This window comes from Phocoena sinus, chromosome 8, assembly GCF_008692025.1.
Source record: "Phocoena sinus isolate mPhoSin1 chromosome 8, mPhoSin1.pri, whole genome shotgun sequence".
Taxonomy (NCBI): Eukaryota; Metazoa; Chordata; class Mammalia; order Artiodactyla; family Phocoenidae; genus Phocoena; species Phocoena sinus.
The window spans coordinates 100,247,593-100,313,038 of NC_045770.1; the positions used below are offsets into that span (position 1 = coordinate 100,247,593).

The window sequence follows — 65,446 nt, forward strand, 5'->3', positions numbered from 1 at the left end:
CCCCACCAAAGCCTTGACTCTCCAGCACAAACAACCCTCCAAAGTATCTGTCTATGCTCCTTCTTCCCACCAAAATGGAGGGTTGGAAGCTAGCAGCCATGACCTTCACTCAGTGTCCAAATGCTCTCCCTGCCCCATTTCTACAGCTTCTGGGTTTTTTTTTTAATGTACTTCCTTCCTCTTAACGTCTTTCATCTCTTGTATCCCTCTGATGTTTTAGTCTCTCTTTCCTTTTTTCTCCTCCATTCTCTGTAGTCTAACATTTCACCCACCTACTCAAAGATCCCCATCGTCCACAGGATAAATCCCATGCTCTCGACAATGGTATTCAAGCCCCCACCCGACCCTGGGACCTGCTCTTTGTTCTCCTTTTCTGTGCATTATTAGTGCATTATTAATTAGTGCCATTGTCCAGATTTTCAAGTCTTTGTCCTAAACTCATGCTGTATTACACTTCCATACTCCCTCAAAATTCAGTGTGGCCATGTGGCTTGTTTACACCAGTGAAATGTAGGTAGCAGTGACACAGGTCACTCCTGGCAAATGCTTTGCTTGTGTCAACTGAAAAAAAAAAAAAAAAGCACAGCCTAAAAGTTGAGAATTCTGTTTTATTTGGCAGACTTTCTGAGGACTTCAAACCCAGGAGGCAGCCTCTCAGATGGCTCAGAGGGACCACTCCGGAGAGGTACAGGAGGAGCCAGGATATACAGAAGTTTTTGCAACAAAAGCCAGGTAGTTGGAACATCAAAGGATTACCGTTAATGAAAGGAAACCAAACATCTCAAGTTAAGGAATTTTGTGCTTTTTGATGTCCGGGAAGATGCAAGAGTCTGGACTCATTGAAATCATTCCTTTGATCTGCATCTTAGCTATCTAGGGCAGGTATGCTGTTTTTTCACCTCCTGAGTCCCCTCTAGGTGCACCACTGGGGGCTGGCTGCAGTAGCTGAGGGCTCTATGGTGGCAACCTATTTCCATCCTGAGTTCCCTCAAGACTCACCACTGGGGGCAGCTGTAATGTGATGGCTTGATGGCTGCAGCATCCTTTGTTTACTGATATGGCAGGCAACACTTTTCATTCACGATAGTCAGCACATGAACTGGCACACGCCCTTCCTCCTGCCACAGCAAACAGTGACATGGCAGACGGTGACGTCTTCATCAGTCTGCATCCCTGAGAGAAGATGTCACCAATCAGAGCCCCAGACAACTTATGATGGACAGAGAGAGTAAGAGAAAAAAGTTATTATTTTTAAATTGGGCATTGCTTGTTACTGCCCATATTGCCCAGACTAATATAATGTACCCCTTAGGGCTAAGCTTGCCAGGTGACTGACAACCCCTGGAGTCCAGTACAATGCCAGTGCCGCCCTCTTTGATGGGCATTCCCTCCTCCCCACACCCACTCAGCAAAGTCCCTTTATCCATCGAGACACAGCTCAGTTGCCACCTCCACCAGGAAGCCTTCCTAACTTTCCACCCAAGGCAACATTAGGCATCCGCTTCCCAGGACGCCAGGAGCATGTCTCCGTTACAGCTTGGTCACATTTCTTTTCAGAAGTTTTGTTTCCTAAACTACAAGGTCCCTGCTAGCCCATTCAGAAAAAGCTGGCCCTCCAGATGGACAAGCTCCCAAGGGGACTGGCTCGTGGCAAAAGACCACGACCTAGGCTTCAGGCTACCTTCCCCCTGGGCCCAGCATCTGTGTTCTCGGCACAGTCCACACGCCGTCCCTGCCCTCCAGGCTCCACCTACACAGCAAGGATTTTCTGGATTTGGCTTAGAGCACTGTGAAGAAGCGTTCACTGAAAGAATGAATATTTCCCAATAGATGAGATCCTTTCCCAGTTACCCCCTCCATCCCCAACACTCTCGTCTCCTCTGCATCAATTCCTGGTCCCCCAAGCCCAGGACTAAAGAGCGGCTGGAATTTGCAGTCAGACAGACCTGGATTCAAATCTTGGCTCTACCACTCACAGGCCCTGTGTGCCCCAGGGAGATGCTTAACCGCCTTCAACCTCAGTTTCCTCATCTGCAAATGGGGGTCACTATCAAGCTCTCAGGTGCCCACATAAAGCACACGGGAAATGCAATCAGTGTCTATGGGCTCCTCGAATGGATCAGGCTCTGTGCCTGGGAGAATGGAGTGGCCAGGGAAGGCCTCCCTGTGGGAGGGGGTGGGGGGGGGCATATGAAATGACACTAGATGTTGAGAAAGAGCCAGCCATGGAAAGAGCTGGGAGAAGAACATTCCAGATGGGGGAAATAGCCATTGCAAAGGCCCAAGGTAACCAAGCTTAATTAATGGTTACTTTTCCACCTTCAGTCTTCCTTCACGGTTGGACCTAGACCACAGGTCACCAACCATGACCTCATCACACACTTCACTTGTGAGTTACCAGCAGCGAGCCTTCTCCCACCTCTCCAGAAGGGAAACCCCAGAGCTGTCGTGGGGCTGAGTCAGCTCTGGGCCCGGGGGCTGTGTAGACGAGACGGTTATCACCAGGGGCATCAGGTGCCAGGGGTGCCAGCAGTGACTCTGACCCCCTCCGTTTGCTCGTCCTCCTTGGTGGAACCCCCAGGGCACTGAGAGAGCCAAGAGGCAAGTAAACGCTCTTGTCTAACCTTCCCCTGTGTGATCACGGTGTCCCCAGACCACACTGCTCTCTGGGCAAAATCTGTTTCCTCCATTCCTTCTTGAGAGGTGGCCACGGCGACCAGAGCCAGCACCTAACCCTGAAGCCTGGGGGCTGGAACTCAGCTCACAGCCAGCTGGTACCCAGGGATGCCTAGCCTTGCCCTGTGCATCTGTCCTTTTTCTCCAACCAGATCCATATAGCAAAGTCCCCATAGAACAGGAGTGGTTTCATCCCCTGTCAAGGCCTTCAAAGCTCCAAGGTCTTTCTGAGCACCAAAGAGGAAACAAATCCCTTGAATCCAAGCCTGCCTGAGCACGCCCAACCTCGCTCAGCCAGGTGTTCCCTGAAGAAAGAGTAAGACATTGCATCTAAGTTGCCAAAGGGCTGAGCAGAAAATGTTCCTCACTGTGAACGCAGTTCAATATTATCCAATCTCACGAGGGTCTGTGTTGTGTGAACAAGAAGCGGAAGCCCTAGGACCGCTGAGCTGGGCGTGAGTTGGGCGTTCTTTGTACGATTGCCTGCCGGTGCCACTCCAGATGGGGGTGCCCCCACTCTGCCTGGCACCCAGCAGAGCCAGCTCCCAGCATTGCTTTCCTCCTGCTACAATGGCAGGTCTGGTGATAGAAGCGCAGCCAGACTTGAGGAAGCAGGGGAGAGGACTTCCTCTCTGGCACCTGCAGACTTCTGAGAGCTTCCCAGCAGTGGATTGCAACTGAGTTTTCTCTGATCTTTCCCTGCTCGGAGCTCTCCCAGCCTGAGAACCAGAGGCCCTGGGTCCCAACGATTCACTAACTTGCCTGCAGCCTTTGGGTAAGTCATACACCCCTGGCTTCAGTTTCCCCATCTCTGGGATTGGGGAGACTAGACTTGCTCCAGAGCAGTTGTTCCAGGCTGAAGGTCAGTGCCAATTAGTGGACGAGTGGCTGAGAGGTGCCCATTGCCGAGGATGCTGAGGCCACATCTGGTAGTCAGGGTGCCGTGATTGCCTGACGATGTCCGGCAATGCTGGACTCAGAATGGGGAGTGGCAGACCAGTTGGCACACAGCTGCTGTGAGCCGGAGGACCTTAGGGGCCATGCCCACTGGAACACTCTGCCACTCAGGTTCTGTGGGATGAGAAGGTTGTAGATTTCAGTAGAAACCCAAGTCAGGCTGATGAATTGCCTCTCCTAAAGGAACTCTGGGTACAAGACATGCCAGGAAGGTTAGATAAATTAGACATTATTTTAAATGCTTTGGATGAGCTTCCGTTTTGCTGTCCAGCTTGGGATGATGCCAACAGCTAGAGTGTAATCAAAGGGCCCCTGGGTGTGGCTGTCCCTCTTTCCGGGGCTCACCAGCAGGGAGTATGGCTCTATCACCTCCATGTCCACAGCAGGAATTCCAGCAGGAAGATCGTGACCTCCAACAAGTTTTACCGGAAGACCCAGGTGGATCTGGACCTCTGGTAGGTACCATTCTTTTCTCAGTGCTTCTTCCTTCCTGGGTCCTAAGCAAGATGTCTTCCTCTCGGTTACTTGGTTGTGAATCCCTCCTGCCTTCCCTTCCAAATATCCCCACAGCCTCGCTCCTTGTCTCCCTCCTTACCTAAGCTCCATCCTTCACCTGCAGATGGCACCCCCCGCCCCAGGGAGGGAGATGACCAGTCCATTTTTTCTAAAAATGTCTTCATTCCTTCTACCTCCAGGTCCTGACCTGGCTCATCAAAGTGTCCAGCTGGATGACCCAGAGTGTGGGGTGGGGGGCTGGTGATGGTCACACAAGAAGAACTGGAGTAATGAGCAGGTGGGACTCCCACCACTCAGCCAGTGGGAGCCTGTCCAAGTCTGCTTTTCTTGGGCCCCTCAGGGTATCACTAAAGACAGAAACTTCCAAATGGAAGTTTTTTAAACTTATTACAAAAAGATTTCAAACATAACAAAAATTAAAAAGACTAGTATCGTGAACCCTGTGTTTCATCACTCGGCATGAAGAATTACATTACTGTCTTAGTCGGCCCAGGCTGTCATAGACTGGAGGCTAGAAGTCCAGATCAAGGTGCCAGCCAATTGGGTTCCTGGTGAGGATCCTCTTCTTGGCTAGCAGACAGCTCTCTTCTTGCTGTGTCCTCACATGTGGTAGGGGAGGGGGAGGAAGAATGAGAGAGAGAAAGAGAGAGAGGAAGCTCTTCTTTTTTTTTTTTTTTACATCTTTATTGGAGTATAATTGCTTTACAATGGTGTGTTACTTTCTGCTTTATAACAAAGTGAATCAGTTATACATATACATATGTTCCCATATCTCTTCCCTCTTGTGTCTCCCCCCCCCCACCCTCCATATCCCACCCCTCCAGGCGGTCACAAAGCACCCAGATGATCTCCCTGTGCTATGCAGCTGCTTCCCACTAGCTATCTACCTTACGTTCTTCTTATAAAGGCACTAATCCCATCACGAGGACCGAACCCTCAATACCCCATCTCAACCTAAGTACCTCCCAAAGGCCCTACCTTCTAATTCCATCACATTGGGAGTTAGGGATTCAACTTATGAATTTGGGGGTGGACACAATTCAATCCATAGCAACTACACAAATCTTTTTTTTTTATCTAAACCTTCACTTTAACATTTTTTTTTACAATTTATTCATTTTTGCTGAAGTATTTTAAGGAAGAGATTACCGTGTCACAAAATATATATAACCACAATGCTATTTTGTTCCAAACAAAAGTAACGTCTAATAATCAGTCCATATTAAAATTTCCCCGATCCTCTCAAAAAAATGCCTTTTAACAGTTTATTTATCAAATCAGGATCTAGAGAATGCACACACATGTTGCATTTGGTTGTTGTCTTTTAATAAATAACAGCCTCTCCCCCCCATTTTTATGCCATTTATTTGTTTAAAAAGCAGAAGGATGTGGAGTTGTTTGTCCTATAGAATTCCCAAGTATTGGGTTTAGAGCATTGCTTCTCTGTTCCTTTATCTATGTATTTCCCTGAAAACTGGTAGTTAACTCTAGACTTGAGTTCAAAACTTTTTATTCGAATATTTCATATGTAATTCGATATATTTCTTATGGCATCACATCAAGAGGCTCATAATTTCTCGTTGCCCCACTTTGATAGACGTTGAGATTGATCAGTGGGTCCTGATGTTGCCAAACTCATCCATCCATTATAAACTTCCCCTTCGACCTTTCATCTTATGGTTTTAGCATCCATTGATGATCTTTGCCTAGATCCATTTTTTCATTAGGATGTTGCAAAACAGTGGTTTCCCGATTCTACCATTTCTTCTGAATTTAATTACTGGAATTCTTCGATTAAAATGAATAGTCCTTCATCGACTATTTGTAGTTACATGAAATATGCTTCATACAAAAATAGCATACATATTGATGATTATTTCCCTCCTTCAGTGTTCAGAATAGTGAGTTGGTGCATTGGCCATCTGTCACAGTGACAAATTAGGTGTTGTATATTACCACTTGGAACTCAGGGCTATTTTTTTTTTAATATTTATTATTTGTTTATTTGGTGGCACAGGGTCTTAGTTGTGGGAGGCAGGATCCTCAGTTGTGGCGTGTGGGCTCCTTAGTTGTGACGTGCATGTGGGCTCCAGTTCCCTGACCAGGAATCGAACCCAGGCCCCCTGCATTGGGAGCACGGAGTCTTATCCACTGCGCCACTAGTCATGGCTTTTTATGTATTTAATTTGTTTCAATCAATTTGATTTGATGTTAAAATTATCCCACTTTTGGCCTCTTCATATGGATTCCTAAACTTTTGCGCGGCTCCTGGTGGTCTTTGAAGGCCCTCAACTTTCTGGTCCTTCAAGATTCCCAGACTTACCTTGTGCATTTCTTGGCCCAGCCCTGAAATCAACCATCTCTTCAAGAATGTCCGTATCTTCTGGTGGGAAATGGTGTTTAGAGGCCACAGGCTAGGCCTCAGGATAGCCACTGTTATCAAGTTGCCATTGCTTCTCGGCTTTTCAGTGGTCAGACCCAGAAAGTAGAGATTTTCTTTAAAAAAAAAGAAAATAATTAATTGGTACAAACGTATACTTCCAATTCAAGTTTTCAGACCGCAAGGTTTTACTTAAGCTTTTGTTTTATACATAAACATCTCTTCTCTCTTCCACTGGAAGTCGTGCTTCATGACAACATTAGCATCAGTTACTTACTTGCTTTAACCTGTAACATACATAAGATACTCTCGAAATAACTAGCAATATCACCAACAAGAAGGTGCTGGATATAGTTGCAGATTTCTTTGGTTTTTCGTTTTGGGTTTGGTTTTGGAGGGAGGATGTGTTTGTCTGTTTGTCTTTGTTCTTAGAAGATATCCCACTCTGAATGTAGGTCAAAATTCTGCATTTTAAAGCCACTTAAGTAATGTTTTGCTGTGTGCGGCTGGGTCACCAACTTGATAGAATTAGGCTCATTTGCCTTAGTTCTCAATCTCGACAGATGTGTTTATTTACATATTTTTAAATTCTGGAACACATTTACATGGTTGCAAAGTCAAATTATAAAACAAGAAAAATCTCACTTCCGTCCCTGCCCCTCCCCCATAAATTACAGGGTTTTTTTAGTTTTATTGAAAATAGACATATATGTGTATGTAAAAGTAACAAACTATAAGCACTTTCTTGGTCCCTCCTTTTTAAAAACTAAACAGTACACCCTGAAGATCTCACCCATTCCACGCCTCTCTCTAGTTGTTCAGATGCCCTATGCCTTATTGAACACTCCCTCGTGGATGGTCACTACAGGTAAGTTTCTAATCTTTTCATTTTACAAACAATGTTGCAGTGAATGGCTTGTACATATGTCTTTTTTTTTTTTTTTGTAGTTCGCGGGCCTCTCACTGCTGTGGCCTCTCCCATTGCGGACCACAGGCTCCGGACGCACAGGCTCAGCGGCCATGGCTCAGCGGCCATGGCTCACGGGCCCAGCCGCTCTGTGGCATGTGGGATCTTCCTGGACCAGGGCAGAACCCGTGTCCCCTGAATCGGCAGGTGGACTGTCAACCGCTGCGCCACCAGGGAAGCCCACCAGTGTATCTTTGGGATAGTTCCCTAGAAGTAGAATTGCTGAGCTAAATGGTATAGTGTGTGTCACTTGCTAGTTGCCGTCAGATCCCCTGCGTAGGGACTGAAACACCAAAACTGAATTTTAACAATGTGCAAAAATGAGTAGGAAGACGCAGCTCCCAATCTATCACCCACCTGGTGACCAGGCCAGTCTCCCGTTGTTCTACCCAAGGGACAGGCCTGGATAGATCTCACGCAGGAACACCCACGTCCTGGGAATCCTGGAAGGAACCATAAAACTCCATCATCTTTACTTTGGCTGGAATAACAGTTTAACAGGTAGCCCTGTTCACCTCAGGCTGAGCAGGAGCTCTGAGTGATCTGTTTTGTCTTCTTTGACTGATAAGACACTTAGAAATTATTTCTTTGCATGCTTGGTTTGGTAGAGAAAATGTTTCAAGGCATGGACCCTAGTGGGGAATGATACCAGATGCTCAGCAAGTGGACATTATTAAATTCATTGGTTTATATGACCCTGGTTATCTTTCCTTACAAAAGGAAGGAAAATTAACATGGTTAAGATGCATTCCATCTCTTACTCATTCGACCAACATGAATTGAACCCCCTCTCTGTCCCCTCTCTACTCCCACCTCTAGCCAGAAATAAAAACCTGCACAGCCTGCAGGCTGAATCCAGCACACAGTTAGTTGTTTGAGGTTTGGCTCACACTATGTTTTTTGAAAAACACACAAAAAATTAGTCGCTAACATTTAAAATCAGGGGATTTGACATAAATATCCAGACTTCTAACTTCTCTTGAAAATTTGCCAACCAGCCACTGGTGGGAGCTGAAGAGCGACTGCCCCCAGTGGTAGGGCATGTGCTGCCCTGTGTCCCTGATGCCCGCCCAGCCCTTCCATTCATTTCTCTTGCCTCCTGGGTCGTGAGTTTGTGAGAACTGCCCTAGACTGCTAGCTCCCTGAAGATAAGGACCTCCTGTGTCTTACTTGACTTTGACTTTCCAGCATCTGACCTAGATCCCAGCACACAGGGTCCTCCGTGTATGTTTGTTGGACGATATAAAGGATCTTGTGGACGCGTGCATCACATTTCTCCCAATAGTGAAACTGTGCGACTGTGGTACTACTCTAGCCCAGACCTCTGATGCAGACTGGCATCACAGGTGCCCCTGATCTGTGCCATCTGTCCCACTACCTAAAACCACTCGCATGTCACTGGGCTGCCCCTAAAGTCTTCACTTTGCCATTTGAACTCTTTTCCTCCTAGCGATCTCTTCTCCACCTGAGGACAGCAACTCACCCTTCATGACCACACGAGATCACGAATGTCAAGCATTCCTCTAGTAGTATTTACTTTTATCACGTTGTTAGCAGTGTTTCATCTCCAAGTCGGAAACAGTCTCCCCACTCTTAGTCCATGCGGTTCAGTTGGTTTTTCAGCCAAGCCCCAAAGAAGAGATGACAGTAGAAATCTCTGTATTCTGAGAATTTTCCAAGTCCACTCCCCACAGACACTGATGGAGGTAAAGATTTTATCGAGAGCTTCATATTTCTGATCAGATCCATTAATGGCCTAAAGGGGACAATTAGGGCATGTCAGAGCGTATATAACTAGGAGCCCCTGGCCACCACTGCATGCTCAGAACTCACTCTTTCTTGAGTACTTGGACCCAGGAAAGAAGCATGAAGTGGCTTGGGATCCTTGGGCTGGTGGCCCTCTCAGAGTGCCTAGTCATGTAAGTGCGGGGACTGTAAGTGGCATCATCTCTCTTTCTGGGGTCTTCCTTGTCCTCTTATTCTTCCACCCATCAGGGTTAGAAGGGAATGTAATCATCCCTGACACTCTTGAAGTTCAACTCTCACTTATTGATGAGTACCGTGCCATGGGCAACATGGGGCCCAAGGGTCTTGGGGTAGGCCTGCAGGGCTGCACAACTCTGGGGGTGCCAGTCACATCATGACTTATGTGAAAATGGCTCTCCTTGAGATAGCTCAGTGCACAACCTGTGCAACTGTAAATGTGGTCTGATGAACAGCATTTCTCCTGTGATTGCTTCTAGGACTTCTCTCTGCCCTCTCTGCATTTCTGTGTGTATGTGTCTGTGTCTTCTTCTCTGTATCTCTCTCCTTTATCTCTCCACCCCCTTTGGATGTCTCTGTGCCTGCAAAACTCTCTGAGTTTTCAGTTTTTTGTTTTGTTTTTTCTACTTTGACTCTTCCTTGTTTCTCTAGCTTCTTAATTTCCCTAATTTATTCCCCATCTCCTGGCTTCCTCTCTCACCCCTCTCTTCTGCTTGAGCCCTGGAGAAAGATCTGGAAGGCGACTTCTAGGCTGATTTACCTCTAACAAGCAGTGTAACCACAGCCAAGTCACAAACTCCCTGCATTTCAAATTCCTCCCCTGTAAAAAGAGGGTAATGATCCCGCTTCGGACTCCTTCCCAGAACTTCTTAGAAAAAGATACAGTGGGATGGCAATAGCAATGGGAATGGCTGTCATTGCTGACACTTCTTACATACCAGGTACATTATATACATCATCTCACTTAACACCCAAAACATTCTATACGGACGATAGGAGTTATATTCTACCTTTTTACCTACCGAGGGGGAAACTGAGATTCCAAATGGTCATATGGCTTACCCAAGTTTACACAACAGTACCTGTATTCAGACCTAGGTCTTTGTCATGGTCTTTTCATGGCATCCTGATAATGAGAGGACACTCATAAAAATGCTTGGAAAATACACAGTGCCATTACAATGCAAGGTATGACAGTCATACTATAACACAGACAGCTGATTGCTGACCCTTCTTTGTTTCCTTTTCCCAATCCTCGGTGAAAGGATCCCTCTAACAAAGATGAAGACCATGCGAGAAACCCTCAGGGAAAAAAGCTTGCTGACAAACTTCCTGGAGAGGAACACTGGTAACAGGTCCCAGAATCGCGCCTATTACCCGAAAATGACTTTTCATCCCCTGAGGAACTACCTGGATGTGAGTGTGTTGGGCGGATGGCACTCTACAGCGCCCCCTGGTTCTCTGGCCTGGCACTGGGGTTCATCTGGAGGTGCCAGGCGGTGTGGTGGGGCTAGGGCTCCTGCAGGAAGCAGAAACACTGGGGAATACGGACCCCATTCCCAGAGAAGAGGGCACTCTCATCCTCAACTCTTGGTCGGTGGTAACTGGGCTCAGCAATGACCGGGTGGCAGGTAAACGCCCATTTCTTGCCAAAGATATGTCATTAGTTTGAGGGAGATTGTTCCTCCTGAACTACGTGAGCCACTGAGTCACAGATGAAAGGTGAGCCGTGTCTGATCGAAAGATAAAGCCAACTGCAAATCAAGATTGAAACCCCAGGCAGACAAAGGTCAGCCTCCACAGATCCAAGAAGGACACCAGTAAAAAGTTACTGAGCCCCTATGGCCTGTGACGCCATAAAAATCTAACACTATGGTTATTGTTATTGATCTTAAAAAAAGGTCTCGTCCCTTCCTCAAGAATGCATAGGACAGACTGAGTGATAGGCACAGAGTAAATACATGTAAAATGAAAGGGCCAGCAGCGTCGTGGTGATAGGACGTGGTCTCAGTTTAGAGGAAGTGGCCTGGGGTGACCTAGGAGGGCCAACTGGAGAAAGAAACAGGCTGGGCCTGAAAGGGGAGACCGGAGAGCTTCTCAAATGAACGCAGCAGGACTCGCCTGGAGGTCCAGTGCTTAAGACTCTGCGCTTCCACTGCAGGGGGACCGGGTTCGATCCCTGGTCAGGGAACTAAGAGCCTGCATGGAGGAAAAAAAAGAAAAAAATCAAATGAAGGCACCGGTCTGAGCAGAGGCTGTGAGGTGGGGCGGTTGGAAAGTGATCTCAGGAGACACGGGACACCTCGAGGGAAGCAGTACTCCGGGAATCGAGGGCGGCCAGGGCAGCCAGGTCTGACCACACCACCCCTCCCCGGCCCCTGTAGCTAGCCTATGTCGGGAACATCAGCGTTGGAACGCCCCCTCAGCAGTTCAAGGTCCTCTTTGACACCGGCTCAGGTGACCTGTGGGTGCCTTCCATCTACTGCTACAGTCGCCCCTGCCGTGAGTACCTGCCCCCCCGCCCATCTTGTACTCCCCTTCCCACCCCCTTCTCCGTCCTTGGCACCTGACGGACACACATCTCTTGTGTTCACAGGTACACACAAGCTTTTCAACCCTCACACGTCCACCACCTTCCGGCTCTGGGGCCGGCCCATCGACCTCATCTACGGCTCCGGGAGGATCATTGGATTTCTTGGCTACGACACTGTTCGGGTAACTGGAAACCAGAAGCCGAGTCAGGGCTGGCCCTGGGATCAGCCGCAGCTTACAAAACAGATGCAGTGCCAACTGGGAGGGCCCGTCTTTCCCAAAGTCCCCTAGTGGCCGGCCGCCCACCCCACAGTGTTGTGTCCCTGGGGAGACAGTGTCCCTGCTGACACACAAACTCCCAGAATGGCTGAGCCAGAGAGTGGCTTGGGGTGTGGATTTGCAGCTCCTTTGCCCATGAGCAGCTCAGGGTTCATTTTGCTGGGAGCAGGGAGAGAGGGGAAAAAAGCACCCACTCTTATAGCCTCAGGCTGTGCCAGGTACTTTCACGGTAATAACTCGTTTACTCCTGCAGCAACCCCACATAGCAAGTGCTATGATTAGCTCCACTATACAGATGAGGGAACTGAGGTGCAGAAAGCCAGGGCCTTGCCAAGGTCAGGCATCAGGTAAGCGGTGGAGCTGGGCTGGCCAGTCAGGATTCATGCAGGTGTGCGGTATTTGGAGAGAGGATAAAACTGATCTTGGGCGGTTGGGGGGAACTGAGGGCTTCGGAAATCCAGACAGGGAAAGCAGGGGGCCACAGATGTGGGAAGGGCCTGATAAATGTGGGCCCCTAAGAGGGGGCCTTTGAGTGTCTTATAAAACGTATTGCCTGCATCCCCCAAAGGGCCAGAGTTCTCTCTCTCTCTCTCTCTGTCTCTCTCTCTCTCTCACACACACACACACACACACACACACACACACATGCACACACACATCCCCAAAGCGTGTTTCCCAGGCGGAATTTTCATAAGTACCCTGGCAGCGACATTGTAACATGGGCTTCTGTCTTCCTGGGCGGATGCAAATTCCACGATGCACTGCCATGAATTCAGTCCATTTCTGTCATCAGATCATAGTGATGCCAAAGACAAGACCATCCTGCTCTCTGCTTGTTTTGCGCTCCAGTGGGAACCATTTGGTCCTGCTGGAGGCACGAGGCCAGTTTCACTCACTTCGCATGGTGTTTGCAGGACGGGCAGCGATGGTTAAAAGCCACAGCCCAGCACAAAGGGAGCCCAAATGCCAGTCCCAGCTTGGTCTAACTATCTGAGGTCAACCCAGGGCACAGGCAGGCCGCAGTTCTTTTCTGCGGTGCTCATGGCGTCTCCATCCCAGCCCAGTCCCAGCCCCACTTCCCAAACCTTTATGTGGGAACACTCTCCTCTCCTACAGATCGGGAAACTCATTGACATGGGCCAGCCGTTTGTCCTGAGCAAGGCACAGTATGGGATGGAGCATGCACCCTTTGATGGCATCCTGGGCTTGGGCTACCCCAGCCTCGCCACCCAAGGGACCACCCCCATCTTCGACACCCTGAAGAGACGAAGTCTCATTCCTCAGGCAGTCTTTGCCTTCTACTTGAGCAGGTAAGTCCGAACTGCACAAGCCCTCTCTCTAAGTCAGCTGTAAGATGCTTTCAGTTGCATGAAAACTTGTAGCCCACCTGATTCAGAAGTTTCCTGAGAGACAGTCTAGCCCGGGATAACTATGGCCCCAGGGCCACATCTGGCCCTGCCACTGGTTTTTGTAAATAAAGTTTTATGGGAACACAAGCATGCTCATGGGCTCAGGGGCAGCAGCTTGGTCCAGGGGGTGTGAAGGGAAGAGGGAGAGCCGTGGAAGGTGTCAGGATACAGGTTGGAGGAAAAGGCAACAACAGGATGTGCTGCTGGATTTCATATGGGAGGAAGGAGAGGGATGGCGGGAACATTTTACCAGGAGCCCAGAAGCAGCTACACAATTCTCAGGCACCAGCGCAAAATGAAAACGTGGGACGTCTTGTTCCAAAAGGATCAGGAGGGGCTTCCCTGGTGGCACAGTGGTTGCGAGTCCGCCTGCCGATGCAGGGGACGCGGGTTCATGCCCCGGTCCGGGAAGATCCCACATGGTGCGGAGTGGCTGGGCCCGTGAGCCATGGCCGCTGAGCCTGTGCGTCCGGAGCCAGTGCTCCACAACGGGAGAGGCCACAACAGTGAGAGGCCCGCGTACCGAAAAAAATTAAAAAAAAAAAAAAGTATTAGGAATTTCAAGACAGGGATAGCAGAGGCTCAGGGCCCTGCTGAGTGTGAGGCCCCATGGATGGCACAGGTCACACACGCTGGTGAAGCCAACCCTGGGTGAGCCTGAGCCCACACCCTTGGCACCCTCAGGCCTCGGCTTTTCTGAACAATGACAGGCTAGGCAAGGGGGCAGCCAGACCCTTCCGGCACGGTGTCCTCTGAGGGTATCTCTGAGCACTCTGGTTGCTGGGGGGGACCGGGCTCTCTTCAGATGGGTGGGTGGTCGGAACCCAGCCAGGCTGCCCAGCTTCGAACCCCTTCTGTGCCACTCACTAGTCGGTGACCCACCTCGGACAGGTCCTCAATCCCTCCGGGCCTCAATTTCCGTCTCTGTAAAATGGGGACCCTAATAGTGCCTCGGATGGGTGGAGAAGCACAGCCCTCAGTCAGTGTCTGCCGTTATTCTCCTACAACGAGCCCTCCGTCTTCCTTCTCTCCTCAGCCGAAAGGAGAATGGCAGCGTGTTGATGTTGGGTGGGGTGGACCACAGATACCACAAAGGAAAGCTCCAGTGGATACCAGTGTCCCAACCCCACTACTGGCAGATAACCATGAACCGGTAAGCCTCTCCCTCTGAGGGCCACCCCAAGTGATGCTCCCACACGCGCACACGGACACACACAGACACACAAATAAACGCACAGACACACAGTCACACACACAGATATACGCTCCACCTCCAAAGACACACGTATAAACACACGCACAGGCACACAGATACACACAAAAACACACACAGATACACACACCACCCATGGGTTCATAATCACCCCAGACCCCTGACCAGGGCTCTGACCAGGGTCCTGAACAGGGTTCAGAGAGACGTGTGCAGCCCAAGAGGGCTGCACCCACTACGCTGTAAGGCAGGGAGCACGGTTTGAAGACCCTAAAGTGCAGTGAAAAGAGGATCAGGGAGGATTTCACCAGCCTGAACAGCGTTGTGATAAGTTGACCAGCTGTCTAGGGCTACCCGGGACCCAGGGAGCTCTCACTACACAAAACTACCAGTTTCAAAACAGGGAAAGTCCTGGACAAACCAGGAAAACTGGTTTCCTTAGGGAGAAACTCCCCAGCAGTGGAGAGAGGTTGGCTGCATTCTTGAGACCTGAAAGCAACTCATACAAAGAGACACTCCCCCCACCCATAGCCACCCCCCATCCTGGGCACAGAGTGGGGCGGGGGCTGTGACAGAGAGAATCAGGAAGCCGGGATCCAGGAGTGGCCTGAGAACAAGGGGCTATAATTGACGGGATTCTGAGTGATACCCTCAGACAAAAGCTTACGTGTCCTTTGGAGGCCCCCTGGGCTAGCTCAGGCATCGCCTGGCTGGGGCCCTCAGTGTCTGAGCTGTGTGAGTGGGCCATGCTGGGAGACAACCTCTCCCAGGGCAGCCTGTGTCTCCGACACCCCTGCTCTCAGCATCTGCTGCCCCGGGGAACCCCCATCTTCACTGTGTGGGTTGACCCGTTATCGGTCACACAGCACATACAGGGCTCTGGTTGTTCCTCATCCACTTTTTCATTCATTCATTCATTCAACAAACATACATTGTGCATCCGCTGTGTGCTAGGCACTTGAGAGAGGCACTGAGGCTACTTGCCCTTACGTCTAGTAAGGCAGACGTACATGAAACGAGTCACACACATAATAATGAATTTCCACTTCGGGACATGCTAGAAATGAGGAGGAGTCTACAGAGAGTGACCAAGACAGGAGCCTGATCTAGCCTGGGGGGGAAGACTTCCCTGAAAAAGAGACAAGTAAGCTGGAACCTGGAAGATGAGGAGAAATTAGCTAAACAAAGGGGATGGGGGTCTTCTAGGAAGGGCGACCAGCACATGCCAAGGCCCTGAGGCACCAAAGAGCCTGACGCACTCAGGAGCTGAAAGGAAGTCAGCGAAGGTTAGGTGACCAGAGCAAAGGAAAACAGAGCCAGGGCGTGAGCTGAAGGGAGACAGTCAGGGAGGGGGGCGGTCATGGGGGGAGACTTCACAGTGATCCTGGTGTCCACTCTGTCCCACTGTCTCCCAGCGTCACCGTGAACGGTGTGGCTTTTGGTTGTTCCCGCGGCTGCCAGGCCATTGTGGATACCGGGACCTCGTTCCTAGTTGGCCCAAGTAGAGTGGTCACCGCCCTCCGAAGGCTCATCGGCGCCCGCCTTGTCGATAATGAGGTGAAGGGTCACGCCACAGGGTCACTCCGGGGCTCTCCACGCACCAGGGATCACCTGGGCCAACCTCTCTCCCTCTTCCTCTGACAGTATACAGTTTCATGCAGCTACGTGCCTCGCCTGCCTACCATCATCTTCAGCATCAACGGCAACGACTACCCGGTGCCCCCGCAAGCCTACATCAGAAAGGTGAAGGGCCAGCCCTGGTGCAATTGCAGGAATCCTTGGGCTCCTGCTTGCGGGAGGGCGCCCTCTGCAGGCCAAGCCACACCATTGCAGATGCCACGGAGCCCCTGTGGCTGGGCCAGTGCCTCCCACAAACCCAACCACTTGAGAGTAAGGGGCAGTCTGGGACTTCCATCATCCTGAAATAAATGGAACACTACCGCGTGCCGGCCTGGTGCGAGGCACAAGGAGAAGGGAACACTAAGGGCCTCTGCCCTCAAAGAGCTTCAGTTCAACCTGAGCCCTCAGATAGATGAACACGGAAAGTCAGCTCTAGCAATCCCTGCAATAGGCCAAGTGACGAGTGGGGTGGGTGGGCACAGTCTCAGTGTGTTGTCCCACCATAATGGTTAACGGTCTCCCTCCCACCTCGAAGGTGTCCTGGTTTGGATGACAAATTACATGGCGACCCTCGTCCTCACCTGCAACTTCCCCTTGCTAAGCCCCAGTTCCCACTCCGTGAGTTGGGGTACCAGACCCCTCTGTGGGGAGGCTGCATGCCCCCGTGAATTAAGGGGTGCACAGTGACCGCACGGCCCTCGCACAGGCTTGAGGCTTAATGTCAGCTCCCTATGGGAGTTCAGAGGAGGCTGATGGGCTCAAAGACGGCTTTGAGGAAGAAAGGGAATTTCAGTCATTCTAAACCCCCAGCCTCATGGAGGCTCGAGGAGGCCTGCATGGGTCCAGGCGAATCTCCACTGGACCCCATGCAAACGGCACCCCCGGGGGCAGAGCCGAGGGGTGCCGGGCGCAGATTAGACTGATGAGGGCTGTACACAAGGGAGCACCAGGGTGAGTCACCCAACCCGGCCTGGAGTGGCCAGGGAGGGCGAGCGTGGGGCCCGGAAGCCTTCCTAGAGGGGCTGAGCGCAGCCTCTAAGAACGGGTCGTGGGGAAGAGGGAGAAGCAAAGGGATTCCCTGCAGAGGAAACGGCGAGCAGGGTCAGAAGGAATGAGGGGAATTACAGGCCATTCTCGCTCTTGTTTAACATTTTATTCAAGTATAGTTGATATACAGTGTTGTGTTAATTTCTGCTGTACAGCAAACTGACTCAGTTATACATGTATTTGTATCCTTTTTCTTCTTCTTTGCCACTACAGTTTATCATGGGATCTTGAATTGAGCTCCCTGGGCTCTACAGTAGGGCCTTGTTTACCCATCCTCTCTATAGCGCTTTGCATCTGCTAATCCCAAACTCCCGTCCTCCCCTCCCCCAGCCCCTCTCCCTCATGGCAACCACATGCCTTGGCCGTTCTTGGTCTTGGATGGGCACCCCACTCCCGCAGCTGCTGAGAGAGCCCCTTGGTTCTTACCAAAGGAGGGAAATAAAACCGAGAAGCTGCCGGCTCCGGGTGCTGAGAGGGTGGCAGGTAAGGGCTCAGGCTGACTGGTGTGCATTTCGTCTCCCCCAGAGCCTTCGGGGCATATGTCTCAGCAGCTTGGCAGGGGGCACAGAGTACCTGAGCCGCTCGGAGACCTGGATCCTGGGCGACGTCTTCCTGAGGCTGTATTTCTCGGTTTACGATCGGAGAAACAACAGGGTTGGCCTGGCTCCCGCAGTGTAAAGGCTGGGGCCGCTTCAGCAGTCAGGCCCCCTCCAAACACACACTCACTCACACGTAGGGCACTCCCACCCACGGATGGCGGTGGACTGTGGTGCTCTGCAAAGCCCCATTCTCAGCAAAGAATAAAAGTTTCCATTCTCAACGGTGCTAATACAAATGAGTGCCTCTCTTTGGGTCGGGGAGGTACATCATGATCGGGCAGGATCTGAACCACAAGTGAGAGGAGCCCAACTGCAACTGGCTTCAAGGAAAGGGGAGACCGACTGGAAGGACACTGGGGATCCGGGACACAGGAACCACAGCAGATGCGAAGATCTCAGTGACTGGACCCAAGAAATCAGCTCCCTCTTTCTCTCCCTCACTCTTTCCCGTCTCTCATCTTTGATTCTCTTAGCCTGACCACTTTCTTCCCTCACACTTCTACACATATATCCCTAACGCATCTAATCCCTAAGGAAAGAAGCTCAGAAAAACCTCAGGCTACCAAGGAGGGCTCTGATTGGGCCACCTCAGATCACGGGTCCAGCCCTGGAGCAACAATCCTGGCGGGGGGCTTGGGGGTACTATGATTGGCTTTCCTTGATCACGTGGCCCTGCCCAACGTGATTGACAGTCTCCTCCAGCACCACGTGACTGCAGCTGGGGCGAGGCAGCCCCCAAGGAAGTGGCCGGGAGTGTTCTAGACAGTGGAAGAGTTTGTGATGGCCCCCACCAACTCCGCCCCCTCCTCTTTCAGAGGGATGGTAACGGGTAATAAAAATACCTTCTACCCTTCCCATCTCACCGGACCTTTGGCAGTGGCCTGCTCCAGGGGGGTTCTGGGTGAGGCCCTTCAAGCTGAGATGGTTCCCGTTTGTCCCCCCACCCCAGTCACCAGCTCTCTGCCACCCACACCTGCAGTGTCCGTTCTAGTCTAGTCTAGGCTTCAGGGGGGTGAAAGAGGACTGGTTGCAGAGCTGATAAAGGGGGAAAAGGTGAGAGCAGAAATGGCATTTTTTTTTAAACAGCAAATATCATGCACTGGGCTTAATGGAGACTCAAGTGAACAGTTTGTCAAACTCATTTTCCAAGTGGTCTTCATGGAACCATAAGCAATGTCTGTGTGGGGGAGAAACTACCAATAAGAGTAAGAATAATAGCTCTGGTTAATTACATATGCATTTCACTGTCTCCCCATGAGCCCCTGCGGGGCATGACCCCCACTGTACAGATGAAGGAAGTCTCCTCCAATCTTCTGGCTCCAGTAGTGGTTACAGGCACATCGTAGGGCCTCAATAAATACATGTTGAATAAATGAATGGATGAATTAGTAGATGCTTCCACTAGAACGCACTGCTGCATCCATGTCGGGAGACATATGGTGTCAGCGTGGCTTACTGCCGTAATATCAAGCAGAAAAAGTCAGGCTTTGCCTCCCTAGATGAGCCTAAGCCAGGGCTGGAGCTGTGTCGGTTAATGAGCCCACTGTTCCTGAGGCTCTATATTTGTAACCTGTGCTACCAACATGAGGAGAAATTCCGATCTTCATCAACTTTTCTTTTTTTTTTTTGACCAAGCTGCATGGCATGTGGCATCTTAGTTCCCTGACAATGGATCAAACCCACATTGCCTGCATTGGAATCGTGGACTCTTAACCACTGAACCGCCAAGGGAAGTCCCAAAGTCTGATCTTCAAAGCAGCAATCTTCTCCCACCTTCCACTTTTATCCTTTACCCAATGCAGACCAAAGAGATTTATAGCCTCCGGTGAGAGAAAAGGTAGAAAAAACAGGGAAAGATAGATCCTAAATACTTCTTGAAAGACTGTAAATCGGTACAATCTTTTTGGAATGACTTGTTCTTAAAATATGTATAGTCTTGTCCCAGTAATTTTGCTTCTAAGGTTTATGCTAAAGCGATGATCAGAAGCACCCGCAAACATAAATAAGCAGGATGTAGTCCTCAGAGTCTCCTGCAAAAGGGAAAATCTGGGACGTCCCAGGCCCAGCAAACATAAAGTGTCCACAGCACAGATAGGTCATCATGCAACCAACCGCCTTAAAACTGTGTTTCAGCTGAACATTTAATGTTGTGAGAAATCATTCCAATATGACATTGAGAGAAAAGAACAGAATACAAAACAGCATGATCCCAGGTTTGCTAAGCACATGGAAGACAATGCAGCATACTCGCCAGGCACGTACATCCTGGAGCTCTTCTGCCTGGGTTCAAATCCCACCTCTGACCCTTACCAGTCATGTGACCTTGGTAAGTTCATCTCTGGACATCAGTTTCCTATTCTGTAAATTTGGGATAAGCTCAGTTCCTCCCTCACTAATCATCAAGAAAATGCAAATCCAATGACAATGAGATACCATCTCCCATCAGTTAGGATGGTCATTATCAAAAAACAAAAGATAACAAGTGTTGACGAGGATGTGGAACCCTGTACTCTGTTGGCGGGGATGTAAAATGGTATAGCCGCTGGAAAACAGAATGGAGATTCCTCAAAAACTTAAAAAGAGAATTACTATTTGATCCAGCAATCCCACTTCTGGGTATGTATTCCAAAAAATTAACACCATGATCCTAAAGGGATATTTGTCCTGTCATGTACGTTTCAACATCATTCACAATAGCCAAGATGTAGAAACAACTTAGCTCCATCAACAGTTGAATGGATAAAGGAAATGTGGAAGAGACATAGAATGGAATATTATTCGGCCTTTAAAAAAATATACTTATAATTTATTTGGCTGTGCCAGGTCTTCGTTGCGGCACTCGGGATTCTCACTTGCGGCATGCAGGATCTTTAGCTGCATCATGCAAACTCTTAGTTGTGGCACGTGGGACCTAGTTCCCTGACCAGGGATCAAACCCAGGCCCCCTGCACTGGGAGCCCAGAGTCTTATACACTGCGCCACCAGGGAAGTCCCGGTCATGGTTTTTTATATATTTAATTTTGTTTCAGTCGATTTGATGTGATGTTAAAATTGTCCCACTTTGGCCTTTTTATATGGATTCCTAAACTTTTTGTCCAGCCCCCGGTGATCTTTGAAGGCCCTCACCTTTCTGGTCCTTCAAGATTCCCAGGCTTAATCTTGTGCATTTCTTGGCCCAGCCCTGAAATCAACCATCTCTTCAAGAATGTCCGTATCTTCTGGTGGGAAATGGTGTTTAGAGGCCACAGGCTAGGCCTCAGGATAGCCACTGTTATCAAGTTGCCATTGCTTCTCGGCTTTTCAGTGGTCAGACCCAGAAAGTAGAGATTTTCTTTAAAAAAAAAAGAAAATAATTAATTGGTACAAACGTATACTTCCAATTCAAGTTTTCAGACCGCAAGGTTTTACTTAAGCTTTTGTTTTATACGTAAACATCTCTTCTCTCTTCCACTGGAAGTCGTGCTTCATGACAACATTAGCATCAGTTACTTACTTGCTTTAACCTGTAACACACATAAGATACTCTCGAAATAACTAGCAATATCACCAACAAGAAGGTGCTGGATATAGTTGCAGATTTCTTTGGTTTTTCGTTTTGGGTTTGGTTTTGGAGGGAGGATGTGTTTGTGTGTTTGTCTTTGTTCTTAGAAGATATCCCACTCTGAATGTAGGTCAAAATTCTGCATTTTAAAGCCACTTAAGTAATGTTTTGCTGTGTGCGGCTGGGTCACCAACTTGATAGAATTAGGCTCATTTGTCTTAGTTCTCAATTTCGACAGATGTGTTTATTTATGTATTTTTAAATTCTGGAACACATTTACATGGTTGCAAAGTCAAACTATAAGACGAAAAATCACACTTCTGTCCCTGCCCCTCCCCCATAAATTACCATTTTTTTCCTTTAGTTTTTGGCTTATTCTTCCACTCTTTCTTATTGAAAATAGACACACGTATGTAAAAGTAACAAACTATAAGCACTTTTCTGGTTCCCCTTTTTGAAAAACTAAACAGTACACCCTGAAGATCTCACCCATTCCATGCCTCCCTCCATCTGCATTATGCCCAGTTGTTCGGATGCCCTATGCCTTATTCAACACTCCCCGACGGATGGTCACTACAGGTAAGTTTCTAATCTTCTGCTTTTACAAACAGTGTTGCAGTGAATGGCTTGTACATGTGTCTTTTTGTATTTTTGCCACTGTATCTTTGGGATAGTTCCCTAGAAGTAGAATTGCTGAGCTAAATGGTATAGTGTGTGGCACTTGCTAGTTGCCGTCAGATCCCCTGCGTAGGGACTGAAACACCAAAACTGAATTTTAACAATGTGCAAAAATGAGTAGGAAGACGCAGCTCCCAATCTATCACCCACCTGGTGACCAGGCCAGTCTCCCGTTGTTCTACCCAAGGGACAGGCCTGGATAGATCTCACGCAGGAACACCCACGTCCTGGGAATCCTGGAAGGAACCATAAAACTCCATCATCTTTACTTTGGCTGGAATAACAGTTTAACAGGTAGCCCTGTTCACCTCAGGCTGAGCAGGAGCTCTGAGTGATCTGTTTTGTCTTCTTTGACTGATAAGACACTTAGAAATTATTTCTTTGCATGCTTGGTTTGGTAGAGAAAATGTTTCAAGGCATGGACCCTAGTGGGGAATGATACCAGATGCTCAGCAAGTGGACATTATTAAATTCATTGGTTTATATGACCCTGGTAATCTTTCCTTACAAAAGGAAGGAAAATTAACATGGTTAAGATGCATTCCGTCTCTTACTCATTCGACCAACATGAATTGAACCCCCTCTCTGTCCCCTCTCTACTCCCACCTCTAGCCAGAAATAAAAACCTGCACAGCCTGCAGGCTGAATCCAGCACACAGTTAGTTGTTTGAGGTTTGGCTCACACTATGTTTTTTGAAAAACACACAAAAAATTAGTCGCTAACATTTAAAATCAGGGGATTTGACATAAATATCCAGACTTCTAACTTCTCTTGAAAATTTGCCAACCAGCCGCTGGTGGGAGCTGAAGAGCGACTGCCCCCAGTGGTAGGGCATGTGCTGCCCTGTGTCCCTGATGCCCGCCCAGCCCTTCCATTCATTTCTCTTGCCTCCTGGGTCGTGAGTTTGTGAGAACTGCCCTAGACTGCTAGCTCCCTGAAGATAAGGACCTCCTGTGTCTTACTTGACTTTGACTTTCCAGCATCTGACCTAGATCCCAGCACACAGGGTCCTCCGTGTATGTTTGTTGGACGATATAAAGGATCTTGTGGACGCGTGCATCACATTTCTCCCAATAGTGAAACTGTGCGACTGTGGTACTACTCTAGCCCAGACCTCTGATGCAGACTGGCATCACAGGTGCCCCTGATCTGTGCCATCTGTCCCACTACCTAAAACCACTCGCATGTCACTGGGCTGCCCCTAAAGTCTTCACTTTGCCATTTGAACTCTTTTCCTCCTAGCGATCTCTTCTCCACCTGAGGACAACAACTCACCCTTCATGACCACATTAGATCACGAATGTCAAGCATTCCTCTAGTAGTATTTACTTTTATCACGTTGTTAGCAGTGTTTCATCTCCAAGTCGGAAACAGTCTCCCCACTCTTAGTCCATGCGGTTCAGTTGGTTTTTCAGCTAAGCCCCAAAGAAGAGATGACAGTAGAAATCTCTGTATTCTGAGAATTTTCCAAGTCCACTCCCCACAGACACTGATGGAGGTAAAGATTTTATCGAGAGGTTCGTATTTCTAATCAGATCCATTAGTGGCCTAAGGGGGACAATTAGGGCATGTCAGAGCGTATATAACTAGGAGCCCCTGGCCACCACTGCATGCTCAGAACTCACTCTTTCCTGAGTACTTGGACCCAGGAAAGAAGCATGAAGTGGCTTGGGATCCTTGGGCTGGTGGCCCTCTCAGAGTGCCTAGTCATGTAAGTGCGGGGACTGTAAGTGGCATCATCTCTCTTTCTGGGGTCTACCTTGTCCTCTTATTCTTCCACCCATCAGGGTTAGAAGGGAATGTAATCATCCCTGACACTCTTGAAGTTCAACTCTCACTTATTGATGAGTACCGTGCCATGGGCAACATGGGGCCCAAGGGTCTTGGGGTAGGCCTGCAGGGCTGCACAACTCTGGGGGTGCCAGTCACATCATGACTTATGTGAAAATGGCTCTCCTTGAGATAGCTCAGTGCACAACCTGTGCAACTGTAAATGTGGTCTGATGAACAGCATTTCTCCTGTGATTGCTTCTAGGACTTCTCTCTGCCCTCTCTGCATTTCTGTGTGTATGTGTCTGTGTCTTCTTCTCTGTATCTCTCTCCTTTATCTCTCCACCCCCTTTGGATGTCTCTGTGCCTGCAAAACTCTCTGAGTTTTCAGTTTTTTGTTTTGTTTTTTCTACTTTGACTCTTCCTTGTTTCTCTAGCTTCTTAATTTCCCTAATTTATTGCCCATCTCCTGGCTTCCTCTCTCACCCCTCTCTTCTGCTTGAGCCCTGGAGAAAGATCTGGAAGGCGACTTCTAGGCTGATTTACCTCTAACAAGCAGTGTGACCACAGCCAAGTCACAAACTCCCTGCATTTCAAATTCCTCCCCTGTAAAAAGAGGATAATGATGCCCCTTCGGACTCCTTCCCAGAACTTCTTAGAAAAAGATACAGTGGGATGGCAATAGCAATGGGAATGGCTGTCATTGTTGACACTTCTTACATATCAGGTACATTATATGCACTATCTCACTTAACACCCAAAACATTCTATATGGGCGATGGGGGTTATTATATTCCATGTTTTTACCTACGCATGGGGAAACTGACTCCAAATGGTCATACGGCTTACCCAAGATTACAGAACAGAACCTGTAGTCAAACCTAGGCATTTGCCATCGCCTTTGCATAGCGTCCTGATATGAGAGAACACTCATAAAAAATGCTTGGAATATACACAGTGCCATTACAATGCAAGGTATGACAGTCATACTATAACGCAGACAGCTGATTGCTGACCCTTCTTTGTTTCCTTTTCCCAATCCTCGGTGAAAGGATCCCTCTAACAAAGATGAAGACCATGCGAGAAACCCTCAGGGAAAAAAATTTGCTGACAAACTTCCTGTTGAATAACAATGACGACAGGTCCCAGAATGTCGCTCATGACCCAAAATTATCTCTTCATCCCCTGAGGAACTACCTGGATGTGAGTGTGTTGGGCGGATGGCACTCTACAGCGCCCCCTGGTTCTCTGGCCTGGCACTGGGGTTCATCTGGAGGCGCCAGGCGGTGTGGTGGGGCTAGGGCTCCTGCAGGAAGCAGAAACACTGGGGAATACGGACCCCATTCCCAGAGAAGAGGGCACTCTCATCCTCAACTCTTGGTCGGTGGTAACTGGGCTCAGCAATGACCGGGTGGCAGGTAAACGCCCATTTCTTGCCAAAGATATGTCATTAGTTTGAGGGAGATTGTTCCTCCTGAACTAAGGGAGCCACTGAGTCACAGATGAAAGGTGAGCCGTGTCTGATCGAAAGATAAAGCCAACTGCAAATCAAGATTGAAACCCCAGGCAGACAAAGGTCAGCCTCCGCAGATCCAAGAAGGACACCAGTAAAATGTTACTGAGCCCCTATGGCCTGTGACGCCATAAAAATCTAACACTATGGTTATTGTTATTGATCTTAAAAAAAGGTCTCGTCTCTTCCTCAAGAATGCATAGGACAGGCTGAGTGATAGGCACAGAGTAAATACATGTCAAATGAAAGGGCCAGCAGCGTCGTGGTGATAGGACGTGGTCTCAGTTTAGAGGAAGTGGCCTGGGGTGACCTAGGAGGGCCAACTGGAGAAAGAAACAGGCTGGGCCTGAAAGGGGAGACCGGAGAGCTTCTCAAATGAACGCAGCAGGACTCGCCTGGAGGTCCAGTGCTTAAGACTCTGCGCTTCCACTGCAGGGGGACCGGGTTCAATCCCTGGTCAGGGAACTAAGAGCCCGCATGGAGGAAAAAAAAGAAAAAAATCAAATGAAGGCACCGGTCTGAGCAGAGGCTGTGAGGTGGGGCGGTTGGGAAGTGATCTCAGGAGACACGGGACACCTTGAGGGAAGCAGTACTCCGGGAATCGAGGGCGGCCAGGGCAGCCAGGTCTGACCACACCACCCCTCCCCGGCCCCTGTAGGTAGCCTATGTCGGCAACATCAGCATTGGAACGCCCCCTCAGCAGTTCAAGGTCGTCTTTGACACCGGCTCAGCTGACTTGTGGGTGCCTTCCACCTACTGCGACAGTCGCCCCTGCTGTGAGTACCTGCCCCCCCCCGCCCATCTTGTACTCCCCCTCCCACCCCCTTCTCCATCCTTGGCACCTGACGGACACACATCTCTTGTGTCCGCAGATACACACAATGTCTTCAACCCTCACGTGTCCACCACCTTCCGGCTCTCGGGCATGCCCGTCGACCTCACCTATGGCTCCGGGAGGATGGTTGGATTTCTTGGCTACGACACTGTTCGGGTAACTGGAAACCAGAAGCCGAGTCAGGGCTGGCCCTGGGATCAACCGCAGCTTACAAAACAGATGCAGGGCCAACTGGGAGGGCCCGTCTTTCCCAAAGTCCCCTAGTGGCCGGCCGCCCACCCCACAGTGTTGTGTCCCTGGGGAGACAGTGTCCCTGCTGACACACAAACTCCCAGAATGGCTGAGCCAGAGAGTGGCTTGGGGTGTGGATTTGCAGCTCCTTTGCCCATGAGCAGCTCAGGGTTCATTTTGCTGGGAGCAGGGAGAGAGGGGAAAAAAGCACCCACTCTTATATCCTCAGGCTGTGCCAGGTACTTTCACGGTAATAACTCGTTTACTCCTGCAGCAACCCCACATAGCAAGTGCTATGATTAGCTCCACTATACAGATGAGGGAACTGAGGTGCAGAAAGCCAGGGCCTTGCCAAGGTCAGGCATCAGGTAAGCGGTGGAGCTGGGCTGGCCAGTCAGGATTCATGCAGGTGTGCGGTATTTGGAGAGAGGATAAAACTGATCTTGGGCGGTTGGGGGGAACTGAGGGCTTCGGAAATCCAGACAGGGAAAGCAGGGGGCCACAGATGTGGGAAGGGGCTGATAAATGTGGGCCCCTAAGAGGGGGCCTTTGAGTGTCTTATAAAACGTATTGCCTGCATCCCCCAAAGGGCCTGAGTTCTCTCTCTCTCTCTCTCTGTCTCTCTCTCTCTCTCACACACACACACACACACACACACACACACACACATGCACACACACATCCCCAAAGCGTGTTTCCCAGGCGGAATTTTCATAAGTACCCTGGCAGCGACATTGTAAAATGGGCTTCTGTCTTCCTGGGCGGATGCAAATTCCACGATGCACTGCCATGAATTCAGTCCATTTCTGTCATCAGATCATAGTGATGCCAAAGACAAGACCATCCTGCTCTCTGCTTGTTTTGCGCTCCAGTGGGAACCATTTGGTCCTGTTGGAAGCATGTGGCCAGTTTCACTCACTTCGCATGGTGTTTGCAGGACGGGCAGCGATGGTTAAAAGCCACAGCCCAGCACAAAGGGAGCCCAAATGCCAGTCCCAGCTTGGTCTAACTATCTGAGGTCAACCCAGGGCACAGGCAGGCCGCAGCTCTTTTCTGCGGTGCTCATGGCGTCTCCATCCCAGCCCAGTCCCAGCCCCACTTCCCAAACCTTTATGTGGGAACACTCTCCTCTCCCACAGATCGGGAAACTTGTCGATGTGGTCCAGCCGTTTGCCCTGAGCAAGGCACAGTATGGGTTGGAGCATGCACCCTTTGATGGCATCCTAGGCTTGGGCTACCGCAGCCTCGCCATCCAAGGGACCATCCCTGTCTTCGACAACCTGAAGAGACGAGGCGTCATTTCTCAGGCAGTCTTTGCCTTCTACTTGAGCACGTAAGTCTGAACTGCACAAGCCCTCTCTCTAAGTCAGCTGTAAGATGCTTTCAGTTGCATCAAAACTTGTAGCCCAGCTGATCCAGAAGTTTCCTGAGAGACAGTCTAGCCCTGGATAACTATGGCCCCAGGGCCACATCTGGCCCTGCCACTGGTTTTTGTAAATAAAGTTTTATGGGAACACAAGCATGCTCATGGGCTCAGGGGCAGCAGCTTGGTCCAGGGGGTGTGAAGGGAAGAGGGAGAGCCGTGGAAGGTGTCAGGATACAGGTTGGAGGAAAAGGCAACAACAGGATGTGCTGATGGATTTCATATGGAAGGAAGGAGAGGGATGGCGGGAACATTTTACCAGGAGCCCAGAAGCAGCTACACAATTCGCAGGCACCAGCGCAAAATGAAAACGTGGGACGTCTTGTTCCAAAAGGATCAGGAGGGGCTTCCCTGGTGGCACAGTGGTTGCGAGTCCGCCTGCCGATGCAGGGGACGCGGGTTCATGCCCCGGTCCGGGAAGATCCCACATGGCGCGGAGTGGCTGGGCCCGTGAGCCATGGCCGCTGAGCCTGCGCGTCTGGAGCCTGTGCTCCGCAACGGGAGAGGCCACAACAGTGAGAGGCCCGCGTAACGAAAAAAATTAAAAAAAAAAAAAAGTATTAGGAATTTCAAGACAGGGATAGCAGAGGCTCAGGGCCCTGCTGAGTGTGAGGCCCCATGGATGGCACAGGTCACACACGCTGGTGAAGCCAACCCTGGGTGAGCCTGAACCCACACCCTTGGCACCCTCGGGCCTCGGCTTTTCTGAACAATGACAGGCTAGGCGAGGGGGCAGCCAGACCCCTCCGGTACGGTGTCCTCTGAGGGTATCTCTGAGCACTCTGGTTGCTGGAGGGGACCAGGCCCTCTTCAGAAGGGTGGGTGGTCGGAGCCCAGCCAGGCTGCCCAGCTTCAAACCCCTTCTGTGCCACTCACTAGTCGGTGACCCACCTCGGACAGGTCCTCAATCCCTCCGGGCCTCAATTTCCGTCTCTGTAAAATGGGGACCCTAATAGTGCCTCGGATGGGTGGAGAAGCACAGCCCTCAGACAGTGTCTGCCGTTATTCTCCTACAACGAGCCCTCCGTCTTCCTTCTCTCCTCAGCCAGAAGGAGAGTGGCAGCATTATGATGTTGGGTGGGGTGGACCACAGATACCACAAAGGAAAGCTCCAGTGGATACCAGTGTCCCAACCCCACTACTGGCAGATAACCATGAACCGGTAAGCCTCTCCCTCTGAGGGCCACCCCAAGTGATGCTCCCACACGCGCACACGGACACACACAGACACACAAATAAACGCACAGACACACAGTCACACACACAGATATACGCTCCACCTCCAAAGACACACGTATAAACACACGCACAGGCACACAGATACACACAAAAACACACACAGATACACACACCACCCATGGGTTCATAATCACCCCAGACCCCTGACCAGGGCTCTGACCAGGGTCCTGAACAGGGTTCAGAGAGACGTGTGCAGCCCAAGAGGGCTGCACCCACTACGCTGTAAGGCAGGGAGCACGGTTTGAAGACCCTAAAGTGCAGTGAAAAGAGGATCAGGGAGGATTTCACCAGCCTGAACAGCGTTGTGATAAGTTGACCAGCTGTCTAGGGCTACCCGGGACCCAGGGAGCTCTCACTACACAAAACTACCAGTTTCAAAACAGGGAAAGTCCTGGACAAACCAGGAAAACTGGTTCCCTTAGGGAGAAACTCCCCAGCAGTGGAGAGAGGTTGGCTGCATTCTTGAGACCTGAAAGCAACTCATACAAAGAGACACTCCCCCCACCCATAGCCACCCCCCATCCCGGGCACAGAGTGGGGCGGGGGCTGTGACAGAGAGAATCAGGAAGCCGGGATCCAGGAGTGGCCTGAGAACAAGGGGCTATAATTGACGGGATTCTGAGTGATACCCTCAGACAAAAGCTTACGTGTCCTTTGGAGGCCCCCTGGGCTAGCTCAGGCATCGCCTGGCTGGGGCCCTCAGTGTCTGAGCTGTGTGAGTGGGCCATGCTGGGAGACAACCTCTCCCAGGGCAGCCTGTGTCTCCGACACCCCTGCTCTCAGCATCTGCTGCCCCGGGGAACCCCCATCTTCACTGTGTGGGTTGACCCGTTATCGGTCACACAGCACATACAGGGCTCTGGTTGTTCCTCATCCACTTTTTCATTCATTCATTCATTCAACAAACATACATTGTGCATCCGCTGTGTGCTAGGCACTTGAGAGAGGCACTGAGGCTACTTGCCCTTACGTCTAGTAAGGCAGACGTACATGAAATGAGTCACACACATAATAATGAATTTCCACTTCGGGACATGCTAGAAATGAGGAGGAGTCTACAGAGAGTGACCAAGACAGGAGCCTGATCTAGCCTGGGGGGGAAGACTTCCCTGAAAAAGAGACAAGTAAGCTGGAACCTGGAAGATGAGGAGAAATTAGCTAAACAAAGGGGATGGGGGTCTTCTAGGAAGGGCGACCAGCACATGCCAAGGCCCTGAGGCACCAAAGAGCCTGACGCACTCAGGAGCTGAAAGGAAGTCAGCGAAGGTTAGGTGACCAGAGCAAAGGAAAACAGAGCCAGGGCGTGAGCTGAAGGGAGACAGTCAGGGAGGGGGGCGGTCATGGGGGGAGACTTCACAGTGATCCTGGTGTCCACTCTGTCCCACTGTCTCCCAGCATCACCATGAACGGTGTGGTTTTTGGTTGTTCCGGCGGCTGCCAGGCCATTTTGGATACCGGGACCTCGTTGGTGCTCGGCCCGAGCCGACTGGTCACCGCCATCCAGATGCTCATCAGCGCCAGCCCTGTCGGTCACGAGGTGACGGGTCACGCCACGGGGTCACGAGGTGAAGGGTCACGCCACAGGGTCACACACCAGGGATCACCTGGGCCAACCTCTCTCCCTCTTCCTCTGACAGTATGCAGTTTCATGCAGCTACGTGCCTCGCCTGCCTACCATCATCTTCAGCATCAACGGCAACGACTACCCGGTGCCCCCGCAAGCCTACATCAGAAAGGTGAAGGGCCAGCCCTGGTGCAATTGCAGGAACCCTTGGGCTCCTGCTTGCGGGAGGGCGCCCTCTGCAGGCCAAGCCACACCATTGCAGATGCCACGGAGCCCCTGTGGCTGGGCCAGTGCCTCCCACAAACCCAACCACTTGAGAGTAAGGGGCAGTCTGGGACTTCCATCATCCTGAAATAAATGGAACACTACCGCGTGCCGGCCTGGTGCGAGGCACAAGGAGAAGGGAACACTAAGGGCCTCTGCCCTCAAAGAGCTTCAGTTCAACCTGAGCCCTCAGATAGATGAACACGGAAAGTCAGCTCTAGCAATCGCTGCAATAGGCCAAGTGACGAGTGGGGTGGGTGGGCACAGTCTCAGTGTGTTGTCCCACCATAATGGTTAACGGTCTCCCTCCCACCTCGAAGGTGTCCTGGTTTGGATGACAAATTACATGGCGACCCTCATCCTCACCTGCAACTTCCCCTTGCTAAGCCCCAGTTCCCACTCCGTGAGTTGGGGTACCAGACCCCTCTGTGGGGAGGCTGCATGCCCCCGTGAATTAAGGGGTGCACAGTGACCGCACGGCCCTCGCACAGGCTTGAGGCTTAATGTCAGCTCCCTATGGGAGTTCAGAGGAGGCTGATGGGCTCAAAGACGGCTTTGAGGAAGAAAGGGAATTTCAGTCATTCTAAACCCCCAGCCTCATGGAGGCTCGAGGAGGCCTGCATGGGTCCAGGCGAATCTCCACTGGACCCCATGCAAACGGCACCCCCGGGGGCAGAGCCGAGGGGTGCCGGGCGCAGATTAGACTGATGAGGGCTGTACACAAGGGAGCACCAGGGTGAGTCACCCAACCCGGCCTGGAGTGGCCAGGGAGGGCGAGCGTGGGGCCCGGAAGCCTTCCTAGAGGGGCTGAGCGCAGCCTCTAAGAACGGGTCGTGGGGAAGAGGGAGAAGCAAAGGGATTCCCTGCAGAGGAAACGGCGAGCAGGGTCAGAAGGAATGAGGGGAATTACAGGCCATTCTCGCTCTTGTTTAACATTTTATTCAAGTATAGTTGATATACAGTGTTGTGTTAATTTCTGCTGTACAGCAAACTGACTCAGTTATACATGTATTTGTATCCTTTTTCTTCTTCTTTGCCACTACAGTTTATCACGGGATCTTGAATTGAGCTCCCTGGGCTCTACAGTAGGGCCTTGTTTACCCATCCTCTCTATAGCGCTTTGCATATGCTAATCCCAAACTCCCGTCCTCCCCTCCCCCAGCCCCTCTCCCTCATGGCAACCACATGCCTTGGCCGTTCTTGGTCTTGGATGGGCACCCCACTTCCGCAGCTGCTGAGAGAGCCCCTTGGTCCTTACCAAAGGAGGGAAATAAAACCGAGAAGCTGCCGGCTCCGGGTGCTGAGAGGGTGGCAGGTAAGGGCTCAGGCTGACTGGTGTGCATTTCCGTCTCCCCCAGAACCTTCAGGGCCAATGCCTCAGCAACTTTGGAGGGGGCACAGAGAACATGAGCCACTCGGAGACCTGGATCCTGGGCGACGTCTTCCTGAGGCTGTATTTCTCGGTTTACGATCGGGGAAACAACAGGGTTGGCCTGGCTCCCGCAGTGTAAAGGCTGGGGCCGCTTCAGCAGTCAGGCCCCCTCCAAACACACACTCACTCACACGTAGGGCACTCCCACCCACGGATGGCGGTGGACTGTGGTGCTCTGCAAAGCCCCATTCTCAGCAAAGAATAAAAGTTTCCATTCTCAACGGTGCTAATACAAATGAGTGCCTCTCTTTGGGTCGGGGAGGTACATCATGATCGGGCAGGATCTGAACCACAAGTGAGAGGAGCCCAACTGCAACTGGCTTCAAGGAAAGGGGAGACCGACTGGAAGGACACTGGGGATCCGGGACACAGGAACCACAGCAGATGCGAAGATCTCAGTGACTGGACCCAAGAAATCAGCTCCCTCTTTCTCTCCCTCACTCTTTCCCGTCTCTCATCTTTGATTCTCTTAGCCTGACCACTTTCTTCCCTCACACTTCTACACATATATCCCTAACGCGTCTAATCCCTAAGGAAAGAAGCTCAGAAAAACCTCAGGCTACCAAGGAGGGCTCTGATTGGGCCACCTCAGATCACGGGTCCAGCCCTGGAGCAACAATCCTGGCGGGGGGCTTGGGGGTACTATGATTGGCTTTCCTTGATCACGTGGCCCTGCCCAACGTGATTGACAGTCTCCTCCAGCACCACGTGACTGCAGCTGGGGCGAGGCAGCCCCCAAGGAAGTGGCCGGGAGTGTTCTAGACAGTGGAAGAGTTTGTGATGGCCCCCACCAACTCCGCCCCCTCCTCTTTCAGAGGGATGGTAACGGGTAATAAAAATACCTTCTACCCTTCCCATCTCACCGGACCTTTGGCAGTGGCCTGCTCCAGGGGGGTTCTGGGTGAGGCCCTTCAAGCTGAGATGGTTCCCGTTTGTCCCCCCACCCCAGTCACCAGCTCTCTGCCACCCACACCTGCAGTGTCCTTTCTAGTCCCACGTTCCAAGTGATGGGCCGTGTGGATCCCTGAGCCATGCCCACCCCTCCAGGGCCCAGCATGCTCCTTCCCTTGGCCTCCAAGGCTGCTGGCGAGGACGCCACGCATGTAAAGGGGCCCCAGGGTGCACTAAGCCTTCAGCGTTTCTGAGCTTCCTCCAGGGGCAGAGCTACAAACCACTGGTTCGAGCTGCCATGGTTTGGCACATTTGGAGTGGAAGCATCACTTCTTCCCACCTGGAAGCAGAGGCCCAGGCTGGGGACAGCAGGGGTCAGAGGTGGAGGGAGACCCGCGTGAGAGAAGGAGCAGGGAAGAATAAACAAGGTGGAAAACACAGCCGACGCAACGCACGGTATGGGCCTTTACTCAGGCAAGACAAACCAGCGAAAGGGACGACGCCCTTCCTTCCTCATCTCTCCATTCAGGACAAATTTACTGAGCACCTACTATGTGCCAGGTGCTGTGGTGGACCCCAGGGATAGAGGGCTGGGTTAGGAACCCACCACCGATTCATGGAGACAGATAAAGAGACAACCCCCAATGGGGAGGGCCAGATGGAGAAAGCAACACAGGTGTGGGTAGGGGGCCAGAGGAGTGAGGGGCTTCCTCTTCAGGGACCAGGGAAAGGCTGCAGTCGGGCGAGAGGGGGGCATTAACTTCAGTCTTGTCACCCCACCCTGAAACACACCCCTAAGCCTTGCAGTTACCTTCTCTGTGCACACCTGCCGTATGTCCACGGTTACGTGGGCCTGGTCCCTCTGGGGTGGCACTGGATTATGCTCGGCTTCAGGGGGGTGAAAGAGGACTGGTTGCAGAGCTGATAAAGGGGGAAAAGGTGAGAGCAGAAATGGCATTTTTTTTTAAACAGCAAATATCATGCACTGGGCTTAATGGAGACTCAAGTGAACAGTTTGTCAAACTCATTTTCCAAGTGGTCTTCATGGAACCATAAGCAATGTCTGTGTGGGGGAGAAACTACCAATAAGAGTAAGAATAATAGCTCTGGTTAATTACATATGCATTTCACTGTCTCCCCATGAGCCCCTGCGGGGCATGACCCCCACTGTACAGATGAAGGAAGTCTCCTCCAATCTTCTGGCTCCAGTAGTGGTTACAGGCACATCGTAGGGCCTCAATAAATACATGTTGAATAAATGAATGGATGAATTAGTAGATGCTTCCACTAGAACGCACTGCTGCATCCATGTCGGGAGACATATGGTGTCAGCGTGGCTTACTGCCGTAATATCAAGCAGAAAAAGTCAGGCTTTGCCTCCCTAGATGAGCCTAAGGCCAGGGCTGGAGCTGTGTCGGTTAATGAGCCCACTGTTCCTGAGGCTCTATATTTGTAGCCTGTGCTACCAACATGAGGAGAAATTCCGATCTTCATCAACTTTTCTTTTTTTTTTTGACCAAGCTGCATGGCATGTGGCATCTTAGTTCCCTGACAGTGGATCAAACCCACATTGCCTGCATTGGAATCGTGGACTCTTAACCACTGAACCGCCAAGGGAAGTCCCAAAGTCTGATCTTCAAAGCAGCAATCTTCTCCCACCTTCCACTTTTATCCTTTACCCAATGCAGACCAAAGAGATTTATAGCCACCGGTGAGGGAAAAGGTAGAAAAAACAGGGAAAGATAGATCCTAAATACTTCTTGAAAGACTGTAAATTGGTACAATCTTTTTGGAATGACTTGTTCTTAAAATATGTATAGTCTTGTCCCAGTAATTTTGCTTCTAAGGTTTATGCTAAAGCGACGATCAGAAGCACCCGCAAACATAAATAAGCAGGATGTAGTCCTCAGAGTCTCCTGCAAAAGGGAAAATCTGGGACGTCCCAGGCCCAGCAAACATAAAGTGTCCACAGCATAGATAGGTCATCATGCAACCAACCGCCTTAAAACTGTGTTTCAGCTGAACATTTAATGTTGTGAGAAATCATTCCAATATGACATTGAGAGAAAAGAACAGAATACAAAACAGCATGATCCCAGGTTTGCTAAGCACATGGAAGACAATGCAGCGTACTCGCCAGGCACGTACATCCTGGAGCTCTTCTGCCTGGGTTCAAATCCCACCTCTGACCCTTACCAGTCATGTGACCTTGATAAGTTCATCTCTGGACATCAGTTTCCTATTCTGTAAATTTGGGATAAGCTCAGTTCCTCCCTCACTAATCATCAAGAAAATGCAAATCCAATGACAATGAGATACCATCTCCCATCAGTTAGGATGGTCATTATCAAAAAACAAAAGATAACAAGTGTTGACGAGGATGTGGAACCCTGTACACTGTTGGCGGGGATGTAAAATGGTATAGCCGCTGGAAAACAGAATGGAGCCTCCTCAAAAACTTAAAAAGAGAATTACTATTTGATCCAGCAATCCCACTTCTGGGTATGTATTCCAAAAAATTAACACCATGATCCTAAAGGGATATTTGTCCTGTCATGTACGGTGCAGCATCATTTACAATAGCCAAGATGCAGAAACCGCTTAGCTCCATCAACTGTTGAATGGATAAAGGAAATGTGGAAGAGACATAGAATGGAATATTATTGAGCCTTTAAAAAAGAAGGAAATCTTGCCATTTTCAACCACATAGCTGAAACTTGAGGATGTTACGCTAAGTGAGATAAGCAGGACAAATCCAGAAGGACGAATACAGTATGATTCCACCCATATAAGTTATCTAAAATAGTCAAACTCATAGAAGCAGAGAGTAAAATGATGGTTGTCAGGGGTCAGGGAGGGGGAAAATGTGGAGTTGCTGTTCATCTGATACGAAGTTTCAGTTACACAAGCTGAGTAGGTTCTAGAGATCTGTCGTACGGCTTGGTGCTCATCGTTAACAGTAGCGTATTGTGCCCTTGACATTTTGTTAAGATAGTAGATCTCACGTGAAATGTTATGACTACAATAAATAAATAAACACATAAATACCTTGTAAAAAATGAATAGTCCTTTTTTTAATCCGAGAAATGCAATTTGTTTATTTTATTTTTATAAATTCATTTCTTTATGTACTTATTTATGGCTGTGTTGGGTCTTCCTTGCTGCACGTGGGCTTTCTCTAGTTGTGGTGAGTGGGGGCTACTCTTCGTTGTGGTGCGCGGGCTTCTCATTGCAGTGGCTTCCCTTGTTGCAGAGTACGGGCCCTAGGCACACGGGCTCAGTAGTTGTGGCGCACAGGCTTAGTTGCTCCGCGGCATGTGGGATCTTCCTGGGCCAGGGCTTGAACCTGTGTCCCCTGCATTGGCAGGCGGATTCTTAACCACTGCGCCACCAGGGAAGCCCTGAATAGTCTTTTCTAATTGGAGGGAAGGGAGTAGAGTTTTGCTGCCAATATGTGCAGAGTTTCTTTCTGGGGTGTTGAAAATGTTCTAAATTTAAATCATGATGATGGATGTACAACTTCATGAATATATGAAAAACCACTAAACTGTACACCTTAAATGGTAGAAATTATGATATTTGAAATACAACTCAATCAGACAGATATATAGATATACAAGAAAGAATAGTCCCTAACCCTTCTAGAGCTATAGTGAGGATTACGTTAATATCTATAGAAAACCTTTAGGACAGTGCCTGACACACAGTAGCATGAGCTGTTTGTTATTCTTTCACTCGTACCCCAGAGAAGGACCAAATGTGTGTAACAGTGGTTACATAAAGATGGTAGCAATATGGGCAGTTTTTCCCCTTATCTTATGCTTGTCTTAGGTTTTTCAGGAATGGCGTTTAAGATCAGGGGAAAGCTGAGCATTATTCTATAAAAGACAGAGGCTTCCGACAAAGAGAGGACCTTCTCTTTGCTGGAGTTGCCTGAGGGAGCAAATTGATTCCCATAGAAAAAGCATCCTGGAACGGGTGGTGAAGCACTGACATCTAGTGGCCAAGATGGATATTGCAGGCACATTCCGCATGGTCTTACCACTCTGCCGGGGGACCTGACCATTGTTTCCAACTACTGATACTTGTAAGGGCTATTTAGCAACATGAAACCACCGTCACATCAACTCTCCCACATTTAGACCTGATAATCACACTTTGACAAATGGATTCCAAATATATATATTTAGCTATAAATATTGTCCCAGGGATTTGATTTATACCAGTAAAAGTTGGAAACCACCCTAGATTCTAACATCAGGGAAATTATCACCCAGAAGGAATCAGCTCCTGGCTCTTAAAGTGATGAGTGTGGACTATGGCCACAGATTTGCAGCCTGAATCCCGGGTCACAAACACACTTACACTCCCTTCCTCACCTCCTTCAGATCTATAGGCAAATGACCCCTCCTCTATCTAAAATGTCAACCCTCCCTGTCCCCTCCCTTGCTTTCACTCTCCTCCCACATCACCATTTCACACACTATATCATTTATTTTTTGTTTGTTTGTTTGTTTTTGTTTTTGTTTTTTTGCAGTACGCAGGCCTCTCACTGTTGTGGCCTCTCCCGTTGCGGAGCACAGGCTCTGGATGCGCAGGCTCAGCGGCCATGGCTCACGGGCCTAGCCGCTCCGTGGCATGTGGGATCTTCCCAGACCGGGGCACGAACGCGTGTCCCCTGCATCGGCAGGCAGACTCTCAACCATTGCGCCACCAGGGAAGCCCTATCATTTATTTCTTTATCTTTGATTATCTGTGTCCTTCCCTGGAGTATAAACTCATGAGGGCAGGGATTTGGGTTTGTCTTGATCATTGATGAATCTCCAGTGCCTCAACTAGAGCCTGGGACACCATAGATGGTCAATAAACATTTTGGTGACAAATTTATGTGAAATCAATGTTAAGGAAACACCATGTCATTGGCTCGTGCTGAGTGCAACTCTGCAAAAGCAAGAGGTATAAACATTGCCAACTGTATCAGTCTGCATGGGCCGATACCAGATACCACAGACCGGGTGCCTTAAACAGCAGACATTTATGTCCTCACAGTTCTGGAGGCTGGAAGTCCGAGATCAGGGTGTCTGCAGGGTTGTTTCTTCTAAGGTCTCTCTCCTTGGCATGTAGGCAGCAGTCTTCTCCCTGTGTTTTCATAGGGTGTTTCCTCCGTGCGTGTCTGTGTCTTAATCTCCTCTTCTTATGACACCTGTCAGATTGGATTAGGGTCCACCCTGGTGACCTCATTTAATCTTAATCATCTCTACCTCCAAATACAGTCATTCAGAAGTACTGGGGGTTAGGACTTCAACAAATGAATTTGTTGGGGGTTGGGGGACATGATTCAGCCGATAACACCAATAAACACACACAAAAAAACCTGGGACGTGTCAAGAGAATACAGGAGTCAGTTTAAGGGACTCCCGTGGGCCAGATATGGGAAATTTAAGCATGAAAATAAATAATGATAATAATGGATTATAACTCACTGACTAAAACAAGAACCTGTGAGTCCATACCAATAAATAAATATAAACAGATAAATAAATAAATAAGATGAAAGGAAATCTCTTCCTTACCAAAGAATGACAATGTGAAAAATGTATGGACTTCCCTGGAGGTCCAGTGGTTAAGACTCCATGCTTCCACTGAAGGGGGCATGGGTTTAATCCCTGGTCAGAGAACTAAGATCCCACATGCTGCATGGCACAGCCAAAATAAATAAATAACTGAAATGTAAAAGAAACAACAGAAAATTACAACTCTACAAGCATCGTTTCAATCATTGATTCAGGCAGAAATCCTCAATGGTTGCTTAAACTTCGGGTGAAGATTAAATGGGCCACAGGTTACTTATACATTCTCATAGTATCTCCCTGCTGAATACCTTCATAATCACAGCCCAATAACTGCGGTGGAGAAGTTTGGTGGGAGACACCACCTTCACCAGGTAATCAAAGTTAATGTCACCAGTAAAGGGACAAATCACGTGCCTCCTGATACGGTGCACTGAGGACACAGCATTGCTTCTATGATGTTCCTGCTAAAAATCACATGACCTGAACCTAACGGTAAGACGACATCAGACAACCCCAAATCAAGCGACGTTCTACAAAACTGGCCTGCACTTTTCAAAACTGTCAGCATCAGGAACAAATGCAGGCTGAGGAGCCATTCCAGACTGAAGGGGAGTGGAGTGACGAGATGACCAAAAATAATATGGGACCCTGGGTAAAATCCTGGAGCTGAAAAATCACTAAAAGGGGCAATTTTAGGACAGTTGACGGAATCTGAACATTGCCATGTATCAGATAATAGCGTTGCATCGGTGTTAAGTTTCCCGAATCTATGGTTCTGTAAGCAAATGTCTTTGTTCTTTGGAGAATCACACTAAAGATCAGGAGGAAAGGTCATGATGTCTACAACTGACTCAGATTATCTGAGCAAAATGTAGTAACTGTGTGTGTGTGTGTGTGTGTGTGTGTGTGCGCGTGCAGAGACAGAGTAAATATGGTAAAATGTCAATAATGGGTGAATCTGGGTGAAGTATATATGGGAGTGTGTGGCCCTGTTCTTGTAATTTTTCCATAGATTTGTAATATTTTCAAAACAAAAAGTTTGTTTTAGGCACGTCCCTGGAGGCCCAGTGGTTAAGACTCCACGCTGCCACTGCAGAGGGCACGCGTTCGATCCCTGGTCGGGGAACTAGGATCCTGCATGCCACGCAGTATGGCCAAAAAACTTAAAAAAATAAAAAGTTTTTCTAAAATTTTAGATGTTTCCTGCCAACAAAAAGATAATGAAGGGAATATTCAAAAAAGAAAAGATTTACCTTAACAGAAAGACAAATACCATATGATATCACTTATATGTGGAATCTAAAAGACAACACAAGTGAACCTATCCACAAAACAGAAACAGACTCACAGGCACAGAGACTTGTGGTTGCCGGGGGGGAGGGGGGTGGGGGAGGGAAAGACTGGGAGTGTGGGATTAGCAGATGCCAACTATTATATATGGGATGGATAAACAACAAGGTCCTACTGTATAGCACAGGGGACCTATTCAATACCTGTGATAAACCATAATGGAAAAGAATATGAAAAAGAATATGTATATATATATATATATATATATATGGGCCACTTTGCTGTACGGCAGAAATTAACACAACATTGTAAATCAACTACTTGTCAAGAAAAATTTTTTAATTTAAAAATTAAAAAAGAAAAAAGACTTACCTTAGGAAGGGGAAGTTATGAATGATTTCGTCTCTCATAATGTTGTTCTAGGGCTTTGACCATAACAAGGTCACATTTCTTTCCTTCCCACAACAGAAGTGAGGAGAGAAGGGCCCTACATTTTTCTGTTGCCGACTATGGACCTATTTCATTCTATCAATGACCCAACAGGCTAGGTTTTTTTTTTTTTTTTTTTTTTCAGGCTAGGTTTTAATGCCCATTTTAGAAATGAGGACCGTGAGGCTCACAGAAAGGTCACTCAAGGTCACTGACGAGGAGGCAGGAGCTGAACCAAGGCCCGACCCCTGTTTATCAGCTCCGTCTTTCCATTCTCCACGCTCTGGGCCAGGCCGGAGCAGGTGCTGCCATGAAAAGCTGGGAAGACCCTGTCCTTGTCCTGGGTTCACAGTCCACCGCGTGTGGTCAGGCCACAAGTTCTTAGTGCTGGGGGACAGGACAGCAGAGGGGGATGGTGCTAAACCCTAAGGGAGATGGGAGCTACCAGGGGCCCTTTTTCTTCCTTGGCCTCCAGATTCTTCCTCAGGGATCTGCCCTGCTCAGAGCCCAGGAGGCTGCCCACAGGCCCCTAGGGTGGGCCTAGAAGCCCTAGCGGAGATCGGAAGGTGGGGAGGGCACAGACACTCACTGCTGTGCTCTGTGATCCCAGCCCCTGCATCCCTCTGCCTTCAGAACGCCAGGTTCTGGGACTTCCCTGGTGGTTCAGTGGTCAAGACTCCACGCTCCCAATGCAGGGGGCCTGGGTTTTATCCCTGCTCGGGGAACTAGATCCCACATGCCGCCACTAAGACCCGGTGCAGCCAAATAAATAAATAGATGTTTAAGAACCCCAGGTTCTGGTGGTGCTGCTTCCTCCCTGGCCTCTCCCCACTCCCAGTGCCGCTGGCTCCTGTGCCTCCCAGCATCCCTCTTTGGGGTCACCCTGCTCCCCACCCCTGTACACAGCCCCTCCCTAAGCCTTTTCAATCAAACCTCTGGGTGGCCATCTGTTTCCTGCAAGGACTCTGACCCCTATACCAGGTGAGGAGAGAGAAGCACATTCAGAGGAAACAGCATGTGTGAAGGCCCAGAGGCCAGGGAGGGTGCCGCTCACTAGAAGTCAAATGGCCCCGGCTGACCTGCGGGAAGACCGGAAGGCAAGCTATTCCAGCCCAAGTCACAGCTCTCAGCATTGAACTGGGACTGTGACACCTCCCCTCCCCACCCCCGCCCGTATGACCCATTGGTAGCGGTCTGCCTACAGCCTTACCTGAGCCAACCATGGGGACCGTGGCCTGGGCCAAAGGGGCCAGAGGAGGCAGGCCTAGGGCTCCACTCCCCATAACACAGGTCCGCCTCCTGCTGCGAAAACTTGCGAGGCTGCTGTTGCTTGTACACCAGCAATGTGATTTCGGAGCCTCCAGCCAGTCTCGGAACCCTCCTCTACCTTTCCTAGCGGTCCAAAGCTCATTCCACAGGGTCAGCTGGTGTGTTTGATGCTCAACCATTAGCCCAACGTGTGCCAAGTCCAGATCCCTGTGAAAATGTGATTCCCCCTGGGGGATTTTAACTTCCAATCCAAACATTATTAAGATAGATCAAATGCCTCCTCCTCCATGGCGGCCTCCTGAATGCACCCTGGAAGTGAGCTCCTTTTTCTAAATGAGCCATAGCACTTTGTCTCTTTTCAGTATCCTGCTCTAGTTAACTATTACTGTCATTTTCTGTCTTACAATGATTTTTAAATGGGTCTTATTCCTCCCATTCAGACGTGAACCCATTAAGAGTAAAATTCACAGCTGATTCACCTCTATTGCGCCCCACCCACCAGCAGGCATATGCCTCGCTGGTGGAAGGAAGGAAGGAAGAGATGAACAAGGCAAAGGAATCACGAGGTGTCTGGGTGCTCAGGAACCCAGCCACGGTGGGTGGTGCAAGGCAGGCAGGAGGGCGTGAGAAGATGGCAAAGCCTTCCACGGCAACTGCGGCCTCATCCCCCAAATCAGCCAAGGCATGAAGTCGCCTGAAGCTGCTGCTGCCGCAGGCCCTTTGGGCAGGGAGGGCTGGGTCCCCCGGCTGCTTTAAGAATGGCTTTGTCCATCTGGAGCAGGAACGCATTAAATACACCCCTCCACACCCCCGTCACACCCAGCTCCCTCCGCTGTAACCAAACATGATAAAGATACCAGTCAGAAGCCAGGACCCAGGTCATCGCAAGAAAGAACAGGGCCTCCATCAAATCAGATTGGATCAGAAAATGCATAGAGGATCGGGTCCAGAGCTGTGCTCACCAGGGAGCAATGTGGCGTTAGAGATATGGAGAACAAAGGAGATGGGGGCCGGTGGGGTGAGATCCATTATCAGCAGAACGAACCTTGACCTCCGTCCCCAAGTGGGGTTCACCCAGGCCACCATCTCCAGTAGGTTCGTGCTGCAGCCCTGGGCAGGTCCAGATCAGAGGAGGCATAATGAGGAGGAGTGAGGGGCTGCGAGGGGCAGCAGGGGCCTTCTGAGAATCCCTTTGTCCCTGCTGTGGGACTTCAAGCCAATTCCTTGGTTACGCTCCAGTTCTCAGGAATTTTCCGTACCCTGGTTAATAACTCCATCCCCCGCCAGCCCACTCCCAGGTTCCAAACATTTCCTTGTCTGCTTCCAGTTAACCCTTGCTCGGACCAGTTTCAAATTTCTGCCTCCCCCAAGGTCTTCTCTTGCATTTTACCCAAAGCAAATGTCAGAACCCTTTCTGAAGGCCGACCAGCCTGGTCGTGGGAGGTTGGGGTTAAGGCTCTGGCTATGCCTTTCCCTTCCCTGGACTCTGCGTGGGTATATTCCTGCCCCAGGAACTACTGCCTCCTCTCTGCTTCCTGCCTGTCCTCAAGAGCTTGGACCACAGTGCCCCGCACCCCCCTAGTCAAGGACCCACAGAGTTGGGGTTATCAAAGTCCAGGATGGCTCTCACTCCCCATGGTCCTTGCCCCTGAAGGCGAGCAGGCTCCTGCTGTCCCCAGGGGGAAACTCATTCATTCATTCATGCATTCATTCACTTAATTAATCTGTATGGAATATCTATTCTGCACCAGCTGCTAGATGGCATCTCAGCCTCTGCTTACATACCTCTCACAGAGCAGAGCTCACTACCTGTATGTCGCCTTATCCACGGTCAACAACTCTATTTGCTCAAGGCTGGACCCCAGGGATGGGCTTTGGGAGCTCTGAAACTGGGCGTGTGTGTGTGTGTGTGTGTCTTCCTGGGATGCCACATTCTAAGAGGCAGCAAAAGAGGCACAAGTGTGGACTCAGGAACCAGACAGCCTGGGTTTGAACCCCAGCTCTGCCCCCTGCCAGCTGTGTAACCCTTTAACAAGTTACTGAACCTCTCTGGACCCCATCATTAAAACCGGAGTACCTACTTCCTAGTGTTGTTGAAATGAGACTTAATTCACATCACACGGGTGCCTTTGTAAATGTTAGCCATTATCGTGCTCCCGGGCACCTGTGCCTTACTGCCACTGGCTCTCATCTGCCTCCCTGCCCTGGTGACTTGCCTGGGTGGAAGGGGCTTTGTTCCATCTGCCCCAGGGAGATGGACTGCGCTGGGGTTTTCAGACTGTGTTCCTTTAATTCCCAAGGGTTCCATAGAGACGTCTTGTGGGGCCGGTGGGTCTTCATCCCCTCTGCTGCCTGAGTGACTCAGTTGTCCTCCTTTTTCTGTAATGGCATCACGTGCACGTAATGTTTTAGGAAAAGTTATTTTGCTCCTAACAAATTAAATTTCTGTTGTAAAACTCCTACAAATTTTAATAAAAGACAAACACCCTAATTTTTTTCATGGGCAGAAGACTTGAGCAGGTACTTCCTAAAAGAAGACATACAAAGAGCCGATAGGCACGTGACAAGGTGCTCAATGTTCATCAGGAAACGCAAATCAAAAGTACGAGAGGATACCTCCTTATACCCACCAGAGCAGACGTGGAGCAGGTGGGACCTTCATATGCTGCTGGTGGGGGTACGAAATGATAGAACTTTGGAAGACTGTTTAGCAGTTCCTGCTAAAGCTAAACATCTGCCTACCCTGTGCTCCCACAGGTCCACTCCTGGGTCTGTACCCAACAGAAATGCATGCACATGTTCACCAAAAGGCATGTACTAGAATGTTCATAGCAGCACTATTCCTAAGAACTCCACACTGGAAGCTACCCAAATGCCCATCAACTAGAGGAGAGATAAATATAGTGTATATTTACACAGTGGAAAAATATATACAGCAATGAAAATAACCGATCTGTACCTATACACAATACTGGTGTGTATCCCACAAACATAATTTTGAGCAAACAAGCTGGACACACAAGCACGCTCGCTACATGGTGCCGTTTATCTCAGGTACAAAAACAGGCCAAAGTAATCTTTGCTGTTTGAAGTTAGAGCAGTATTACACTTGGTTCTGGGGGCTGGGTTTGTAACTGGAAGGGAGCCCGGGGGAGCTTTGGGGGTACTTGTAACATTCTGTTTCTTGATCTGGATAGTGGTTACATGGATATATTTGCGGAAATTCATCAAGCTATTCCCTATGACATGCATTGTTCTGTGTGCATATTATATTTTAAGTTTAAAAAATAATTATGTAAACTTTTAAGAAATCACTTGGAAAATACATGAACACTTAGTTTTTCTTTTAAAATCAGGTTGCACTAGCCAGTTGGAGACACAGCCCCACCCACCAGCAGGCACGCTGCCTTGAGACCCTCTGAGCCTACAGCCACCCTGGGACACAGCCCTGTCCACCTGAGGGGCCAGGACCTGGCCCTGCACACCAGTATGCAAGCACTAGCCCCAGGACCCCCAGGGCCCTGCAGCCAGAGACCCTGGGACCCAGCTTTGCCCACCGGTGAGCCAGCATTAGCCCCTGGACCCCCTGGGCCTCAGCTCCACCCACCAGCAGGCTGACGCCAGCCCTGGAACCCCCTGACCTTATAGGCAGAAACTCCAAGACCCAGCTTCACCCACCACTGGGCTGGCATTAGCCCCAGGTCCCAGCCTCACCTACCAGTGGGTGGGTACCAGCCCTAGGATCCCCTGGGCCTTGACCCTGCCCACCAGTTCTGGGACACCTTGGGTCCCTCAACCAGCTGCCCCAGGATCCAGCCCCACCCACCAGCGGGCTGATATCAGCTCTGGGACCCCCAGGCCGCTGCCACCAGAGACCCAGGAACCTGGCTCTGACCACCAGCAGGCCAGCACTGGCCCTGGGACCTCCAGGGCCCTGCAACCAGCAGCTTTGTGACCTGGCCCTGCCTACCAGGGGCCAGCAGTCTCTGCACAAGGCAGGGCCAGGCAACCAACTAGACTGGGGGCCATCCACACCTACCAGACCACCCACAGTGGTCAGCTCACCACAACAGAAGGACCCACACAGCCCAAATAGAGGGCATCCCTAGAGCATATAACTCTGGGACTATAGGGCAGTGCACTGCTGGGACGCATAGGACGTCTTCAACAGATGGCCACTTCTCCAAAGTTGGAAAACGTAACCAACCTACCAAATACATAGAAATAAAAATAGCAAATTAGGCCAAATGAAGAGACAGGAGAATACATTCCAAACAAAGGAACAAGATAAAGCCCCAGAAGAAGAACTAAGTGAAGAGGAGATAGGCAACCTACCCAATAAAGAGTTCAAAGTAATGACCATAATGATAATCAAAGAAACTGAGAGAAGATTGGATGAACAGACTGAGAAGTTAGACGTTTGTAGCAAAGAGTTAGAAAATATAAAGAAGAACCAAACAGAGGTGAAGAATTCAATAACTGAAATGAAAAATACACGAGAAGGAATCAACAGTAAACGATACAGAGGAGCAGATCAGTGAGCTGGAAGACAGAGTAGTGGAAATCACGGAAGCTTAACAGAAAAAAAGAATGAAAAGAAATGAGGAGGGACTTCCCTGGGGTGCAGTGGTTAAGAATCCGCCTGCCAATGCAGGGCACACGGGTTCAAGCCCTGGTCTGGGAAGATACCACATGCTGCAGAGCAACTAAGCCCACGCACCTAGAGCCCGTGCTCCGCAACAAGAGAAGCCACCGCAGTGAGAAGCCCACACACCGCAACAAAGAGTAGCCCCTGCTCGCCACAACTAGAGAAAGCCCACATGCAGCAACGAACACCCAATGCAGCCAAAAATAAATAAATAAATAAAAAATAAAAAATTTTAAATAAATAAGGAGAGTTAAAGGGACAATATCAAGCACACTAATATTCCCATTATAGGGGTCCCAGAAGGAGAAGAGAGAGAGAAAGGGGCAGAGAACATATTTAAAGACATAATAGGGACTTCCCTGGTGGGTAGTGGTCAATAATCTGCCTGCCAATGCAGAGGACACCGGTTTGATCCCTGGTTCTGGAAGATCCCACATGCGGAGCAATTAAGCCTGTGTGCCACAACTACTGAGCCCGTGCACCACAGTTACTGAAGCTTGCATGCCCTAGAGCCCGCGTGCCATGACAACTGACCCCATACACCAAAACTACTGAAGCCTGTGCACTCTAGGGCCCACATGCTGGAACTACTGAGCCTGTGTGCTGCAACTACTGAAGCCTGTGCGCTTAGAACCCATGCTCCGCAACAAGAGAAGCCACAGCAATGAGAAGCCCACACACCACAACGAAGAGTAGCCTCCGCTTGCTGCAACTAGAGGAAGCCTGTGCACAGCTCCGAAGACCCAACACAGACAAAAAAAAAAAAAAAAAAGGCATAATAGCTGAAAACTTCCTTAACCTGGCAAAGGAAACAGTCATCCAAGTCCAGGAAGCACAGAGAGTCTCAAACAGAATCAACCCAAAGAGGACCACACCAATACACACTGTAATTAAAATGTCAAAGATTGAAGATAAAGAGAGAACATTAAAAGCAGCAAAGGAAAAGCAACAACTTAACATACAAGGAAACTCCCATAAGGCTATCAACTGAGATTTCAGCAGAAACTGCAGCAGAAGGGAGTGGTATGATATATTTAAAGTGATGGAAGGGGAAAACCTACAACCAAGAATACTCTACTTGGCAAGGCTTTCATTCAGATTCGATGGGGAGATCAAAAGTTTTACAGACAAGCAAGAGCTAAAAGAGTTCAACACCACCAAACCAGCTTTACAAGAAATGCTAAAGGGACTTCTCTAAGCGAAAAAGAAAAGGCCACAACTAGAAACATGAAAATTACACAAGGAAAAATCTCATTGGTAAAGGCATTTATACAGTAAAGGTAGTAAATCAATCACATTTAAAACTAGTAGGAAGGTTAAAAGACAAAAGTAATAAAACCATCTATAGCTGCAATAAGTAATTAAGGGATACACAAAACAAAAAGATGTAAAGTATGATGTCAAAAACCGTAGACACGTGGTGGGGAGTAAAATGCATGGTTGTTAAAATGCATTTGAACTTAAGAAATTAGTAAATATATGCACCCCTATGTTCACTTCAGCATTATTTACAATCACCAAGACATGGAAGCAGTCTAAGGGACCATCAATAGATGAATGGATAAAGAAGATGTGACATATATATATTTGCAATATATATATACACACACACATACAATGGAATGTTACTCCACTATAAAAAAGAAGGAAATCTTGCCATTTGCAACAACATGGACAGACCTAGAGGGTATTATACTTAATGAAATAAGTGAAACAGAGACAGACAAGTATTATATGATTTCATTTATATGTGGAATCTAAAAAATGAAACAAATGAACAAACATAACAAAACAGAAGTAGAGTCATAGATACAGAGAACAAACAGGTAGTCACCAGACAGGAGCAGGGTGGGAGAAGGAAAGATACAGGTGAAAGAGATTAACAGGTACAAGCTTCCAGTTACAAAATAAATGAGTCACAGGTGTGAAATGTACAGTGTGGGAAATACAGTCAATAATTATATAATATATTTGTATGGTGACGTATTGTAACCAGACTTATTGCGCTGATCATTTTGAAATGTATAGAAATACCAAAGCACCCTGTGGAACAGGAAATAACATAGTGCTGTAGATCAATTATACTTCAAAAACAAAGACACAAACTCATAGAAAAAGAGATCAGGGGCTTCCCTGGTGGCGCAGTGGTTGAGAGTCTGTCTGCCGATGCAGGGGACGCGGGTTCGTGCCCCAGTCCGGGAAGATCCCACATGCCACGGAGCGGCTGGGCCCGTGAGCCATGGCCACTGGGCCTGCGCATCCGGAGCCTGTGCTCCGCGACGGGAGAGGCCACAGCAGTGAGAGGCCTGCGTACCAAAAAAAAAAAAAAAAAAAAAAAAAAAAAAGAGATCAGATTTGTGGTTATCAGAGGTACAAACTTCCAGTTATAAGATAAATAAGTACTAAGGATGTAATGTACAACTTGATAAATTTAATTAGCACTGCTGTATGTTATATATGAAAGCTGTTAACAGAGTAAATCCCAAGGGCTCTCATCACAAGAAAACTAATTTTTTTCTATTTCTTGAATTTTCTATCTATCTGAGAAAATGGATGTTCACTAAGCTTATCGTGGTCATCATTCCGTGATGTACGTAAGTCAAATCACTATGCTGTACACCTTACACTTACACAGGGCTGTATGTCAATTACATCTCAATAAAACTGGAATATAAATAAATAAAGATCAGGTTGTAAAACAATGTGTACGGTATCGTATGGCCTCATTTTTGTAAGTAAGTAAATATATTCATTTACAACATCAATGGTGGATAGCTCTGGGTAGTGGAGTTGAGTCATTTAAAAATTTTTATTAACCTATAAATATCTGCAATGAACATACATTATTTGCAATAACTGGGCCCAAAAATGTTCTTAATTAAAATTTTCATTTTTAAAACCTGGAGAAACTCCACAGATCTGGGACTGGGGAGTGGAAAAATGTTCTCTGTATTGTTGGATGACCACGTGCCTGGGGTGAGACCCTGACTGAAAGATCCCAGGGGACCAGCCATCCCAAGGCCTCTCAGACCCGCTCAGTAACACTTATCATGCTTAATATTCCATGCCAGCCTTGCCATAATTCACTTCTTTAGATTTCCTTCCATTGCTTGATTTGATATGTTCACGGAACATTTCTGAACACCTGTGCCCTTGGCAGGGGGTACCATGCATTAGCGGTGCAGTTCCCAAGGCCCCTCAAAGCCAAGTGTCAGGTAAGGCTAATGGCAAAGTAAATGTTGCTATCTAATCTTTCTGCCAAGCCAGTCTGGCACAATGAGATTACGTGGTTTCCCTGCTGGCAGTCACGGATCAGCCCTGGCCGACATCAGACTTCATGAAGAATGCTCAGTCCTAGAGTCAGGATTCCACCTTCCCTCCCAAGAGTTCCTCTGGGGACTGGATAGGATGGCTTCTCTGAGTGCCCCTGGGCTGTGATGGGCGGCAGCCATCACGGAATGTCCACTGTACACTCTAACCAATGGACAGAAACCAGGTGGATGTGTGTGGCTACAGAGCCTGGCCCGGGACGAGAGCCTCCCAAGACCAGAGCCTTCTAAGACCCGGGTTCTAGTCCTGCCTGTGTCACTACTTAGCTATGTGAACCTGCACTGATCGCTTAACTCTTCTGAACTGTGTCAATGGGGATAATGCAGGAAGAATACGTTTTCAAAAGAGCATGTATCTCAAAGCACTCAGAAAAGCATGAAGAGCCACAGAAATGCAGTCCTGGTTGTATTGATGGGGGTTTGCAGATAAGCAGACCAATGATGTCAACTCCCTCCTTCTCAGGTCACTTGTATTGCCTGAGCAGAAAACCACCTTGCAGAACACTGAAATGGCCCCCAAACGGAGAAAAGCGTGAGGCAGCCAGGTGGACCTTTGTGGAATTTTCTAGGAGGTTTCTAGCCCTGTATTAGCTTTCCATTGCTGGTGACAAATTAACACAAACTTAGCAACTTAAAACACCTCACATTTATTATCTCAGCGTTTTTGTGGGTCAGGAATCCAACTCACATTTATTATCTCAGTGTCTTTGTGAGTCAGGAATCCAGGCCTTGTTTGGCTGGGTCCTCTGTTTCAGGGCCTCTGATAAGGCTGCAGTCAAGGTGTCAGCCAGGGATGTGGTATCTTCTGAAGCTCGAATGGAGAAGGTCATCTTCTAGGCTCACAGGGTCATTGGCAAGATTCAGTTTCTCGGGGGTTGTCAGACTGGGGCCGTCAGTTCCTTGCTGGCTGGAGGCTGGAGGTCACCCTCCGTTCCTTGCCATGTGGGCCTCCTTATGGGGCAGCTTGCTTATTCAGAGCCAGCAAGGGAGAAAGTCGACACAAAGAGTCTGCTGGCAAGACCCAAGTAACAATCTCACATAATGTAATCACAAAAGTGACACCCCATCCGCTTTGCCATAGCTTATTGATGAGAAGCAAGTCATAGGTCTTGCGTACGTTCAAGGGGAGGGGATTACAAGAGGCATGAATACCAGGAGGTGAGGATAATTGGGGGCCATCACAGAGTCTACCATATATTGGGAATTGGTGACATCAAGCGTGTCAGCCTCCCACTTATGAAGTGTTCCCCAAACTTCAGTATCCTCACCAGTCCCATTAGTGTGATCCAAAGGCCTCTCCAGGTGGAAAGGAAAGGGGCCTCCCCCTCTGTCCTCTCCTGACCTGACCTCAAACTCCTCGAAGGCATGGCCTAGTTCCACCTTCCTCGTGGATGCACCCCCAGCAACTAGAACATGCATACCCAGAACAGAGCAGGTACAAAATAAACACGTGTTGAACGAACGTGTGCATGTGTCCTGCAGGTTACTGCCTGAGGAGTCTGCTTGGGAGTCTGCTTCCCAAATGTATTTCTCCTCTATCCAAAATTCCCATGTGGGTCCCACAGACAAGCAGTTCCCCACAAACTGTCGCCTAATCTTGGGCTCCAAGCACTGCAAGCCAGCTCCAGGATGCGCAGGGGAGCATCCCCCTAGATGGACTCTGGTCACCCCACCCTTACTGCCTGGATAGAATGAAAGAGCCCTTCTGGACGGCCCAGCAACCAGGGGTCTGAGAAATATTCACAGTCCCCACCCAGCTCCTTGGAGCTTCGCCTCAGCCTGCCAACCTTGTCACCCCTGCCATAAGACACGGAGCGTGGACAGATTTTACTCATGGTTCAAAGGACCAAAATGGAAGCAGGGATGATGACTGGTTGTTCTTTTCTTTTTCGTTTTCTTTAGTCGGATTACATCATTTTACTTGAAATGAATCCAGTGTGTCCCCTCCAAGGCCTCCACAGCCTTGGGCAGAGCCTACGACACAATTCTGCCTTCGCTCCTACTGTGTGGCCATCAGTGGCTGAGCACTTCACCTGCTGTAAAGTCAGGTGTGTCTGGGCTATTGTCACCGAGTGAAATTTACCTCTTCAGGTGTTCAATCTAGAGATAGACTATTTTTATCCCCCGACAAAGTTCCCCCATCCCCCCTTGTAGTCAGTCTCCTACTCTGACCCCAGCCCCTAGAAACCACTGACCTGTTTTCTGTTCCCATTATTTTGCCTTTTCCAGAATGGCATATAAATAGAATCCTACAAATGTAGCCTTTGCGTCTGGCCTCTTTCACTCAGCATAACACCCATGAGATTCATCCCGTACTTCATCTGTTTCTATGGCTGACGGTCCTCCATCGTTGGCCATACACTGCTCACTTATCCAGGGACCAGCTGAAGGACATCAAGTTGTTTCCAGTTTGGGGCAATTATGAAAAAAGCTGTTATAAACATTTGGGTCCAGGTCTTTGTGGGGACATACGTTTTTCATTTCTTTTCAGTAAATACCAAGAAGGGGGAGTTTCTGGGCCAAATGGTAGGTACATGTTGACTTTATAAGAAACTGCTAAAAAGAAAATAAATTAGATAATTTTTAAAATAAATAAAACATTTAATATATATATATATATATATTTTTTTTTTTTTTTTTTGCGGTACGCGGACCTCTCACTATTGTGGTCTCTCCCGTTGCGGAGCACAGGCTCCGGACGCGCAGGCTCAGCGGTCATGGCTCACGGGCCCAGCCACTCCGCGGCATGTGGGATCTTCCCGGACCGGGGCACGAACCCGCGTCCCCTGCATCGGCAGGCGGACTCTCAAACACTGCGCCACCAGGGAAGACCCATAAAAAATAAAAATATTTAAAAAAAGAAACTGCTACACTGTTCTCCACAGTGGCCGCACCACCTCGCCTTCCCACCTGCAGAAGAGAAAAGCTCTACTTGCCCAGTGCCCTTCAGCACTCTTCATTTTAGCCGCCGCACGTGTGTGGCTGGTGAGCGCGCTGTGTTTAATCCTCACAATTCCATGGAATTGATGGTACTATTTATCTCCCTTTTACTGATGAGAGAACTGAGTCTCTCAGAGATTGTATCACCAGTCCCGGGTCTTGCAGATATTCAGAGGCAGCGCTGGGCTTCAAACCCAGAACCTGGAGCCAAGGCTCTTCCTGAGATTCTTCCACAGCCTCCAGTACATCTCAGTCCATGGGTACATAAGGGAGCAGGCCCAGGGAGTGACAGAGACCCGGATTCAAGCCCCCGTTCAACCACTTCTTACCTATGTCACCTCAGGCAAGTGGTGCAACTTCTCTGGCCCTCAGTTTCCTCATCTGTAAAATGGGGATAATAACGTCACTTACCACAATGAGCTAAGAGTAGTGGTCAGTGAATCTAAGCTCCCGTCTCCCCTCACTGCCGGGGAAGAGAAGCACGTGAACGATGTGGCTCTGTGTCAGTTACCGCAGCGGCTGGCAAACGGCAGGAACCGCCAATTACAAAATCGTGACCCTCCTCTGAGCACTGTTCCCAAATTGCTCTTTTTTTTTTTTTTTAAATATTGTGTAATATAATTCTTTATTTATTTATTTATTTATTTATTTTCTGTACGCGGGCCTCTCACTGTTGCGGCCTCTCCCGTTGCGGAGCACAGGCGCCGGACGCGCAGGCTCAGCGGCCATGGCTCACGGGCCCAGCCGCTCCGCGGCATGTGGGATCTTCCCGGACCGGGGCATGAACCCGCGTCCCCTGCATCGGCATGCAGACTCTCAACCACTGCGCCACCAGGGAAGCCCCCAAATTGCTCTTAACGAAGCCGAGTTCACAGGGGATTAATTAAAATGCTATGTTGAACACTTGACGCACCATATAACTTACTGAGGGAGATGAGAGATGAAAAAAACACACGTAATGTTTGTTCTTCATGGTTCATGCCCCACATCTCAATCCTGAGGGTTCCTTGCCTCACCCTACTCCACCCGACCTCAGTTGCCTCCATTTCTAAGTTGGAAAGTATGCAGATCCTCCTTTATTTTTTTTTAAAGTATCATGAACAATTTCATATATGCATAACATATATATAAAATGTAAAGAATCATGATGGGCACCCATGTACCCAATGCCCAGCGTGAGACACCATGTACCTTTGAAGGCCCCAGAGAGCCTCCAGCACATGCCCCTCCCTTCACCCTCCAGGAGGGACCCTTGAACCAGGCTTTCCATCTGCTGCTCCCAAGACCTAGGCAGGCATCTTTAGGACCATCAGCTCCTCCACAGAAGGGCTGAGATCCGCCCAAATAGCGTAGATCAAAGGAGAAATGCTCGAGGGGGAGGAAAAGAGAGCAGAGAGAAAGCAGGCATCAAAAGATGTGAAAATGGAAAACACGGGTCAAGGATCCGCATTTGGGGCACAAAGGTGTCTTAACAGGTGAGTTCGAAATGCAGATATGCTTTGTACTAAACACCAGTGGTCCCAAACTTGATCCACACTCCCCACCCCTCCGTACTCATCCAGAAGCACTGGGGGAAATTTGGAGCTTTTATAGAATCTGTGTCTCCCAATGTTGGAAAAACCAGGGGTGGCCCAGGGAATATGATCTCAGAACAAACTCCACAGACAGGTCTCGCCACCTACTGGCGACCTCCCTCCTGCATACCCGCCTCTGCCACAATTCCTGAATAGAAATTCTCACTCCACTTTGTCCACTGAATAAACCCCACAAAGGGAAGAATCCATTGGGTTGGAAAGCAGGGGGCATGGGTTCGATCCCTGGTCAGGGAACTAAGATCCCAAATGCCATGTGGCACAGCCAAAAAAAAAGAGAGAGAGAGAGAGAGAAAACTTTTCTAAGTCATTCACACCCTAGTATGAATTTTCCCAGATTGCTTGGCTCACTGCAGCTGATTCAGCCAAGTTTTAAGCACGGGGCACCTGGGAGTCAGACCCAGATGGGGTCTCAAAGGTGGAGGCTTTGAGTAACTGAGAGGGTAGGAGAGGAGCAGTAGGAAGAAAGGGGGCGCAGAAAGTGAGGGGCACAGATTCCAAAGACAAACTCGGCCTGTTTCAAGTTTGCTTCCTCCAGGAAAAGAAGCATTCTTCCACTCCATCCCCTTCCTCTGTACTGTACACACCACTTTCCCAAGACTCAGCCCAATAGCCATGAGAAGCAAGAGCAAAATAAGGCCCATAGGCTAGTTAGACATCCAGCAACCCCATATAACGACATTTCCATGGGGAAATGTGTCCTGAGTCCCAAACTACGGACCTATGAACGTGCTTGAGGAAAGCAGCTCCAGGGACACGGCCTATCACTGAAAGGACTGCTGCTCTCCGAGAATCCCAGCTGTCTGTCCCATCAGGACAAATCGGGGTGCCTGGAGCTCCTTTGACATGTGTTCAATGTTAAGTGCACTTTGGACCAATTTCGTCAAAATATTCAACTTGTCAAGTTTGCGTGCATTCTATTATTTAAGAAATAAGCCACCACCTCGCTGCTTGCTCTCTGCAGGGCCATCCCAACCCAGGATGTGGTTACAGTGGAAAGCTACTCAACTGGAAACTTCCCAGAACATGGCTCAGGGCAGGGACAATCTTATCAGGAAACTTTCTGTTTGGGGTGAGGGTAAAGAGTGACGTTTAGCGGCTGATAAGGCCATACCTGAGGACTTGGGCTGTATATAAGGAGCAGCTCCTTCCTGCTGCTGTATCGTTTCCCATCTTCCCACCTCTGGAGTCTTGGGAGCCAGGAAGAACCATGAAGTGGCTGCTTCTCCTTACCTTGATAGCGCTCTCCGAGTGCACCTCCTACAAGTGAGTCTGGGGGACGCTCTGCAGGAAGAGCAGCTTCCCAGGGGCTATTTCCCTTTGCTGCCCTTCCCGCTGCCTTTCTTTCCTCCCGTATTTCTCCTCTTCCCTCTTCCCTTCCTCCTCTCTCTTCAACCGTCCCAAGCCTCCTTTCTCTGCCCATCTGGGGACACAGCACGGCAGACGTGGTCAACAGCCCAGACCCTCCAGTCCAGCCCGGGCTGGGTCCGCAGCTCCAGCACTGGGCCGGGTGACTTTGGGCAACCACGTACCCTCTCTGCATTCCTGTGCCCCAAATGGGCGCAACTCCCCTCTCGACTTCCTTCTTCCGCTCTTGAGCCAGCTTTCTTCTCCTTCCAGGCCTTCCACGGCACCCCATGAGCAGGCTCCCTGGCTAATTACTCTTCTTCCTCCAAACCATCTGTTTGCAAATGCTCCGCCACAGGGTCCCGCTCACCAGAAAGAAGTCCTTGAGGCAGAAACTGATCGAGAATGGCAAGCTGAAGGACTTTCTGCAGAATCACCAGTACAACATAGGCAGCAAGTACTTTCCCTCGGAGGCCACCACCTTGATGTCCGACCAGCCCCTTCAGAACTTCCTGGATGTGAGTGTGTGGGCAGGCAGTGGGTCAGCTCCAAGGACTTGGCCCAGTGGAGAGAAGGCGGTCCCAGGGGTCTGGGAAGATGGGCCAGCGCTCCAAACCCCCAGGCAGCAGTAAGCCAGGGATCTGCTCCCTAGATCTCAGAGGCCCAGGGAGGGCAGGAAAACTCACGGTCAGAGTTGCTCTCGTTCATTCGTTCATCCAGTGCTTACATGGACGGAGCACCTTCTGTGTGTCAGGCACCGTGCTGGGCCCAGAGAAGCAGCAGTGAATGCACCTCAGGGAGCCCACAATCTAGCAGGAGAGCCTCACAGAACATGACAAGTATAACCAGGCTGAGGCCATGCGGTGAACGTGACACACTGAGTGTGTTGCAGGTGGTGGGCAGGGACACCTCTCTGGAGCGATGAAGAGACAGCGGGGGTTCCAAGAGGACAGGAGAGGCTCCCAGAGAGCGGGACAACTTGCACTAGACCCTGTGACGCTGGGGAGCAGAGTGTATTTGAGGAAAGGAAGCCAGTGTCCATTTTCAAAGCGAGGTCTGCGGGGGTCAGTGGGTGGAGCCAGACCAGAGTCTGGGATAAGGGTCTGCAGCCTAATTGCCACCGCGTCATTCTAACTAGGGAATTTCAGGACGATCCCTTTGACTCTTCTGTTTGGGACGCAAATCCCTTCAGTAGAGAGCGTGTCCCCAGTGTGGAGGCCAAGGTTAGGAAGCAACACTGCCTCTCATTAAGAGCTCAGCCTGTGAGATTTGCCAGACCTGGAGCAAATCTAGGGTCTAAAGCTTCTGAGCCGTGGGACCTTGGGCAAGTCATTTAAATTCTCTGAGTGAGACTCAGCTTCCTCGCCTGTAAGACAGAACCATTACTATCTACCGTCAGAGGCTTGTTTCAAGTAATTCATGCAATAATGTAGGTGTGGGTTTTTTTTGTTTCTTTGTTTGTTGGTGGAGCGCTTAGCACAGGGCCTGGCCCTTGGTAAGAGCTTGTTCAAAGCTTGATAAAGTTAGCCCCTTTGTTCACTTAACAAATATTTATGAAGTGCCTACCCTGTGTCAGAGGCTCTCTGCCAGAAGCTGGGGAAACAATGGTGACTGAGCAAAGATCCTGGAGCTTATATTCTAGAGGACAAATAAGAATGTAAGATAATTCCAGGTAATGACAAGTGCCACAAAGAAAAATTAATTAATTAGAGTAAGGGGAAGAAGAAGAAGGGGACAGGGGCGAATTTAGACATAGTAGTCAGGGAGGGCCTCTTGGTGCAGGTGACATTTGACTAGAGCGCGGAAGGACCGATGAGAAGATCTAGAATAAACATTTTCCTAGCACAAGGAATAGCAAGTGCAAAGGCCCTGGGATGGGAATGAGCTGGTCATCAAAGAGCCACATCAGCGTGGCTGGGACAGAGCAGGCAAGGGAGAAGCTGCTGCTCCTAAGAGTAAAAAGCCTGAGGACACCCTTTCCTGAAACCCATTGCACGCACCTAGATTTAGGAATAAGATATCTCAAGGGGTCTCCGCCTTTAGGTGGGTGACTTGTTTATCTCCCCTTCAACAACTTAACGAAAAAGCGCTTAAGCATTTACGCGGCTGGGTGCTGTCAGGTTCCACTCCCGTCCGAGAGTGTACATTCTCTAGGATGGCAAGACTAAGACACTCGAGGCAAGAGGGGACAGCACATTATTATTGGGCGTTAAGGAGGCTTGGGAGAGAATAGTCAGTGGGTGACAGGAGAGCAATAGGGGAAGACTTCAAGGAGCAGGGGAGACCAGGCTGGGCCTTAAAGGATGGATACACTGGAGAGAGAGAGACAAAGGCAAGGAGGCCAGTGAAGGGGAAGGCGGGAGGGGGGCCGAGATGACCCAGAGACAGTCCCCGGGGAGGCCAGGCTGCGGAGTCCCCCGTGACTGAGCTATGCTGTCCCCACCCTGGCAGATGGAGTACTTTGGCACCATCAGCATTGGAACCCCCGCCCAGGACTTCACCGTCATCTTTGACACTGGCTCCTCCAACCTGTGGGTGCCCTCCGTCTACTGCTCCAGTGTTGCCTGCAGTGAGTGCCCCCCTGCCCTCTCTGGGCCCCCAGCACCAAGTCACCTAGGAGCCCTGAACACTCAGGGGCCTCAGATAGGTCCGATTTCAAGCCTGCTGGAGTCACTCAGGGATCCACTCAACAGGCATTCACTGAGCGCTTACTATGTGCCAAGCACTAGGCTTAGGTGCCCTGGGAGGTGAAGGGGTGAATCACACGTGGTTCCAGCCCGCAGACATTTCAGTCCAATGGCAGAGAGAGTGTGAAGCTGCACGTCACCATGGGCAGCTGTGGGCCTGCTCCACTCGGCGTTAACCTGGGGGGTCCTCAGGAGGGCCTTCAGTCAGTGAGGTGGTTAGCCAGATGAGTTAACTTTCTCCTCCAAAGCCCCGCCCAGAACCAAGGCACCCACCGAGGAAGACGCCCCCAGCCCGTGACTCCGGCTCAGCTTTTGAAGTTTGACAATGTCTCTTCTTGCCCTCACAGCCAACCACAACCGCTTCAACCCTCAAAAGTCCTCCACCTTCAAGGGCACCAGCGAGACGGTCTCCATTGCCTATGGCACCGGCAGCATGACAGGCATCCTTGGATACGACACAGTCCAGGTGAGCCCCCGCTGGCCAGCACCTCATCCTGCCTGGCCCTGGGGCCAGCTTCCAGGGACAGCACACGGCCCCCCGAACCAGCTCATTCAAGCAATACGGGTCTCGGTGACCCCAACAGTAACCTGACTGGGGCATGCGGAAAGTGGCAGAGACACCACAGATGTTTCTAGTGGAGGAGCAGCAGGGGTAAGGGGTTGGGTGCCTGGAGCCAGAAGCCATCCTCAGAGTCACCCGAGCTGAATGCTACGGAGGGGGCAGCGAGAAGGGAGAAAGTGCCTCAGTTCTCTTTTAGCACCTCCTCTTCTTCCTCCTCCCGCCAACCCACAGCCCCCTCGAGTCACAGAATCTCCACAAGCACCCCCATTTTCCAGGGCACAGCAGGGGTCAAGGGCTCTGATTTGCCTGGGGTCTGCTTTGCACCCGATTCTCAGAAACGCAAACACACGGTGACCACCTGTTCCGCAGCAAATTCTCACACCAAGTTGCAGACGGTGCCCGTCTGGAGATCAGCCTCGACTGTCACCTCCAGTGGAATAACAAGCATTCCCGGGGATCATCCCTCTCCTCTCCTTCCAGCCTGAGGCCCCGGAAGCCAAGTCCTACACGAAATGAACCAGGGGTGCTCTGGGTCCGGGGCTGGCAGCCCGCAGTGCTCAGTCAGCACAAGCTGGTTATGAACACCTTGGTTTCCCCACCCAGGTTGCAGGCATCTCTGACACCAACCAGATCTTTGGCCTGAGTAAGACAGAGCCCGGCTCCTTCCTGTACTACGCTCCCTTCGACGGCATCCTGGGTCTGGCCTACCCCAGCATCTCCTCCTCCGGGGCCACCCCTGTTTTTGACAACATGTGGAAGCAGGGTCTGGTTTCCCAAGACCTCTTCTCCGTCTACCTGAGCAAGTAAGTTAGGCAAGGAAGTTGCGGTCACCTGGTCCAGCAGGGGGCTGTCGAAGGCTGGGTGGGCTGGAGAGAGTCTTGGCAAGCCGGGGATTGGAAAGGTCAATGTCTAAGGCTCTCTAAGGTATATCTTTGGAGAGAATGGTGGCAAATTCCTCTCTGATGAACCATCTTCATTCGTCTTATTTTACTAGCGAGAGTCTTTGTCACCTTGCCTCACACAAGTCAGATCTCATTAGCCATTTGCTCTCCTGAAGACCACCGTTTAAAGTGAATCCACTTAAAATTGGGGCCAAAAGTCCAGAGCAAAAAATGAAAAGAAGATTTGATTGGGACTTACATCTTGAACAGTGAAACTTTTAAATGATGAAAGCAAGTTTCTTTCATTAGTTAACAAAATCTAGGTTCCAGGTGTGACTATGAGTTAATTCTAAGAATAAGGCATAACGAAGTCTTGATTTTGGCTGAGTAGAAGTTTATATGCCAGGATATCTGAGGGTGTGTCCTCGGCTTTCCCAAGACACTCAACTTTCCTCTGACATTCACGTCCTTCTCTTTTGAAGCGATGTGTCACCATCGATGTGCTTCCCTTTAGTTATTGACTGTTCTGCTATCATCTCCTTGTGTCACAGGTGCTGTCAGATGTTTATAGGGAAGGCAGGGTGGGGTTAGGTGAGTTGGGGTCACGTTCTGTCCGTGTCCAGTTCTTCAGTGATTAATTTCTTACTGTCACCTACATTTGTTTCCCTATCTAACTGAAAACTGCAGAGATTTAGACAATGAATATTCCAGTAACCAGGACTCCTGCAGTTTACAGCGGGAGGGCCCTTTTATCCTTTTTTCCTCTCGGCCACTGGATATTCAAGTTTCAGCTCTTAAACATAATCTGCTTTTATGGGCACTTAGATATTTCACATGGGGCCGACTAGAACAGAGTTTCTCAATCTCAGCACTATTGACATTTTTGGACCAGATGACTCCTTGCTGTTGGGGGCTGTCCTGGGATGTCTGGCAGCCTCCCCGGCCTCTACCTACTAGACGCCAGGGGCTCCCCCGACCCCCACCCGATCATGGCAATCAAAAACACCTCCAGACGTTGGCAAACCATGGACTACTCTATCAAGGCCTTAAGAGCAGACACGGTCATTCATTCATTTCTCTTGAGGTCCCCACAGCAATGAGAGAGAGTATTTGGTGGAAACCACACAACACTTTGGAACCAGAAAGACCTGGGTTCTAATCTTGGTTTTGCGGCTCCCTGGCTGTGTGACCTAGGGCACATTGCCTCACCTCTCTGAGCCTCAGTTTCCTCACTGTAAAGTAGAAATAATAATAACAATAGCGACTATGGCATGGATCTTGGTGTAAGGATTACAGGAAGCCCTGTGGGTCGTACACTCTGCATGGCTCCTGGCACCGGCAAGAGTCCGATCAAGAGTAGCTCTTAGAATGCCCACAGTTTATATGTTCAGTCGAAAGAGTAAATGAATGAGTGAACAACTGAATTCCTGCCTTTTCCCTCCACTTTCCATAGTGATGATGAGAGCGGCAGCGTGGTGCAGTTTGGTGGCATCGATTCTTCTTACTACAAGGGAACCCTGAACTGGGTGCCTGTTTCTTTTGAGGGTTATTGGCAGATCAGCGTGGACAGGTGAGGTCACCATGGATGGGCGATATCCTGGCATGGGCCCCAGACCCCATTTCTTTACAGACTCATAGCTAACTAAGAATTCCAGGATCCCCCTGGAACAGGCGGCACAGGGAAACGTACTCCAGGAGGAGAAGGCGGAAGTTGGCCGAGCCGGAGAGACCCTGACAAGGGCACGTCACGGGAGGAAGAGTGATGTCAGGAACCCCCAGACACTCTGCAAGGATGAGACAGCCACTCCCCTTCTGAGCAGGGAGGCAGGACAATCTACCAGCATCCCTGGGGAGAGGGGAGGACCCGCCCTGTCCATACATCTCGGCCTTTAGGGTACCTGTCACTTTTGGTCTAGGATCAGGGCAAAACGGCAGAGAAGTTGTTTCAAACCATTTCCTCCCACTTTCCCCTTCAAATCCTGTCTGCCCCCAGGCAGCCTCACCCCCTGGCTGCTCTGCCCCCAGCTGGCCTCCTAGGGTGACCCATCGCCCAGGTTTGCCCAGGAGTGGGCAGTCTCTTGGGATGCCGGTCTTTCAGTACTAAAACCAAGACAGTCCCAGGCAAACTGGGACACGCTGGTCACCCTACGTCTGCCCCAGCCATGCTAACATCCCATCGGTTCCTCAAACTCCCACCCCTGCTCCCCTTGGGTCTAGAACAGGGCAGTCAGGGCTGGACTTACCTGGCCATCACTCCAGTGTCTCCATCACTCCCCACCCTGTGTCCCCTCTACCTGTGACGCCCTCCTCCAACTCCTCACTCCCTAGCAACCTCTGGGCGTCTGCTTCCCTGAGAAGCCTTCCCGGGTTGCTGCACACTGCCGCCCTCACCCTGGCTTGTGTTCCCGTTCCCTCGCCGTACGCTCTGCCCAGCCCGCTCAACTTATCTTTCCAGCCAGAGTGGAAGCTCCCTGCAGTCAGATACCGTGCACCCATCTTGTCTGGCTTTGCACCTCCGGTGCCTAACACAGAGTAGGCACTCAGTAAATATTTGTAGAACACGTGAATGCATAGAATGAATGAGTGTGTGAATGAGAGAAGCTGAAATTTTATGCATCGGCCAATGGATGGGGAAGAGGGGCCCTCCAGCGTCACCTGGTGCCTCCTTGGGAGACGTACCCCCTGGGGGCTCCGGGGACCCTGACTCGCATCTCAACCTCAGCATCACCATGTCTGGAGAGCCCATCGCTTGCATGTTCGGCTGCCAGGCCATCGTTGACACCGGTACCTCTCTGCTGGCCGGCCCGACCAATGCCATTGCCAACATCCAGAGCTACATTGGAGCCAGCGAGGGTCCCTACGGCAGCGTAAGTCCAGCGCTGACCGCCCTGTTCTAGACCCAGAGACGGTGGACCTGCCACACAGGAGGGATGAAAGCCTTTCTAATCCTCACTCTTTCCAGATGGTGATCAGCTGCTCCACCATCGACAGCCTTCCTGACATCGTCTTCACAATCAACGGTGTCCAGTACCCTGTTCCCGCAAAGGCCTACGTCCTGCAGGTAAGGGGGCCCTGAGCCTTCCACCTAGATGTGCCCGCACAGAACGTGGCCACGTACTCCCCCTTGGCACAAGGGCCAGTGCACTTCCACAAGCTGGAGCTAACATCTGCTCTGGACAGCCTCCGGAGAAAAAGAACACTTCAAAAATCAATGCATGAATGAGAATTGGGATGCAACACCCCCAGGGGGAAAAAGCAAGGCAAGGGCTGATGGTGTGAAAAGAGGATTTTTAGTGGGACACCAGAGTCCAAGCTCTGGGTCTCAATTACTAGCCCGTAGATACCGAGCAAGTTACGACCTTCCTTAGCCTCAGTTTCCTCATCTAAAAGCTAGAGCTTTCCCCAGGCTCAGGGTGTGGTTAGGGTAATCACGCGAGATTGGCCACATCAAAGCTGCGAAGGGTTGGGCAAATAGAAATCACAGCTTCCACAGGGTAAGGGCTTACGGCGCTCCGACTGCCTCTACCAAATAAAAATCTTCAGGCAGGTAAGCCACGGGGAAATTCTGCCTTCGACTACAAGGCCGGATGGAAAACTAGTTTTGCCCAGTGGGTCGAAGTTTTTCAGCAAGAAATAGGGAGGCCCAGGCCCCTCCCCCAGGGATGCTGACTAATTAGGAGGGAGTGGGGCCTGAGCCATGGTGGGAGGTGGGGCCCAGTGGTGGGGGGTTGGGGTCAAAGCTCCACAGGTGATTCTAATACACAGCCAAGGTTGCTGGCCCAGTGACTTAGGGAATGAAAAGGACTAACAGCTGATCCGGTTTGCCACTGGTCAGGATCAGAATAATGAGAAAAGGCTGCGTCACCAGGGCTTCCAGAATCCTTCCCGGCAGCTGAGTTCTCCCTAAAGCCCTTAGCTGCGATGCTGACGTCAGGGTGTATGCATCTGCCGGAAACACTGGATAATGTCTGGTAATCCCTGGGAACCAAGAGAGCAGTAAGCCGCTTATACAGGCAGACGCCAGGCCAGCGAGAGCCAGGAGGCTCCTCCTTGCACGTACCTGGCAGGGGACCATGGCCCTGGATGCTCACACCCCAGCGCCTGTCACTGCTGGGTCTGTGTCCCAGCTCCAGTTTCATTCTCCTTTCCTCCAGAACCAGGGAGGCTGCATCAGCGGATTCCAGGGCATGAACATCCCCACCTTCTCCGGAGAGCTCTGGATCTTGGGTGACATCTTCATCCGCCAGTACTACACTGTCTTTGACAGGGCCAACAACCAGGTCGGCCTGGCTCCCTTGGCCTGAGCCCGAGTCTTTCCGGCCACTTCCCAGGAAGATCCCGCCCTAGTTTCTGTCCCTGTTTGTTCTTCGACGTAGATAATTCTCCAGATTTTTCTTCCTCTGGGATTGTGGAGGTGGAATCTTAGCCCTGTTCCCTGTCACACCAATAACGTAGAATAAATCATAACCTCCTGGAAAATGCTTTATGAGGTTGCGTCTCTTTGTCAGTGTTCCCCTTTACATCACTGGGGTCAGAATGCCAGGGCAGGGCGACAGAACTGACCACATCCATTTGGACAGCACCAAACACAGTGACGGTGGCGGCACACTCTTTGTAACAGAGCCGGGAAGATGAATGGGCCTCGGTTGGGCCAGCTGGGAGCATCATATAAAGAGTTGGGGACCAGAAATGCCAGGCCCGTTGCCTCCTCATAGAAGAGAGCACCTGAGTTCTCGGTTGAGGGAGTAACTTCTTATTTTTCCCAAAGCCAAGAAGAGATAAGGAGAAAAGGAAAAAGATTAAGGAGAGGTGCCCACTGATGGGTGACTTCCTAAGTAGGGCAGGCAGGGTAGGAATGACCGTGAGACATGGGCCAGAGTGGTGAGAGAAGCTGACACCCCAAAACCTACCAGGCTGTTCTGTGATGAGCTGGTTGATGCAGACTAACCCTTGGGAGCCCCTCCATACTCTGGGTGCAAGACACCAAGCTGATCCGTTTCCCCACTGGTGACTGGAAGAGGATGGTTTTCCATTCCCCAAGGAGAGGTTGAGAGAGGGAGCTGACACGCCGTCAGCAAACCTGCCCTAGAAAGGTAGCCAGGAAATATCTAGAGCAGCAGTTCTCAGAATGGGTTTTGGTAGCAAAATGTTCAATGAAAAAGTTTCAAAATAAGTATGCAACAGGCTACATTCTAGGCCCTTCTTCAAGGTTCACAAGGCACAGTTCCCAATCAAAGGCTCTGAGAACTCCTGCCGCAAAGCGATCTGTTTCACTTTGACTCAGTTCAGCTTGATCTCAGTTCCTCTTCTGCTGGTCAACCTATTCCAGCCCTGTGCTCCTCGGCGTGCACGTTGGAAAAATTCCCACAGCGCCTGCTTCTGCTGGGTTCCAGGCTGTCCGCTGGAGATACCGGCCTGAGCGCTGGAGCTGGGCCTCCCTGCTGAGGCGGACTGACTTCCGGGTGCCCAGAACAAGACGGCTTTAGGAACTCTTGTCACATCATCCCCCAATTTGTAATTTGTCACATAAATACAAGATATTAGGCTCAAGGAAGGGTGAG

The 65,446-nt window shown here is 49.9% G+C and overlaps 3 protein-coding genes across 3 annotated transcripts; all 3 read left to right on the plus strand.

Annotated features, from left to right (window-relative positions):
• Positions 1–9,344: 9,344 nt before the first annotated feature.
• LOC116757853 (pregnancy-associated glycoprotein 2-like) lies at positions 9,345–18,035 on the plus strand. Its single transcript, XM_032640227.1, has 9 exons — positions 9,345–9,415; positions 10,526–10,676; positions 11,645–11,762; positions 11,857–11,975; positions 13,188–13,381; positions 14,517–14,633; positions 16,106–16,247; positions 16,335–16,433; positions 17,883–18,035. Exons 1-9 carry the CDS (start codon positions 9,363–9,365, stop codon positions 18,033–18,035), a joined length of 1,146 nt encoding a protein of 381 aa, XP_032496118.1. The 5' UTR covers positions 9,345–9,362.
• A 5,751-nt stretch (positions 18,036–23,786) lies between these two features.
• On the plus strand, positions 23,787–32,526 carry LOC116757831 (pregnancy-associated glycoprotein 2-like). The gene is made up of 9 exons (XM_032640166.1): positions 23,787–23,887; positions 24,999–25,149; positions 26,118–26,235; positions 26,332–26,450; positions 27,665–27,858; positions 28,994–29,110; positions 30,583–30,724; positions 30,825–30,923; positions 32,374–32,526. Exons 1-9 carry the CDS (start codon positions 23,787–23,789, stop codon positions 32,524–32,526), a joined length of 1,194 nt encoding a protein of 397 aa, XP_032496057.1.
• Positions 32,527–55,559: 23,033 nt separating this feature from the next.
• Positions 55,560–64,366, plus strand: LOC116757859 (pepsin A-like). Its single transcript, XM_032640237.1, has 9 exons — positions 55,560–55,674; positions 56,114–56,273; positions 58,207–58,324; positions 58,790–58,908; positions 59,608–59,807; positions 61,339–61,455; positions 62,608–62,752; positions 62,848–62,946; positions 64,040–64,366. The coding sequence occupies exons 1-9, from the start codon at positions 55,619–55,621 to the stop codon at positions 64,187–64,189; spliced, it is 1,164 nt and encodes a 387-aa protein (XP_032496128.1). The 5' UTR covers positions 55,560–55,618; the 3' UTR covers positions 64,190–64,366.
• Positions 64,367–65,446: the final 1,080 nt, after the last annotated feature.

Coding starts and splice junctions, on each gene's coding strand:
- LOC116757831 (XM_032640166.1), top strand. CDS start 23,787: ATGCTCAGAACTCACTCTTTCCTGAGTACTTGGACCCAGGAAAGAAGC. Junction 26,236..26,331: donor CTGCGACAGTCGCCCCTGCT/GTGAGTACCTGC, acceptor TTGTGTCCGCAG/ATACACACAATGTCTTCAAC. Junction 29,111..30,582: donor TGGCAGATAACCATGAACCG/GTAAGCCTCTCC, acceptor ACTGTCTCCCAG/CATCACCATGAACGGTGTGG.
- LOC116757859 (XM_032640237.1), top strand. CDS start 55,619: ATGAAGTGGCTGCTTCTCCTTACCTTGATAGCGCTCTCCGAGTGCACC. Junction 56,274..58,206: donor CCCTTCAGAACTTCCTGGAT/GTGAGTGTGTGG, acceptor CCACCCTGGCAG/ATGGAGTACTTTGGCACCAT. Junction 58,325..58,789: donor CTGCTCCAGTGTTGCCTGCA/GTGAGTGCCCCC, acceptor TTGCCCTCACAG/CCAACCACAACCGCTTCAAC.
- LOC116757853 (XM_032640227.1), top strand. CDS start 9,363: ATGAAGTGGCTTGGGATCCTTGGGCTGGTGGCCCTCTCAGAGTGCCTA. Junction 10,677..11,644: donor CCCTGAGGAACTACCTGGAT/GTGAGTGTGTTG, acceptor CGGCCCCTGTAG/CTAGCCTATGTCGGGAACAT. Junction 14,634..16,105: donor TGGCAGATAACCATGAACCG/GTAAGCCTCTCC, acceptor ACTGTCTCCCAG/CGTCACCGTGAACGGTGTGG.